Source organism: Gorilla gorilla, chromosome 5 (assembly GCF_029281585.2).
Source record: "Gorilla gorilla gorilla isolate KB3781 chromosome 5, NHGRI_mGorGor1-v2.1_pri, whole genome shotgun sequence".
Lineage (NCBI taxonomy): Eukaryota > Metazoa > Chordata > Mammalia > Primates > Hominidae > Gorilla > Gorilla gorilla.
The window spans coordinates 22,297,842-22,363,765 of record NC_073229.2 but is presented as its reverse complement, the minus strand read 5'-3'; the positions used below and the strand labels follow the sequence as shown (position 1 = coordinate 22,363,765).

Below are 65,924 nucleotides of genomic sequence, written 5' to 3'. Positions count from 1 at the left end.
TATCTAACATTTATCTCGCTAGGATGAAGTCCATACTGGTGAGTGTAGCATGCCAGGCATCTTCAGGCTGATTCCTGTCACACCCCTACCCATGGCTCCCACATTCTGGTTGTTATCAACACTTCCCTGAACACATGCTTTCTCCTGCTCTGGGCTTTTGCACTGTTGCCTCCACTACTGGGATTGCCTTCCAGCCTGCCCACACTTGGCAAGCTTCTATTTATCCTCCCAGGCCTCAGCTTGGGCCTCATCAAAAGGATTTCTACCCTCACTTCCCCATGAGACCAGCTGCCTCTCATTGCAGGCACAACACCTGAGCTTAACTGACAGCACTGGACGCCCTGTTCTGCAAGTGCAGAGCTGGGCTTTGACCCTGGTGACACTTCTACTCCTCAGTGTTTTACCTGACCAGAGTGGACACTCAGTGTTATTTAACTTTTTTTTTTTTTTTTTAATTTTGGTAGAGATGGGGTTTCACTATGTTGGCCAGGCTGGTCTCGAATTCCTGACCTCAAGTGATCTTTTCTGCCCACCTCAGCCTCCCAAAGTGCTGAGATTACAGGCGTGAGCCACCGAGCCTAGCCAACACTAAGTGTTTGATGAAAGAAAGGAGGGAGGGAAAGAGGGGGTTTTCTGAGAGAGGAATAAAAGGTCTTCAAATCATACTTGGTCTATTTTCTCATTTTCCTAAATGCCAACCTCTTTCTTTCCCCCTTTTTGTTCATAGAGTCCATGACATGTGGCTTAATAATACAAATTAGTAAAGTATGGCTGGGGTAGGCCAGGCGAGGTGGCTCAGGCCTGTCATGCCAGCACTTTGGGAGGCTGAGCCTGGAGGATCACTTGAAGCTAGTAATTCAAGACCAGCCTGAGCCACATAGTGAGACCTCGTCTACAATAAATAAAGTTAGTCGGGTATAGTGGCACCTGCCTGTAGTCCTAGCTACTCGGGAGGCTGAGGCAGGAGGATTGCTTGAGCCTAGGAGTTTGAGACTGAGGCTGCAGTGAGCTATAATCATGCCACTGCACTCCAGCCTGGGCAACAGAGCCAGGGGCCTGTCTCTAAAAAGAAAAGAAATGTGTGTCTGAGATATCTTTTCTCATAAACCAGACTGATTACATAGGTGATGAATGATTGGCTGGCTAGTGCTGAATAGCTGACACAGTTGAGAGTCATTTCTTTGAAGAAAAAAAAAAAGCTCAAATCTACTTTACAAACAATTTACCATAGAGGTTAAGAGATTAGCGTTGCTCTCTGAGAGACCTGAGTTCGTCTTGACTCTGCTATTTGCTATGACTTTGGAAAAATTAACCTCTTTAAGCCGTAGTTTCCTTATCTGTAAAATGAAGATCATAGTAGTATCTACCTCATAAGGTTTTTAGAGATTAGTAAAGGTATGTAAAGAATTTAGTACACTGCCTGGCACATAGTGACAAGAAATGTTGGTTCTTATAGTAATCAGTGGCAGTAGGACTCTGGACTTCTCCTTGATTTCAACATGCACTCTCTTTCTCTTTGTCTCATAATTTGGCAATTTTTTTTTGAGACAGGGTCTTGCTCTGTTGCCCAGGCTGAAGTGCAGTGGGTTCAATCATAGCTCACTGCAGCCTTGAACTCCTGGGCTCAAGCAATCCTCCTGCCTCAGCCTCCTGAGTAGCTGGGACTACAGGCATGCAGCACCACACATCTGGCTATTTTTAAAATTTTTTGTAGGGACAGGGTTTTACTAAGCTGACTAGGCTGGCCTTAAATTTCTGGCCTCAAGCAGTCCTCCCACCTCAGCCTCCCAGAGTGCTGGGATTGCAGTGTGAGACTTCGCGCCTGAGCTATTTAGCAATTTTATAGTCAGATTCTGGACTGGTGGGCCCCACTGATGGCTTCCCTTGACACTCTCCTTCCCAACTCCCATCTGACCTTCGTCCTGCTCAGTAGTGATTCAGCTCCCCACCCCTCCTTCACCAGCCTCTGCAGACTTCTGGGTCAGGAATTAGTCGACATTATCATAAAATCTTTGGATCCCTCCTTATGAGAAACTGCATCTTAAATCCTGTTCCAACTTGAGAAAAGTCTCACAAGCTACATAGGAAAAGGAGCTGTTATCACACTCACCTGTAGGTATTTTATCTAAGTCATATACTCTCAGGTACAAGTTATTACTAGGAACTGTTATAATTAATAAGCAAATTGTGTTTCTTATCACACTACACATCTGACAAGCCACATCTGTGGGGTTACCACTTTGTATTATGTTTAAACATATTATTTTGCATTTTCCTGTTTTATGCAACTAAACCTTATCCTAATCAATATAAAATTCAACACCCATGAGTTGGATGATATATATAATAAAATCCAATTGTGTCATTGGCTTAGTGGAGAAGATCAGACATGGAGCAGTGATGAGCAGATATCATCAGTTGGAAAATTAGTGACCCTTGTCATGCTGTAGCAAAACATTTGATCAAAATTGTCATTTCCTGAATAATATAAAGCAAGCAACATGCAAACTGAAGATGTGGCTGGGGGAAGGGGTAAGAAGTGTAAAATTTTGGTTTGTATTGATTGCATCTTGCAGCTTTTAGCTAAGAGCTGTGATAAAGATATAAACTCATCTGGAGCTATCCTGCCTGCCAACAGAGATGGAAGGAAACATAGCTTTGTAAAGATTAGACTCTGCCTGTAATCTAAACTCAGCTATGAGTCCTGTAACTGGGAGTCTTGTAGGATGAAAAATACAGCTTCCAGTGAGTGCAAGCCCATCCAGCCTTGGCAGGAGATAAGGCTGTGGCCCCAGGCACTTTCCGAGCATCTTCCTAGGTTCCTTGCCAGACAATGGAAACAAGCCCAGACACAAAGATTAGATTAAGCGTGTTCCCATCTCACCCAACTTCTTTCTTCTTTCAAATGGTCTCAAGGCAGCGAGGCCAATTGGAGAGGGAAAGGATGGGCAGAGCATAAAGAGCTCTAAATAAAAGATCAGAGCCTTGGGGCGTGAGAAGTGTTTCTGGACGCAGTGTTAGGCTGTAGTAACCCACACTCGGAATTGACTGGAAGCAAAGAGATTGGATGGAAGCTTCCTATGTTTGGAGAGAAACCTCAAGCTTGGCCTGCAAAAACTTTGATTAGACAACTCTGAAAAGAATTCCTGGGAACCTGCACCTGCACAAGCAAGAAGTTGGCTGTGGAAACCATGCAGCTTCAAGATGATCCTATCTCCAATGCCCAGGGCTCAGATATAGCCATAGAGGAAAACTGACAAGGAAGAACCCCTGAGAGGGCAAAGCCAGAGGCCATGGGGGCAATGGACAAGAGAGATCCTCCAAGGCAGCAGCTCAATCAAGGAATGACCTTCTCTGCCCCCAAAGGGAGTCTTTGCCATTCCTATCCAGCAGGATTTGATCATTGCTATGGACCAAACCTGCAATATTTCTCTCTTCCTTTTTCTTTTCTTTTCCAGCAGGATTTGATCATTGCTATGGACCAATACCTGCAATATTTCTCTCTTCCTTTTTCTTTTCTTTTCCAGCAGGATTTGATCATTGCTATGGACCAATACATGCAATATTTCTCCCTTCCTTTTTCTTTCCTTTCTTTTTTTTTTTTTGAGACAGGATCTTTGTCACCCAGGCTGGAGCGCAGTGGTGCAATCTTGGCTCACTGCAACCTCTGCCTCCTGGGCTTAAATGAGCCTCCCACCATCAGTCTCCCAAGTAGCTGGGACTACAGGCACACGCCACCACACCTGGCTAATTAAAAAAAATTTTATTTTTTATTTTTTGTAGAGATGAGGCTTCACTATGTTGCCCAAGCTGGTCTTGAATTCCTGGGCTCAAGTGATCTGAGTAATCCCAAAATGTTGGGGTTACAGGCATGAGCCACCACACCCAGCCTTTCCCTGCTTTTCTAATGTGAGTTTTTCTGTGTGTCTGCTTATTCTGCTCCTATGCCAGCAATTATATTGCATGTAAATGCAGATAACATTTTTTGGTTTGCAAATTACCAGACCGTGAGGAGGCACATGCAGACATGATCGAGCACATCACCTAGAGATTCTGGACTTTGAGTGAGATGCACTAACTGGATGGGAAATGCCTGGGTCTACACAGGGGCAGAAGAGTATTCATGAGTATATCTGCCAGAGGACCAGTCTACAGCATCAACTACTAGCTGCCTTCCAAAACCCACTCTTTGCTTCTCCTTTAGCAAAGAAATCCTGATTTTTACCCAGGCACATTGCTGCCCAGCTAGAAATCTGTATTTCCCTGCTTCCTTGACCATTAAGTATGGTCAGGTAATTAAATTCTGGCCAATGAGATAAAAGTAGTTGGGTTGCAAGGAGCTGCCTGGAAGTGTTCTTAAAAGAGTAGAGGCCATGCCCTTCCCTTCTCCTTCCTGCTGATTTGAACTTAGAAACAGGGATGTTCTGGGGGAGCTTCAGCAAGCATCTGGAACTATGAGGATGAGGGGCACAGAGAATGCAATGGAGCATGATGATGTCATGGAGCTACCAAAGCAGCTCTGGACTGCTTATCTCTAGCTTTCTTTTAACTGAGAGAAAAATGAAATTTAATCTTATATATGCCTTTGTCTTTTGCAGTTTTCTGCTATGAAGCTGAATGTAACCATGATTGGTAGCCTCTTCATGCATGATTTGGCCAATTGAACTTTAAGACTATGGAGAAGGTGATTTAATGGTGTAGATTTGACATCTGGTCCATGGATCAGTTGAACTATTTCCTGGGAGGTTGAAAACAAATACCTGTGTTGTGCTTCTTTGGCTTTAGAAATAGCCAGGGTTAGACTCAATTAGAATGCAAGCCTGATTAATTTTCATGATTGAAAAAAATTCCATAATATTTTGCCCAATTAAAATGATTATAGAGGCCAGGTGCGGTGGCTCACACCTGTAATCCCAGCACTTTGGGAGGCTGAGGCAGGTGGCTCACTTGAGGTCAGGAGTTCGAGACCAGCCTGGCCAACATGGTGAAACCCCATCTCTACTAAAAATACAAAAATTAGCCAGGCACGGTGGCACATGCCTGTAATCCCAGCTACTCCAGAGGCTGAGGCAGGAGAATCGTTTAAACCCGGGAGGCGGAGGTTGCAGTGAGCAGAGATCACACCACTGCACTCCAGCCTAGGTGACAGAGCAAGACTCCATCTCAAAAAAAAAAAAAAAAAGATTTTAGAGTATATGCCCTTTCCAACAGATGCCATTCTGCCTGCTGTGGATACAGAGAAGAGAAACTAGAGGCCATGGTTTTGGCAGAAGCAGCTCTATCACCCACACTCTCCGGTCTAGTCAGTGTCCAGTATTAGAAAGAAAGATTAGAAAGAAGATGTGGCTTCACTTGTCTGGTAATTTATAAAAAGGACTCATCAGAAAAGTAGTCAAATTTAGTATATTAGATTCAATGCAACGGTTATTTATGTTACTTTCTATGAGCTTACATTGGGTTTCTCAACCTTGGCACTATTGACATTTGGACCAGATGATTCTTTGTGGTGGGGGCTGTCCAGAGAATCACAGGATGTTCAGCAGTTCCCTGGCCTCGACACTCTCCATTCTAGTAGCAATGCCCTCTCCCCCAGCTGTGACAACTAAAATGCCTCCAGACATTGCCAAGTGTCCCCTGGCAGTGAAAATTGTCCCCAGGTTGAGGAGCACCGGCTTGACATGAGGCTCAAGGCTCACACCGTGTTGTTCTGTGATACACAGAGCCTGCTGTCAGCACACGTGGGATGAGGAGAAGCCACCAGTTGGTGTAGTTGGGAAACAGGAAGCAAGTACATTTTAGCACCTGTTCTTGATAGATAACTTCAAGAATAGCTATAATTTAGCAAGCATCTAATAAAAGTCAGACACTCTCCTTTGTAATTTCACATGTACTGCTTTTTTTGGGAAAATTTTTTTAAAGTATAGGAAAGTACAATAACTTCTCCTGTTTCCTTCCCCATTTCCTTTCCATCAGAAATTTAGTGTGTATCAATTACTTTTTTTTTTTCTTTTTGTTTTGAGACAGAGTTTCACTCTTGTTGCCCAGGCTGGAGTGCAATGGCGTGATCTCGGCTCACCACAACCTCTGCCTCCTGGGTTCTAGCGATTCTCCTGTCTCAGCCTCCCGAGTAGCTGGGATTACAGGCATGCGCCACCATGCCCAGCTAATTTTGTATTTTTTAGTAGAGATGGGGTTTCTCCACGTTGGTCAGGCTGTTCTCGAACTCCTGACCTCAGGTGATCTGCCTGCCTCACCTCCCAAAGTGCTGGGATTACAGGTGTGAGCCACCACGCCCGGCCTCAATCACCTTTTTATGCTTTTACTAGGTAGAAATACATCTATAAATATTTAATGTTGCTTTGGTATTTCAGAATATTTATATAAGTGGTATTATACTGTATAAAACTATCCGTGGCATTTTTTTTTTACTCAACATTTTTTTTTTTTTTTTGAGTCAGAGTTTCACTCTTGTCACCCAGGCTGGAGTGCAAATGGCGAGATCTCGGCTCACTGCAACCTCTGCCTCCCAGATTGAAGTGATTCTTCTGCCTCAGCCTCCCGAGTAGCTGGGATTACAGGTGCCTGCCACCATGCCCAGCTAACTTTTAGCATTTTTAGTAGAAACAGGGTTTTGCCATGTTAGCCAGGCTGGTCTCGAACACCTGACCTCAGGTCATTTACCCACCTCAGCCTCCCAAAGTGCTAGGATTACAGGAGTGAGCCACTGTGCCTGGCCTCAACATTGTTTTTATTTTATTTTATTTTTATTATTTATTTATTTATTTTTGAGACAGAGTTTTGCTCTTGTTGCCCAGGCTGGAGTGCAATGGCGTGATCTTGGCTCATCGCAACCTCCGCCTCCCAGGTTGAAGCGATTCTCCTGCCTCAGCCTCCCAAGTAGCTGGGATTACAGGCATGTGCCACCACGCCCGGCTAATTTTGTGTTTTTAGTAGAGATGGAGTTTCTCCATGTTGGTCAGGCTGGGCTTGAACTCCCAACCTCAGGTGATCCACCTGCCTCGGCCTCCCAAAGTGCTGGGATTACAGGCGTGAGCCGCTGCGCCCGGCCACAACATTGTTTTTAATAATTCCTTGATGTCGCTACGTATAAATCTGGTTCCTTTGTTTATACTGCACATATTGTTCCATTGTAGTTTATTTATCCATTCTTCTACACACAGACGTTTGAGCTAGTTCCAACTAATCTCTACTATAGAGCAACACTGCAGTAAACATCTTTATTTGTCTCTTTGCACACATGTACAAGTGTTTCTTCAGAAGCAGAATTGGGTCAGAGGTTGTACTCATTTTTTACTTTGCTGGATAATACCAAATTTTTCTCCAAAGTGATTGAATAAATTTGCATTCCCACTAATAGTGCATGAGAATCTTTGGTTTCCCACGATCCTCTCTAACACGTGGTTTTGTCAAAATTTTAAAGTTTTTCTAATCATATGGGAAAGTGAAATGATTTGTGGGAGTGAAATGTGGATTTACTTGCATTTACATGTTTGTGGTAAAGTTGTACAACTTTTCCTGCATTTGTTTTATTTTTATTTTTACTTATTACTACTTTTCTGAGACAGAGTCTCACTTGGTCACCCACGCTGAGGTGCAATGGTGTATAATCTTGGCTCACTGCAACCTCTGCCTCCCAGGTTCAAATGATTTTTGTGCCTCAGCCTCCCTAGTAGTTGGGATTACAGGTGTGCACCACCATGCCTGGCTCATTTATTGTATTTTTAGGAGAGATGGGGTTTCACCATGTTGGCCAGGCTGGTCTCCAACTCCTGGCCTCAAGTGATCCATTTGCCTCGGCCTCCCAAAGTGCTGGGAGCCATAGAGCCCAGCCTGTATTTTTTGACTATAGCAGTTTCTTCTGTGAATTACTGTATGTATCATTTACTCATTTTTTTCTATTGTATTTTCTTTAAAGTTTATTTAAAATAATTTTAGCATGTTTTTTATATTAATGCTTTGTTTTTCGTGTTGCAAACACTTTCTTTTAGGCTTTTGACTTTTTACATTTTTTCTAAGATGTCTGTTATTGTGTTGAAGTTTTTAACTTTCATGTAATTCAATTTACGTTTTTAAACATTTGTCCGTTTTGGGTCTTATTTAAGAAACCATTTCCAGTTGGTGCGATGGCTCACACCTGTAATCCCAGCACTTTGGGAGGCCAAAGTGGGCGGATCACGAGGTCAAGAGATCGAGACCATCCTGGCCAACATGGTGAAACCCTGTCTCTACTAAAAATACAAAAATTAGCCAGGCATGGTGGTGCATGCCTGTAGCCTACTTGGGAGGCTGAGGCTATTTTTTTCTTTGAAATGGAGTTTTGCAACATGATCAGGGCTCACTGCAACCTCCACCTCCCAGTTTCAAGGGATTCTCCTGCCTCAGCCTCCTGAGCAGCTGGGATTACAGGCATGCGCCACCACGCTAATTTTGTATTTTTAGTAGACACGGGGTCTCACCATGTTGGCCAGGCTGGTCTCAAACTCCTGACCTCAGGTGATTCACCCACCTCGGCCTCCCAAAGTGCTGGGATTACAGGCGTGAGCCACTGCGCCTGGCCCCTTTTGTTTAATTTTTGTTGCAAATATTTCTTAAGTTTGTTATTTTTGGTCTGTGACATTGTTGTGTTTTGCATCTTTTTTTGTGTGTGTAGTGAAATCTATCAATTTCCCCCATCATTCCTTCTATTACTTTTATACTTAGAAAGCTTCTACTGTCTCAAATCAGTTAAAGTCACATATGGTTTCCTTTAGAAAAACTTTTAAAGTTGTCTTTACAACTTGTTTTTCATCATATAAAAAGATGTTTATTATTATTTTTAAAGACAGTACAAAGGAGTTTAACATGAAAAGACATTCCCTTCTTTTCCTCTCAATTTCCATCTCTACTCCCCAGAGGTAATCACTGTTAGCAGTTTCTTGGGTATCAATTCCAGAATATTTTGTGAATATCAAGCATAAACAGGAGTCACAGTAACAGACTATTTAGGGAACTCGTTCTGTCATCTCAGAGTTGCTTGTCCCATCAGTGTATTCTGTTTACTACTATATCGATAAACAAAGCACTTGAAACATGATAGATGTAATTTGTTGAATTAAGTGAATTAGCAGATGAAAAATTTCTGAGACTGTCTTTTGCAAACAGAGGATTCATGTTTACTCCTTTTCAATATTTCATGTGCACTTACTCTTAATGTCTACGCTCCTCCTGCTAAGTCTATGGGTTATGAGGGGAAAAAAAAGCTAAGTTGCTAATAAAGTGCGTAGCAGAAAAAAAAAAAAGCTGAGTAGCATTGGCTTTCATGTCTCTCCACTCCTAGGGAAGTTGCTAGGTGATTCTGCAAACCTCACCAAGAGGCCACCAAACCGGCCCTGCAGCCATGTCCCCTGCACCCTCCTGAACTATATAAGCAGAGGCCAGGAAGGCTGTGGGAGGATTCCCTGGAGCAGGCAGTAGTCAGTCTAGTGCAAGGGTTCTTTGTCCGTCCTTGGCAGGTTGCAAACATCAATGGGAAAAATATTCCATCCTTATTTTCACTATCCTCTAGCTGAAATGTTGCATTTCCCCCAATTATGAATGTATGCAACAAACTATAGTAGTACCAGCCACAACTGTAACTTAGTCTCTAGTAGAAAGCACACGTGTTTTCATATTACATACAGCTGTTGCAGATATAGCAAAATACCTTTATACTCATCACTAGTTAGAAATCACTGTTAGACCTTGTCATGTTATGTTTTAATAAAGCATCATCTAAGTGAAAGAAGCCAGACACAGAAGGACAAGCACTACATCATTTCACTTGAGAAATATAAAATAGTCAAACACATAGAAGCAGAGAGCAGAATGATGGTTGCCAGGGGCTGGGGGAGTGGGAAACAGGAGGTGTTGGCCAAAGGGTACGACATTTCCCTTATACAAGTTCTAAAGAGCTACTGGAGAGCATGCTGTCTATAGTTAACAGAACTTGGATACTTGAGCATTTACCAAGAGGGTAGATCTTAACTGTTAGGTGCTCTCATCCCACCCGCCTCCCATCACGTGCACACATGCACATAAATACAGAGGGCAGGGGGAACCTTTTGGAGATGATGGATATGTTTATAACATAAATTGTGGGGTAGTTTCACGGGGGTGCACTTATACATTAAATATGTACAACTTTTTTTTTTTTTGAGATGGAGTTTCACTCTTGTTGCCCGTGCTAGAGTGCAGTGGAGTGATCTCAGCTCGCCGCAACCTCCACCTCCTGGGTTCAAGTGATTCTCCCACCTCAGCCTCCTGAGTAGTTGGGATTACAGGTGTGCACCACCAAGCTTGGCTAATTTTTTTGTATTTTTAGTAGAGATGGGCTTTCACCATGTTGGCCAGGCTGGTCTCGATCTCCTTTCCTCAAGCGATCCGCCCACCTAGGCCTCCCAAAGTGCTAGAATTACAGCCATGAGCCACTGCGCCTGGCCTGAATATGTACAGCTTTTTGTATATCAATTATATCCTAATAAAGTGATTTTTTTAAAAAAGAAGCATTATTACTAGAGTACACATTTTCAAATGATTATGATAACTGCATTTCAATGTAATTGATAACCTTTGTAGTCCTGTATATTTTATTTTATAAACTTAAAAACGTCTTTTTTTTTTTCTTTTTTTTTGAGACAGAGTTTCGCTGTTGTTGCCCAGGCTAGAGTGCAACGATGTAATGAATCTCAGCTCACCGCAACCTCCATCTCCCGGGTTCAAGCGATTCTCCTGCCTCAGCCTCCTGAGTAGCTGGGATTACAGGCATGCGCCACCACGCCCGGCAAATTTTGTATTTTTAGTAGAGATGGGGTTTCTCCATGTTGGTCAGGCTGGTCTTGAACTCCCGACCTCAGCTGATCCGCCTGCCTCGGCCTCCCAAAGTGCTGGGATTACAGGCGTGAGCCACTGTGCCCGGCCAAAAACATCATTGTAAAGAGTCCACAGCTTCACCAGACCACCAAAGGGACCCAAGCACAGGAAAGATGTAAAGGGAGAGTGTGGTGTGGGGCGATTCCCCTATGGGCTCTTCCTTGCCAGATGGACTCCAAGCTTGCCACTGGGAGAAACCAAGACCTACCTGTAAACCGGGAGGCTGCTGTGCCCCGCTTTGCTCACTGCTCGCGGAGATGCTGGGGTCTGAATGCCCATCTGGTGCTGACACTAGCACAGAATAATGAGAAAGTTTCTGAGAGAGGTGGACCCATCCTCTTCCCCATCCCCATCTTCCCTCCATCCCCATCCCCCAACTTCCCATCCCTGTGCCCTCCCCTTCCCCCTCACTGAATTAGGAGTCTGACTGAACATAGAAACTGGTCTCTCCTTTTCATCTAGAGAATTCCGAATGCAAAAGTCTTGCTGGAGCAGCCCGTCCCAGCGGGATGAAGAGAAAGCAGACAGAGAGAGCAGCTACACTCTCCCCATCTGGAATGTGGAGTGGAAGGATGTGCTGTGGGCCAAGTGAATGCAGCAGACAGTGACTCAGGCCATCTGGCTGGTGCCCCACCCAAGGTGGCTGGCTGGTGGGGAGCCCCCTGCATCATGTGCCCCAGGCTGTGATGGGGATAGCTGGCGGGAGCCTAGGAGTGGGACTCGGAGATGACCCAGTATGCATCAGACAACAGTGCCCTGGAGAGACCCTCAAAGGTCTCTTGAGCCCACACAAGGGGACCCTCCCAGAGAGAGAGTTTGACTGTCAGGACAGCTGCATGACTTACATAAAGGCACCTTTCCCCTAGTCCTTTCCCCTCCCTTCCCCACAACGCCAGAGGGGAAACAGCAGAGAGAGGGCTGGGCGTGGTGGCTCATGCCTGTAATCCCAGCACTTTGGGAGGCTGAGACGGATGGATCACCTGAGGCCAGGAATTCGAGACCAGCCTGGCCAACAGGGTGAAACCCCATCTCTACTAAAAAATACAAAAATTAGCCATCACCTGTAATCCTAGCTACTTGGGTGGCTGAGGCAGGAGAATGGCTTGAACTCAGGAAGCAGAGGTTGCAGTGACACGAGATGTGCCATTGCACTCCAACCTGGGCAACAGAGTGAGACTCTGTCTGAAGAAAAAAAAAAAAAAGAAAAGAAAAGAAAAAGAAAAAGAAACTGCAGAGAGAGAGGAGAAGAGGAGTAAAATGCAGAAAGAGCAAACAGCCCACCTTCCAGAACAGGGACTGCAAGCCTGGCCTTAGGTGGACGGGAAAAGCCTTTAAATGAATATAAAATTAATCTTTGCCTTCACTTAGTGAAATTTTCATACCTGAGATGGAGTCTTAATGACTAGAATGAAGTTTTTCTTAAAACTGAGTGACTAAAAGGCTGTCTGTTCAGCACAAGGAGTAAGGAAGGGGACAAAAATTTGGAGATTTGGAGCCAGAGGTTGAAAAAAGTATTTCATGGTGTGCACTAAACAATTTAGACTAGTCTTCCGTAATATTTATCCATTTGATCTCTGTCTTTTTAAAAACACATAACCACTCACTTTTTTCTTTTTTTTTTTTTTTACTTTATCTGAGTCACATACATTTTTACGGTTTCATTTTTTTAAAAACATGTAACTTTTTAATCCAACTGGAATTGATTTTGCCATGCTGTGGCGGAACAGGGACATGGCTTTTACCCTGAGGTTAGGATTGCAATGTGTCCAGGAAAGCCCTGGATTGTCACTGCATGCCTACCTGGGGGGTTTCAGTGAAGAGTCACTGACATTCCTCTTGAAACTTGCAGGGCTCTGCTTGATCATCATCAGGCAGGCTACTGCTCGGGCCCTGGGGAAGGAGAGGAAAGCACAGCAGCTGAGTCACCGGGAGGGAGACACTCATGTGTATAGGGAATCTGTACCCAGAGCTGCGAGGGAACATGCTTCCTGGCTCTGGGCCACACAGGCTGAACGGCAGTGGGAGGCTGACTGCCTTAGGTGGCTGAAGCAGAACGCTGAGGAATAGGATGGATTTGCTGACGTTTCTTGGAGGATCCGAAGTAGCTTTCACTGTTCCGCTGTCTCCCACTCTGCAGCGCTGCAGGGACTCCTCACCACCTCTGTCGTCCCTGTTCAGCCAAATACTCCATCTAATCCTCCTATCTCTGCCTGTCTTCCAGGCCTCTATCTTTTCTTTCATTTTCCTTTTCAAACTTAAATCTGTTTTCCTCCCTTTCATTTGCTTATCTATTGCTTTCTCCTTATTTTTTCTCATTACCTTTTTTTCCCCTCAAAATTGGAGGGATACTGAGAATTCCCCCCCAACCCCCTCCTCCTTTTTTTTTTGAAACAGGATCTCTCTCTGTTGCCCAGGCTGCAGTGCAGTGGTGCAACCAGAGCTCATTTGCTGCCTCAACCTCCCAGGCTCCAGCAATCCTCCCACCTCAGCCTCCTGAGTAGCTATGACTGCAGGCATTCACCACTATGCCCAGTGAATTTTTTATTTTTTAATGTTTTTGTAGAGATGGGGTCTTGCTATGTTGCTCAGGCTGGTCTTGAATTTCTTGCCTCAAGTGATCCTCCAGCCTCTGCCTCCCAATGTGCTGGGATTATAGGCATAAGCCGCATTGCCCAGCCATTTCTTCCCATTAAATTTAATTAATTAATTAATTTAGAGACAGGGTCTGGCTCTGTTGCCCAGGCCGGGGTGTAGTGGCACAATCAGAGCTCACTACATTTGCAATCTCTGGGGCTCAAGCAATCCTCCCGCCTCAGCCTCCTGAGTAGCTGGAACTACAAGCATGCACCATCATGCTTAGCTAATTTTTGTACTTTTTGTAGAGACAGGATCTTGCTATGTTGCCCAGGCCAGTCCCAAACTCCTTGGCTCAAGTGATCCTCCTGTCTCAGCCTCCCAGAGTGCTGGGATTACAGGGATGGACCACCATGCCCAGTCATTTTTTCCTATTTTAAATCAACTCTACATATTACTTTTAAATTATCACATATTTAAAATTTGTATCGTTGACTATTTCACACATACAAGAGAATATATTATAAAATAAAATGACCTCATGTAATTGACACCGAAAAGAAATAAAACATTACCATCTTCCCCCTCCTTCCACAGATTACTAGTCCCTTGAATTTTCTTGCATATTAATTTTTGAAGGAGGCAATAATTTTTTTTTTTTTTTTTGAGACAGAGTCTTTCTCTGTCACTCAGGCTGGAGTGCAGTGGTGCGATGTTGGCTCACTGCAACCTCTGCATCTCGGCTCACTGCAACCTCTGCCTCTGGGGTTCAAGTGATTCTCCTGCCTCAGTCTCCTGAGTAGCTGGGATTACAGGTGCATGCCACTGCACCTGGCTAATTATTGTATTTTTAATAGAGATGGGGTTTCACTATGTTGGCTAGGCGCTGGTCTCGAACTCCTGACCTCAAGTGATCTGCCTACCTCAGTCTCCCAAAATGCTGGGATTACAGGCATGAGCCACCATGCCCGGCCAGGAGGCAACATTTCAAGACATGTTTTGTGGATCCACAGTGGAAGGGGATGAGACACAGAGGGAGCCAGGGGCACCTGACATAGACCCTGGAATTCTTACCATTTGAATTAGATCATGATAGCCCCTTTAAAAGGCATGCTGGCTATTTAGGTAGTTTAATACACTAGCACCCTTTAATACTGTAAGAAGGATTTATGTCTTAACTACTCATAAAGATGAAAATAGGTTGGGAGATCCATGATTTATGTGAACACTTCATGTGAAAACACCTGGAGGCTTCAGTTAGCTACGAGATTTATATAAGCTGAAGGTGTTAAGTGGTCTTGAAAAAGACAAATACAATCGTAGAATGCATTACCAGAAGTGTAACGTTCCGGACACAGGAGATGTCAAGCAATGGAGTATTCGCACTAGTCAGGATAGCACACTCAATGCTGAGCATCGTTACAGAATGAGCAAAGGAATACCTGCACTTGTTCCAGGCCCAGACGTTGAAAACATGCAAAGAAGCAGCAAACAACAGTGTTACTGGTAATCTCATCATTCCAAACAACCACTTTTAACTTTTTTTGGAAATATTTTTCCAGCATATTTGCTAAATAGGTGCTAAAAACTAAGAGGGACAGCAAGGCGGAGTGTGTGCAGAGGAAAGTCACCAGAACGGGGTGGGGAGTGAGGCATGGAATTGCAACTGTGTAAAGAGCTATGTCAGGCGAGGGAGGGAGGCCAACTCTTCTGTGTTGTTTCAGAGAATACTATTGGAATCGCAGAGATAGGGAGGACCCTGCAAGGGGATGCTGAAAGAGGTATGTTCTTTTTTTTTTTTTTTTGAGATGGAGTTTCGCTCTTGTTGCCCAGGCTGGAGTACAATGGCGCAATCTTGGCTCACTGCAACCTCCGCCTCCTGGGTTCAAGCGATTCTTCTGCCTCAGCCTCCTGAGTAGCCGGGATTATAGGCATGCACCAGCACGCCAGGCTAATTTTGTATTTTTAGTAGAGACGGGGTTTCACAATGTTGGTCAGGCTGGTCTTGAACTCCTGACCTTGTGATCCACTCGCCTCAGCCTCCCAAAGTGCTGGGATCACAGGCATGAGCCACCGTGCCTGGCCAATCTTCACATTTCCTTGACTCTTCACTCTGCTTCTGTAGGAGAACTCAGCTTAGCTCATGAACAAGACTTTAAAATGGACTTGCTGAGCAGGAAGACATTTGGTGCCAGTACTGGAACCGTTATGCTTTGCCTCCAAAGAATTTCGTTCCCTCACTTGGAAGCATGTAAATGACATTACCTAATTATAGAATCTCAGAAAAACACAGAATTAAGTCTCCATGGTTGCTTCTGTAGTTTACCCCCAGCAAAGGTTTGTAATCTCAGGCTGGTTTCACTGTGCCACCCAGAACCCACCTTTATCATTTTCCAGACTACCAGTGGTTGGAGACACTTGTTCTGGTAATATCTCCAGCAAAGCCTCATCAGAAAAAATATATTTCTTATAAGAAAATTGTCTGATGCTTTCAGAATAGAAAAGCTTTTGGGTTTTTGGATGTTTCAAGGTACCTGTACTATTGTCTCTACCTTTTTTTTTGAGACACAGTCTCACTTTATGGCCCAGGCTGGAGTACAGTAGCGTGATCGTGGCTCACTGCAACCTCCACTTCCCAGGCTCAAGTGATTCTCCCACCTTAGCCTCCTGAGTAGCTGGGACCACATACATACACCACCATGCACAGCTAATTTTTGTATTTTTTGTAGAGACAGGATTTCACCCTGTTGCCCAGGCAGGTCTCAAACTCCTGACCTCAAGTGATCCACCCGCCTTGGCCTCCCAAAGTGCGGGGATTACAGACATGAGCCACCGTGCCCAGCCTCCACCTTTTAATCCTAATCAAAATGTGATTTGGTCATTGTTTTTTTTAGATGATGGATTTCTAATTACTTAAGGAATGGGCCTTCTGCATGTGAGCATGTGAGGACTTCTCGGATCCATGCCTAGGTGTGACAAATATTCTCTTCTCTAAAGCAATGTATAACCTGGGAGTAATCCCAGTTGGTCTGGGCCAGAGGTCTGAGAAGGTATCAAGGTCTAGAAATGTGGATGTGGGTTTTGCATGCTCAGTCGACTTGTTGATTCTGGTGTGTGTATATGCACGCAAAGTTTCAGAGAAAGTAGATTGGAAAAAGCCTGAGCAAAAACAGGCTGTAGGGCCTCTTTAGGACCTTGCTGGATGCCAGCACAAGGGATAGTCTGTTTGGGGGAATTTCAGGGGTGGAAAAAAGATGCTACAGAGCTGGGTTTGTGTGTTTGGAGAAGAGGGAATTTTATCCCACTCTGTTGTTGACCTGCTGACTCTGTGCTGTAATTGATGAGTTTCCGTGCCTGACTACCACACTGGGCTGAGTAGGCAGAGAGAAGACATTAAATAAGGGTTAAGTTGAATTGGTCTGATCCTAAGAGGGAGACTGGGACCTGGGAGGAAAGATCTTTGGGAAGGCGTGTGCTGGGACTGGGCTTGGGAAGTAGAACCGAGACCAGCCTGAAGCCTGGGTACACCCTGGTATGTACTAAATTAGTGGAATGGCATGGAACTGTGCAAATAGTTAAAGCTGGATTGTAGAGAAGTCATTGTTCCACTTCAGATGGCCAACTGACCTTGAGAACCGGAGTGGGCACAATATGGCAAAGTGCACAGAAAGGGCTCTGAGCCCATGACATCGCTTTGAAGGATGACACTTTCTGATCTCTTTACAACCAAAAGCAGAAAGCTACCCTGATTACTGAAGCCCTCTGTCCAGGGGCTTGCTGGAATTCCTTGACAAGTCTCCAGTAAAATGGACTTCCTTTCCCTTTAATAAGCAAGAGTCCAAGATTCCTCATCAGGTGTGCAGGGGAATCTGTCCTTTCTGGGGACCTCTGAAGAGTTTAATTAACTGATTTCTCAGTGCCTGGCTTTCATCATCTTTTCCATTTTTCAGTTCAGCCACTAGTGTTCAGGACCTGGAAGCAATAATTGGAAATGTTCTAGAAGCAAGCGGGACGGAAGAGGAAGCCCATGCAAGGATGGGGGAGTTCTAGAAGCAAGCGGGATGGAAGAGGAAGCCCGTGCAAGGATGGGGGAGTGAAGAGGAGGAAGCTGAGGCTGAAGAGCCACATGCAGCAGGGAAGCCCACACTGGGGATAGAGGCTTGGGAATGCCATGGCACAGGCAGTGGCCTCAGGGGCGGTGGCTTCAGGGGTGAGCCCGAGGCAAAGTCCTCCTAAGCAGCCAGCCAATTGGCTCAGACGTGGATCAGCCTACAGCTAATCATCCACAAGCAAGCTTAATTTTGCTGGGTGTGACCAGAGATAAAAGAAGTAACAGTCCCAGTCATTTCATGGGAGCGGAGTGATAACACTCTGAAGAGAAACTGTTTAGTTGAAGAAAGAGTCCTTAAAAAGGAAAAAAAATAAGCAAATTCTGAAGCATGGGTTAACTATCAAATGGGCACTTGTAGGTCGTCTCAGTTGCAAACCCTCTAACCAACAAATGGCTTCTGTCGACAGCAAGGAGCTTGCTGCAATAATCCTGGAGGAGAGGCAGTCACAGGCTCTAAATGTGGAAAATGTTGGTAACCCGGGAGAAAGAGCCAGCAAGACTGAAACCAACCAGTCCTAAACCACAGAAAGAAAAAAGTCAACATACCGTTTGTCACCATGTCACCACCAGCCTTGCTAAAGAGCACTCATTGAGTGCATGAGCCCCCAGGTGGCAGCTGAAATCCTTAGCAAACATGACACTGTATTTTATCACGGTGGCATCCCACCCCAAAGGGCAGCTGGAAGCGGTTTGTCAGGGAAAATTCAAGAAAGAGAATCCATATCTACTCAGGGCTTATGCTAAACACAGTATCAAATAGAGGTAGTTGAGAAATTTAATTTCATTTGGTGGAGGGAGGGGGTGGGTGGGAGGCAGGGGATAGTGACTGAACAGAGAGAGGGAGGGAGAAAAGAAAGCTTTGAATAAACAATCAATACTTGGCTGGACTTGTGCGAAGAGAGATGACTTGGTAGTTTTCCTCCTTGTTCTGTCCTAACTCATGCTCCTTACAACAGATGGGCTTGAGCCTGTGGAAGGCTGTGTTGCAAATCCACCCTATGTATGGACAGAACACTTTTTTTAGTGTTTGAGAGGAGTTCTTAAGTTCCTCTGCATACATCCATGAGGTTCCTACCCTTCTTCCTCACCTGAATGTATGACACTTTTGGCCAAACTGTCATTACTTAGTGATTTAGATTACATCAAAGAGGTTGAAAGGAAGAAACCCACACTTCTCTGGAAACTCCTGGTTCAATGGAATGTCCTATTCCTTTCACCTCATTCCTTTTGTGTTGGTAAATAGCTACTTTGTGTCAGGGAAGTGGAGATACATTTGGAGTTTCTAGGAGGGTTTCGGGGAAAATATATTTTTTAAATTACTAAAATGTAACATTGTTAAACAAAGTGACTAAAACTATGTATTTAAATGTATATATGCACTTAGGGTAAGGTAGAGAGTTTGAGGGTGGGGAGACTAATTTTAGAGCCTACTTAGTGTTAGGTATTTTTGGAAATTATATTATTTAATCCTTACAACAATCAATGAGTCACCCATTATTTCCCACATTTTACAAAGAGAAGAATGGAGTCTCAGACTAACTTGTTTTCCAAAAATCGTAAGCACCCTTCACATGGAGACTTGTCTTTTCATGAGACATTAGCTGCCATGATGATATCATTGTGTGAGGACTTTCTGCAGTTTAATGCTAACAGAATGAAATCTAATTTTATGATACATTTATTTGACTTTTTTTTTTTTTTTTTTTGAGACAGGTCTCTCTCTCACCCAGGCTGGACTGGAAGGCAGTGATGCCATCTCAGCTCACTGCAACCACTGTGGGCTCAAGCAATCCTCTCGCCTCAGCCTCCCAAATAGGTGAGACCACAGGTGTGTGCCAGCATATCCAGCTAATTTTTTTTTTTTTTTTTTTTGAGACAGAGTCTCGCCCTGTCCCCTAGGCTGGAGTGCAATGGTGCGATCTTGGCTTACTGCAACGTCTGCCTCCCAGGTTCAAGCAGTTCTCCTGCCTCAGCCTCCTGAGTAGCTGGGATTACAGGTGCGTACCACACCTGGCTAATTTTTGTATTTTTAGTACAGACAGGGTTTCACCATGTTGGTCAGGCTGGTCTGGAACTCCTGACCTTGTGATCCGCCCACCTCGGCCTCCCAAAGTGCTGGGATTATGCGCGAGAGCCGCCACGCCGGCCTAATTTTTTTGTATTTCTTGTAGAGACAAATGTTGCCCAGGCTGGTCTCGAACTCCTGAATTCAAGTTATCTGCCTACCTGTGTACGCCAAAGTGCTGGGATTACAGGCATGAGCCACCGTGCCGGGCCCATTTATTAGAATTTTAACCTCTAAATCTTGGATTAATGGTGATGGAAAGAGTAAGACATGGGGACCATTTTGGAGCTGACATTCGTGATGATTTCCTGTGATGTTCCTCCTGTAAATTTCAGTCGCCCTTAGCAAGTCAGGAGTTGTAGACAACAGATAAATGCAGTGAAACGCTGCTTGGTAATTTGCTCTTTTGTCTTTGGCTTTGACAAAAATGGACACATTTTGGAAAAGCACAGAGATGCTCACCTTTGGTAAGAGTGAGAGGTGACAGCGTGCTAGCAGCCCTCACAGCCCTCGCTCGCTCTCGGCGCCTCCTCGGCCTTGGCGCCCACTCTGGCCACGCTTGAGCCCTTCAGCCCGCTGCTGCACTGTGGGAGCCCCTTTCTGGGCTGGCCGAGGCCGGAGCCGGCTCCCTCAGCTTGCGGGGAGGTGTGGAGGGAGAGGCGCGGGTGGAACCAGGGCTGTGGGCGGTGCTTGCAGGCCAGTGCGAGTTCCGGGTGGGCGTGGGCTCGGAGGGCCCCACACTCGGAGCTGCAGGTCCGCCAGCAAGCCCCGGGCAGTGAGGGGCCTAGCACCTGGGCCAGCAGCTGCTGTGCTCGACTTCTCGTGGGGCCTTAGCTGCCTCCCCAGGCCTCCCAGCGGGGCAGGGCTCGGGACCTGCAGCCCGCCATGCCTGAGCCTCCCTACCTCGCAGTGGGCTCCTACCCGGCCGGAGCCTCCCCCACGAACGCCGCCACCTGCTCCACCATGCCCAGTCCCATCGACCACCCAGGGGCTGAGGAGTGTGGGCGCACAGGTGCAGGACTGGCAGGCAGCTCCACCTGCACCCTCGGTGTGGGATCCACTGGGTGAAGCCAGCTGGGCTCCTGATTCTGGTGGGGACTTGGAGAACCTTTATGTCTAGCTAAGGGATTGTAAATACACCAATCAGCACTCTCTATCTAGCTGAAGGTTTGTAAACACACCAATCAGCTAGACACAAACCCTGTGTCTAGCTCAGGGTTTGTGAATGCAGCAATCGACACTCTGTATCTAGCTAATGTAGTGGGGATGTGGAGAACTTTTGTGTCCAGCTCAGGGATTGTAAAGGCACCAATCAGCACCCTGTCAAAACGGACCAATCAGCTCTCTGTAAAACAGACCAATCGGCTCTCTGTAAAATGGACCAATCAGCAGGATGTGGGTGGGGCCAGGTAAGAGAATAAAAGCAGGCTGCCCGAGCCAGCAGCGGCGATCTGTTCTGGTCTCTTTCCATGGTTTGGAAACTTTGTTTTTTCGCTCTTTGCAGTAAATATTGTTGCTGCTAATTCTTTGGGTCCACACTGCTTTCGTGAGTTGCAGCATTCACCCGAAGGTTTGCAGCTTCACTCTTGAAGCCAGTGAGATCACGAACCCAACGAGAGGAACGAAGAACTCCAGACGCGCTCCGTTAAGAGCTGTAACACTCACTGCGAAGGTCTGCAGCTTCACTTCTGAAGCCAGCAAGACGACGAACCCACCAGAAGGAAGAAACTCCAAACACATCCGAGCAGCAGAAGGAACAAACTCCGGACACGCTGCCTTTAAGAACTGTGACACTTACAGCGAGGGTCTGCGGCATCACTTTTGAAGTCAGTGAGACCAAGAACCCACCGATTCCGGACACGAGCAGGTTGCTTCAGGGTATAGACGTTTGGCACAGTACTGCAGTGTAAACCCAACAAGGTAAGCCCTGACACGTTACACGAAAGACACCCTCACCTTTGGAATTACAAAGAGGGGACAGGCTCGGCATGGTGGCTCACGTCTATAATCCCATCACGTTGGGAGGCCAAGGTGGGTGGATTACGTGAGGTCAGGAGTTTGAGACCAGCCGGGCCAATATATAATGAAACCCTGTCTCTACTTTAAAAAAAAAAAAAAAAATACAAAAATTAGCTGGGTGTGATGGCACATGCCTGTGGTCCCAGCTACTTGGGAAGCTGAGGCAGGAGAATCATTTGAACCCAGGAGGTCAAGGTTGTAGTGAGCCAAGATCATGCCCCTGTACTCCAGAGCCTGGGTGACAGAGCAAGACTCTCTCACACGCGCACAAAAAGTGAGGGGACAGATGCAGGACTCAAACTAGCACAGGTATGTAGGATGACTAAAATAATTTCACGGATACATAAATCTCTCTTTTAATCCCCAGGGCTCATTCATTCTAACCAAAAGCAGATCAGGAGCCATAAGGAATGAATAACTTGATTTTGATTTAATTCTGCAGGGACCGGTTAGACCTAAACACTCAGTTTTTGGCACTAGTGAGTTGTCTCAGTATGTGCCTAAAATAACGCCTTGATGTTTCCCTTAGATTTTTAAGTTGCCAAGAGCAGGGGCCAGGCTTATGTGTTGTTTGTGTGCCTTGGGACTCACTCTGCCCTGCTCTGTGGCTTGGGGTGCTGACAGGCGAGGACTCCATCAACAAGCCCCCTTCCTCTACCTTGTAGTCAGATTCACCCAGTGGGAGGCACAGTGCTAGTCTGTAGGGTGGAGGAGGGGAGGACTTGCCGCCTCCTGCTGGGTGGTGGTGAGTTCAGGTTGGACAGCCTCCTCTGCCTTTTCAGGTGCTGGTAGCCCCCACTCTTGCTAGCCCAGGATGCTTCTCTGTTCATTGTTTTCCCTAACTATGCACACACCTCTGTAAATAGCCTGTTTGTGACACTGTCGTCAGATCGCCCAGTTTGGCTGTACTGTCCGTCTCCTGCCTGGACCCTGACTGATTCCTGCTCAGCACAGTGCAGTCATCCTTGGTATCTGTTGGGGATTGGTTCTAGGACCCTAGGAATACCAAAATCCACAGATGCTCAAGTCCCTGATACAATGGCGTAGTCAATGCGTATAAAACTTCATCCTCCTGTGTACTCTAAATCATCGCTGAATTTCTTAATATCTACTGCAACGTAAATGCTATGTAAATAGTTATACTACATGGGTTTTAAATTTGTATTATTTTTATTGTTGTATTATTTTTACTGCTGTTTTACCCCCAAATATTTTAGATCCATGGTTGGTTGTATCCATGGATATGGAACCTGTGGGTATGAAGGGCTGTCTGTACTTTATACACAGAAGGCATTCAATAAAGGCTGTTTAATTCAGTTAAAGGGAGTGGTCTTGATGATTCTGATATTTTCATTCAAAGATTGCTTATGCTAGGGTAATCAGTTGCCTCAGTTTGGTCTGTGGGGTGTTCCCAGGACTGTGGGCTTTATTTTATTTATTTTTTGAGACAATGTCTCACTCTTATCACCCAGGCTGGAGTACAGTGGCACGATCTCGGCTCATTGCAACCTCTGCCTCCTGGGTTCAAGCAATTGTCATGCCTCAGCCTCCCGAGTAGCTGGGATTACAGGTATGCACCTGCACATCCAGCTAATTTTTGTATTTTTAGTAGAGATGGAGTTTCACCACGTTGGTCAGGCTGGTCTCAAACTCCTGGCCTCAAGCCATCTACCTGCCATGGCCTCCCAAAGTGCTGGGATTACAGGCATGAGCCACTGTGCCTGGCATGAACTGTGGACTTTAAAACAGTTTTAGTTTTAAAACTGTAGCAGTTCTAGATTAACCAGGATGAGTTGGTCACTGTGGCACGTACTCTTTTTAAAAATCTTTACTTGGTATTTGACGAACGTTTTCTTATCTTTGAGAAGATTTCTATAATCATAATTTAATTAGTTTTTGTGTTTTTTTAAATTTTTTCTTTCTTTTCTTGAGACAGGTTCTTGCCAAGTAGCTGAGGCTGGTCTCGAACTCTTTACCTTAAGCCATCCTCCCACCTTGGCCTCCCAAAGTGCTTAATTTTTTTGTTGAGATGGGGTCCTGCTGTGTTGCCCAGGCTGGTTGAACTGGCCTCAAGTGATCCTCCCCCCATTGGCCTCCCAAAGTACTGGGATTAAAGGTATAAGCTACTGTGCCTGGCCTCTGAAGTTGTTTATTAAAAAATATTTTTCTGGCCGGGTGCAGTGGCTCATGCCTGTAATCCCAACACTTTGGGAGGCTGAGGCATGTGGATCAAAAGGTCAGGAGTTTGAGACGAGCCTGACCAACATGCTGAAACCCCATCTCTACTGAAAATACAAAAATTAGCCAGGCACGTGTCTATAATCCCAGCTAGTCAGGAGGCTGAGGCAGGAGAATGGTGTGAACCCGGGAGGTGGAGCTTGCAGTGAGCCGAAATCACGCTACTGCACTTCATCCTGGGCGACAGAGCAAGACTCCATCTAAAAAAAAAAAAACCCCAAAAAACAAAAATTCTTAATTATGATAAAGTCTGTGTCTGAAACTATTCAGGTAAATTGCTGTGAAGTGGACAGAGCATGTATTGCCATTTTGTGTCTGTTTGAATCTTTTCACTCTCCAGGGAATTCACCCAAGGAAGTGTGAGACAGCAAGCAGTGACGTGTGTTTCTTAGGAAGTTCTGGGCCAGGCATGGTGGCTCATGCCTGTAGTCCCAGCACTTTTGGAGGCTGAGGTGGGTGGGTCAGTTGAGGCCAGGAGTGGATAGCAGCCTGGCCAACAGGGCAAAACCGTCTCTGCTAAAAATACAAAAATTATCCAAGTGTGGTGGCACACACCTGTTAATCCCAGCTACTAGGGAGGCTGAGGCATGAGAATTGCTTGACTCCTGGGAGTCGGAGGTTGCAATGAGCTGAGATCGTGCCGCTGCACTCCAGCCTGGGTGACAGTGCAAGACTCTGTCTTAAAAACAAAAATAGAAAAACAACACCCCTCCCCTCCCCCAGAAAAGTGCTCGCTTCGGCAGCACACATGGTAAAATTGGAAAGATACAGAGAAGATTAGCAAAATACATTCAATTTTTTAAAAAAAAAGGAAATAAGAGAAGGACTATGTGCTACATAGTGAAAAATAAGGTTGTTTGAATGTGGTTCCTAGTTGAAAAAACGCTGTTAGGCATTTAAAATAATAGTTTATTGTTTCCCTACCCTTCCTGCATATGGTTATCCTGAGAAATAAAAAGATATTGACATATTATGAAAAGCATACTCTATTAGTCTGTGTTACTATTTATTGGTATTTTTTAGCTCCTCAGAGGCAGAGCAGTTGGGCAGAGGCAAATCAATTGGAAAGAAAAAGCAGCAATCCCAAACCAAGCTAACATTTTGAGAAAAAAATCTTTATTTATGCTGTGGTAATAGTTGGAATAGAGTTCATTTTTACTAGAAATATGTTTATTAAATGATAATATTAACAGCTATCATACTGCTTTAGTAAATAGGCTACCTAGGAGAAGGAAATTTAATTGGGTTAAAAATCTACCATGATCCGAATGCTTTTCAATTCAAGATATTATTTTCCAGCAGGAGAGCTTTTGACTGATCACTCCAGGAAGCCAGAATTTCAATCAAATGTTATCCCTTTACTCCTGCCATTTAATACTAATTTTCTTGATCTACTTCTGCTCCCCAAATCCTTGTTTCCTTCTAGGAGTTGGACAAGTTATTTAAAACAAATTAGTAATATTGGTTGTGGTTAAGTTTAGAATTTAATAACTCATTTCAGGCATCTTAGGATGGCTCCCTTTGGTAGTATCTTTACATTTTCTATGGATGAAGTAAGTGTTATTCATGGAAATGGCTGTTAATATTATTTTCCAAATATAAGACCTTATAAAGAATGTGTGAAAGACATTGACCTGAGCATATTACATTTAATTCATTTCAACAAACATTTATTTCATGCCTACTAGGTGTAACTGGATAATAGAAAATCGGATTTTGCAACGGAAATGCACTAATCCAAACATCAAACTATTGGAAAGAAAGATCAGTCATCATTCATTCTGGTTAAGTTTTAAGAATTTTTCAAGACCACATTCCCCTTTTGCTTTGTAGCCTTGTGAAATTTGTAAGAATTTTTTGCACTCCTCCCTCCAAAATTTGTAAGGTTTTGACTCAATGTTTACAAGTTTTTTTCCTTCAGAGAAATGTGAGGACATGAAATAAGATCCCACATTTTCCCAGGAAACTTTCTAGCTTCCATGGCTTGCCCACATATGCACTTTGCAAGGTTAGTTGGTGAGGTTTGCAATTAATAATGCAGTAAAGATTAATGGACTTAATAATTATTGGGTCACAATGTTGATTTGCTATAAGCATTGAAATGGACTACGGAGAGAAATACAGAGGCCAAAGGAATGTGATTTTGTTGTACACAGTGGGGATAATTTGGTCCAAAGCTGAGTTTTCTTTGGAGGCACAGATAAGTTTTTTTCTGTGTAATGGCCATAGAAGGTATTTTGGGGAAAGTGGCAAGAGATCTTGGAAATGCAAATTCTGGTGACTGTTTCAATGAAGAGATGGTACTCATTAAAGATCAAGAAGATCTCTCATTATAGACGGGCAGAGTATCTGATTTTAATTCAAAATGACTCATCCTGGGTGCTAATGGTTGACTTTGAAGTCTATCAGCCAAGGATCAACCCCCATCATCGTTCTCCTGTCTTTGTTGTCTTCATTATAGCTTCATTCTTTGGCTCTGGAAGTCATTTTAATCTTCATGAAAATGAGTCATAATTTTAAAAGCTCTAAAAAGTGAATATTCTGTTGATTAGCTAATAGGCAGCTTAGGCCTTGCAGGAATGGGGGTCAAGATAGGTGTAGAGCTGGGAAAGAGGTACCACATGATGAGTGGGAAGTACTTAGAGGGGAGGGAAGGTGAGGCCACAGTTTAGATGACTCGATGTTAAATTTAAGGACAATATGTATTAATACTGTTAACCACATCTTTCGACCTAGTAATCCTACTTCTATAAATGGATAGTAAGGAGAGACACCCAGATACATGCAGAAGAGTATACATATGAAGATGTTTATTATCACAGTATTATCTAAAAGTAATTTAAAAGTGGAAATAAACAGCCAGGTGTGGTGGCTTACAGCACTTTGAGAGGCCAAGGCGGGTGGATTACCTGAGGTCAGGAGTTTGAGACCAGCCTGGCCAACATGGCAAAACTCCATCTCTACTAAAAATACAAAAAATTAGCCAGGTGTGGTGGTGCATGCCTGTAGTCCTAGCTACTGGGAAGGCTGAGGCAGGAGAATCGTTTGAACCCAGGAGGTGGAGGTTGCAGTGAGCTGAGATTGTTACATTGCACTCCAGCCTGGGCAACAAGAGCAAAACTCTGTCTGAAAAGAAAGAAAAAAAGAAAAAAAAAACAGTGGAAATAACCTGAATGTCTATCAATATAACCTGAATGCCTATCAATAAACTGGAATATCCTGCAGGAATCTAAAATGATAATGTAGATGCATATGTCAAAAAAGGCCATGATACATAATCGAGTGAAAAAGAAAATAACAAAATTACAACATCCAATTTTTGTTTTTAAAAAAAATGCAAATAAAAGAATCAACACACAAATATTAATTTGCCTTAATTGCATTAATCAAATAGAAAAGTTTGGTACTATAAATGATATTACCTCTGGCTAGTGGGAATCTGGATTAAAAAAAACCTTTTTTATACTTTTCAGATTAAGGAAACCATGGGGGCCGGGCATGGTGGTTCACACCTGTAATCCTAGAACTTTGGAAGGTTGAGGTGAGTGAATCACTTGAGATCAAAAGTTCGAGACCAACTTGGCCAACATGGTGAAACCCTGTGTCTACTTATAATACAAAAATCAGCTGGGCGTCATGGCACATGCTGTAATCCCAGCTACTTGGGAGGCTGAGGTGGGAGAATCGTTTGAACCCAGGAGGCAGAGGTTGCAGTGAGCTGAGATCGTACCACTGCATTCCAGCTTGGGCGACAAAAAACAACCAAACAAACAAATGAAAAACAGAAAAAAACCACCACCACCACCACCAATGACAAAAACTGGGCATTCTTAAAAATGAGAAAAAATGAAATAATAAATTATTTCCTGGTCTATGGCATAATATGTAATCTATTATTGCAAATGTCTTAGGTATATTCAAAAAGAATGTCTGGGACCTGGTTTAGTGGCTCACACCTATAATCCTAGCACTTTGGGAGGCTGAGGCAGGAGGATTGCTTGAGGCCAGGAGACCAGCCTGGGCAGTATAGTGAGACACCATCTCTACAAAATATAAAATCAGCTAGGTGTGGTGGCATGTGCCTACAATCGCAGCTATCTGGGAGGTTGAGGGAGGAGGATCCCTTGAGCCCAGGGGGTTGAGGCTCTTGTGAGCCGTCCTGAGCCACTGCACTTCAGCCTATGTGATAGAGTGAGACCCTGTCTCAAAAAAGGAAAAAAAAAAAAAAAAATCTAACAGGGTGATGTCTGTGAAGACAATGTAAAAATTAAGAAAACAAAAACCAAAAAAACCTAACAAAACAACAAAAATCCCTTTCAATTTTTAAATTTTTTTTTTTTTTTTTGTGAGGGTCTTTGTTCTGTTGCCTAAGCTTCAGTGCAATGACCTGATCATAGCTCACTGTAGCCTCAAACTCCTGGGCTCAAGTGATGCTTCTGCCTCCCACTTCAGCCTCCTGAGTGTCTGGGACTACAGGCACATACCACTGTGTCCAGCTAATTTTTAATTTTTTTTTAGAGATGGAGCCTCACATTGTTGGCCAGGCTGTTGCTGAACTCCTGGCCTCAAGAGATCCCCTCACCTCAGCCTCCCAAAGTCCTTTAGCCACCGTGCCTGACCCTCTTTTGTTTTAAAAACTGAAATGCAATTTTGCCTAAGCGGAAGTCCCTTATGGTGGATCCTGGATGAGCCAGCTGCAGCAGAACATCTGTTGGTAAGTTAAAAGCCCCAGCTGCACCAGGCTCTGGAAGCTGTAGGAGTGGAAGCATCCCAGTAGGCGGAACAGGAATGAGGGAATTGAGGATAACCTCTTTCTCAAACTCCTTGGCTGAAGTGATCCTCCTGCCTCAGCCTCTTTAAAGTACTGGAGTCTCAGGTGTGAGCCCCTCACTGCTCCAGCCACGACAACCTCTTCCAAGTGACTTTGGACCCCTTATATCCTACCCACCCTTTTCTTCCTGATTGCGGTCCCAGGTTCCCACTGCCTGCTCATGCTTCCCTTGAATGCCCCAATGACTTCAGACTCATCATTCCCAGAACTGACCTGAACCTCCACCAAGTCTTTCCCAATGAGATGTAATCTTTCCCTCATTTGATTTTTCCATAGCTGTGTCCCTCTCTGGGGTGCCTATTTCATGCTACCTGTATGGTATCAATTTGAGCTCCTGTCTTTTTCAGCTTGCAGAATGAAAGCTCCTTGTCAGTGTCTTTGTCTTGCTCATTGCTAAACACCCTGAAGCACCTTGCTCCATGCTTTTTGTGCACCCAACACCATATACGGTAAATAAATGAAAGAACGAACAGATGACTTCTTCAGGTTGCTAGCTCTCGTGGTATCTAGACTTGCCTGTTATTTCTTAGCAATGTAGAAAACCACTTTTACATTCTATCTGGCCCTGTCAAGAATTCAGAAATCCCTTAGTGAAGATGAGGCAAAAACAAAACAAAACAAAACAAAAATTATTGCTGCCTTCTCTGATGCTTGTAAACAGAGTGTAGGATGTGCTATCAATTGACTTGGAGGAAGTGGAAAAGGAAAGGAAGCCAACGATGTCTCAGGTCATTAAAAGTTACTAAAGAGCAATAGGAGACACAAAAGTAACCACTGCAATGAAATGGAAGTTCTGGCTACAAAAAATTAATTTAGGGAAGCCAGATAGGAGATTTAAAGAGAGTGAAAAAACAGGAGAGCTTGCGAGAGAGAAAGCGTTGTCCGAACAGCTAGAGTATTATGACTGTGGAATACCAGAAAGCTTATGTTGAACAATTTCTGACTACATATTGGTAAAATCTTTTTTTTTTTTTTTTTGAGACGGAGTCTTGCTGTCGCCCAGGCTGGAGTGCAGTAGCACGATCTCGGGCTCACTGCAAGCTCCGCCTCCCGGGTTCACGCCATTCTCCTGCCTCAGCCTCCCGAGTAGCTGGGACTACAGGCACCCATACCACACCGGGTTAAGTTTTTGTATTTTTAGTAGAGACGGGGTTTTACCGTGTTAACCAGATGGTCTCGATCTCCTGACCTCGTGATCCGCCCGCCTCGGCCTCCCAAGGTGCTGGGATTACAGGCGTGAGCCATCGTGCCCGGCCAGTAAAATCATTATTTTTAAATAAAAGGGGCCTCTCTAAGAATTCTGCCTACTACATCAGGACTAATTTGATTCCTGCAAGTTCTTACCGTTGTTTCTCTTCAGGAATAACTTTTGGGTTGGGCCCTCGTATTGCCAGTTTTTCTTCCTGCTTTTTCCCCAGGCTGGCCTGTGGCTTGCCTGAAATGCCATAAAATTCTTCCGGGGGCTCTGTGTTCTCTGATTACCACCTGCAATTACAATCCCAACAAGAGGAATTTACTACAGTACATGGGAAAAAACCCAAGGCTCATGGCATTTAATGACTTTTCCCCAGTTCTACATTGAATTTGAGAGTGAGCCAGCATTTTGTGCTTGTGCAGAGGAAGCAATAAATGTCAGTAAGCAGTGCATCAAAAGTAGCAACACATTTAAAATGATAAGGAATAAAAAGCAATGTTTAAAGTAGTCAAACTTGCTCTTCTTCACCACAATGTATGTCAATATCTTGGTTACCTGCAATTTATAATGACGTATTACAATACATGGAAGAGTAAGTAAGCCAAGTGGCCTGATACTTATCATGAGATTGGAAGGCTATCATTTGCAGTCATGAAAACGTGTCTGCATTACAGCTTAAAGACCATCCCCTTTCCTTTTTTCAGCTTTTCTAGTAGACTGGTGGCACACAGATGACAAGGAGGCGCGTCTTGTCCTCATGTGGTCTACAGTCTGGTATGAAGACATAACTGACGTCTTATACAAAAGGTCTGAAAGCAGGAAGAAGTAACCAAATGCTTTAATGGAGACAAGGAAGTGATTCATTCTCAGGTAGGGAGGGTGAGAGTGAAGGCACAGAGGCACGAGAAAGCACGATGCATTTTCACAGTGGCGAGTGGTTGGGCGTGCCTATGCAGAGGGTTTATGGAAACATGCCATTGGAGACGGTGCTGGAAAGTCTATACCTTTTGGACTTTGTTTTGGAAAAATAAAAAACAACTGAGGTCATTTCCTTTGGCTTTTAAGACACAAAAGTGAAAAAGTCACATATAAATTTAAAACTATTATGTCATTTACAGCTGAGTGGAACCCTCACTCAGGTGGCGCATCAAGATTACTGTTGTCAATACAGGCAACGGGTAACCGAGGCCTCTAAACCAGCCAGAACACTCATGGATTCTGTAGTAGTCAGTCCTCAAGTTTGTTGGGGAGCATGTGGTGTGACCCTAAAGGGAGAGCTTCATCCTCTAACTTACCTACGCATCCACACTGGGCTCCATATGAATGGCAGCTGGTCGTCTACTTCACAGTTTAACTTGGGATCAAATGTACTCTTTCTGGAAGCTGCCTTTAAGGCAGGGAATGTTCAGGGTAGCTGAAATCTGCAGAAGCTGGCAGCCTGGGAGCATGGTGCTTCAATCCAGGGCTGGCCAGCAGCAGTGCTGTGATGGGGGCCCAGGTGCTCTTTGGTGTCCTGAACCATGATTATGTGTTTCTATTGAGAGCTTATTATATACCAGGCATTGCACTGAGCATTGTACATGGGTTCTCAGACTTAGTCTTCACAACAGTTCTGTGAGCAATAATCTGGAATCATTCTTGTTTGGATGAGACACTGCAGTTCATAAAGGTTAACTTCTCCTAAGTAATAAGTGGTGGAGCTGGGCCTTAACCCGGTGCTCTGATGTTGTCTCTTATCTTCCTTACTCTGTCAGAACTTGACTTCAGTAATGGCGTTAGAGAGACATATTAACGTCAGGTGTGAATACCCACCGAGAGGCAGGGATCGGGGACATGTACTGTGGAGTCAGTCTGTCCAACACATGTGGGTTTGATCCTGGCCCCAAACCTCCCCTGTGTGGATGAATAAATGACCTAACTCTCCAACCCTCTGTGTTCGCATCTGTAAGGTGCTGGTAACAGCCATACGTCCCATAAGCATGAGATGAAATCACAGCTACAAAACTCGTGGCACACGGCATCCTCTCAATGTTAGCTGCGATTATTATCCACAAGGAGTTATGTGAGAATGTTCCTCCAGTGGGATATCTGTGATTTACCTATTAGATATTAAGCCAAAATAAATGAATCTAGGCCAGGTGTGGTGACTCACACCTGTAATCTCAGCACTTTGGGAGGCCGAGGCAGGTGGATCACTGGAGATCTGGAGTTTGAGACCAGCCTGGCCAAAATGGTGAAACTTCATTTCTACTAAAAATACAAAAATTAGCTGGGTGTGGTGGCCCATGCCTGTAATCCCAGCTACTTGGGAGGCTGAGACAGGAGAACTTCTTGAACCCAGGAGGCAGAGGCTGCAGTGAGCTGAGATTGTGCCACTGCACTCCAGACTGGGCAATGCAGCAAGATTCTGTCTCCAAAAAAAAAAAAAAAAAAAAAGAATCTAAATGATAGAAGTTTTAAGACTCTATTCAGTTTTTAATGAAGTCATACCGAAATACCTTGCTTGATTGTATGAAATTCAAATAATACAGATAGAGTCGAGTTGTCTTTAGTCACCCCCATGGAATTTGACTTTTTGTCAGTTTCATGGGGAGCCCTGACAAAGAGCAGAGTGGCCTTCTCTTGGCATCTGGAAATTTCCCACATAGCCTGCGGCCTGCATCTTGGGGACCTTTCTAGCCTATGGCTCCGGGATCCTCCTCCCGCCACTCCTATTGACAGCATAACTGGGAATCACAGGTGTGAGGAAGGAGATGCCGGGTAGAGCAGAGAAGCACGAGATCCAGGGAGGCCGATTCCAGCTCTGCTCTGACCCAGCTGGCTGTGTGATTGGAGCCCTCACTTAATGATTGTGAAATGAGGGTTTGTAGCTAGAGAATTGTCAGGGCCATTTTCAAAGAGTCATTTTGCTTGACCCCCTCAGTGGTCATGGCTCACTGCAGCCTTGACCTTCTGGGCTCAAGCGATCCTCCCACCTCAGCCTCCCCAACTTCCTGGATCTACAGGTGCATACCACCACACCTCGCTAATTTTTGTATGTTTTGTAGAGACGGGGTCTTGCCGTGTTGGCAAGCCTGGTCTCAAACTCCTGGCCTCAAGTGATCTGCCCACCCCAGATGCAGGAATGGTGAGCCACATCCACAGTGCCCAGGCTCACATACTTGGTACATACTTGGTAAATCGCAGAGTGAAGGCTGGAAAGAACCCCTTCCTGCTAGTTCTCCTGGCTTGAACATCTGTAGCACGTGAGTCGTGAATGCTTTGCTTTGCGCTCTCATCCAGTTCCTCATAAATGGGAGCCATTTAAAGCTTTGAAATTATCTTGTTCTAACAGTCCGAATCTCCTCTTGGGGACTAGCAGAGTGGTTCCAGGTGTGAATGGGGGTATACATGATAGTGAATATCCCAGTGTGGAAAGACACAGGGCATGAGGGTACCCACCATCCGCAGCTGTCCTGTCACAAGTGTCCTTCGGCTTGTGCCCGGGTGGGAGGTGGCCCTCCCCAGCCATGGCTGCTGTGGGCTGCTAATCAAAGCCTTAAGTGCTGCCGGTGGGAACGGCGGCCACCTGTGTGGGCCCAGCCCCTGCTGTCTTTCTCACTCTGCTGGCCACTGTCACCCTTTCTACCTTCAGTTGGGGACCTTGGCAACAGCCTTGCCCAGGAAGAAATCCAGGGGGAATTCCTAGTATCTCTGCACCTCATGGGGATGGAAATAACTTTAACATCTGCCAAGGACTTGGGATTATTGCTGGAGTGCAGAATTCTAATTCTCTCATGAACATGTGCTCCTAGCTTGAATTGCAGGGCCCCTGTCAGCCTCTCTACCCAAGAGGTGCTCTTTCCTGCCTGTCCTGGCTTGACATTGGTTTATAGAGGTTGCTTTTCCCTCAGATTGGTGGAAGCTTCTGCTTCTACTTAACTGTTACATATTTTTTCTTTTTCTTTCATTTTTGTTTCTTTGAGACGGTCTTGCTCTGTCGCCCGGGCTGGAGTGCAGTGGCGTGGTTATGGCTCACTGCAGCCTCGACCTTCTGGGCTCAAGCGATCCTCCCATCTCAGCCTCCCAAATTCCTGGATCTACAGGTGCATACCACCACACCGCACTAATTTTTGTATTTTTTGTAGAGACTGGGTCTTGCCATGCTGGCCAGCCTGGTTTCAAACTCCGGGCCTCAAGTGATCTGCCCACCCCAGCCTTCCAAAATGTTGGGATTACAGGCATGAGCCACTGTGCCCAGCCTGCTTTTCTCTTTTATACTCGCTTGGTGGTCTGCCCTCCTGTAGCCTCAGCTGAAGCCTCTTCCTGGCCAATTTAGAGCCATAGTGCCTCTGTTTAACCCAGAAGACAAACTCAGCCTTTGGTGTGTATGTCAGCAATAAGTCCAGAAATGTCCCCCACCCCCTCCCTCACAAGGAATGACTCTTCAGGGAAGGACTTTCAGAAAAAAACCCAGCATCTGAATTGCCCTGAGGGCTGTGGTTCTGTGCTGTTCTCTGGGCTCTGCCACCAAATACAGCAGCTGAGTGACCTATCACTGAGAAAGACACAGTTCATAAGACTAAGAGAGAAAGATGAGGGTAAAGGGCCTTCTGTCGCTCCTGAGGGGGAATCAGAGGAGAGAATGAGGAAAACAGATGGCTGTGAATAAGCAACCAGAGAAGAGCCTTGAGGTTGCTAGATTCGGGTCAAGGTGTACGACTTCCCGTAAGTCACTGAACCTTCTTGTTTCTTCCTGTACTCTGGCAGGAGAGGGTTAGGTTAAAGGGCCTGTTCTGGAAAAAGCATTCCATTAGCAAACCATGTCTCCACAGCGTTAGAGGCCAGGGTTGTGGCCACAGAATCTTAAACATGGTCCCTGTTCTCAGGGTATTTGTGATCTTAGAGAGACAAGTGCACGGACTGGTGGGGATAAGTCCATTGTGTTGGATTTTGTGCCGACTCGAAGGTCTTATTTCTTTTACAGTATATATTTGAAGTGTGCAGCATGGCATTTTGCAGTACATATCCATAGTGAAATGAATGCTACAGTCAAGCAAATTAACATATCCATCTCCTGACAGTTACCTTTGTGTGTGTGTGTGTGGTGAGAACACCTGAAATCTACACTCCGCCAATTTCCAGCATTCAATACAGTGTTATTAGCTATGGTCATCATGCTTATTTCAACCACAGGGATTTAGAAAGGGATGATAGTAGTGGTCTGGGAAGCTTTGAGGAGGAGGGAATAGCTTGGAAGGATGGTTAGAATGTGAGTAGGGGAGGGGAGAAGGGAAACATCCAGGTGCAAGGAGCAGAGAATAAAGACGGGAGCACAGCATGCCTGTGGGACCTGGAGGAGCCTTGGAGCAGAGGCACCTGTTGGAAGAAGTAGCTGAATAGATTGGATGGGCCTGTGAAACGAGGCCCTAAAAGCCACTGGGTTCCTCTCTCCCTCCCTCCCTGTTTTAGAGGTTTAGAGATAAAACTGGTCAAATTAAAAGGGACCAAAAAAGCAGTGGTTCTCAATCCTGGTGGCACATGAGAAAATTAAGGATGCTGGACTCATTCTCCAGAAATTCTCATGTAATTGGTCTGGAAAGGGGATCTAAATGTAGTTTCCTTCCTTCCTTCTTCCTTCCCTCCCTCCCTTCCTCCCTTCCTCCTTTCTTTCATTTTATTCTTCTTTCGATCCTTCCTCTTTCTCTTTCTGCAGAGCAGCAATCAAAATGGAAAAGAAATGAACATGAAGAGATTTGTTTTGTTTTGTTTTTTGAGAGGGAATTTCACTCTTGTTGCCCAAGCTAGAGTGCAATGGCATGATCTCGGCTCACTGCAACCTCCACCTCCCAGGTTCAAGCGATTCCTGCTTCGGCCTCCTGAGTAGCTGGGATTACAGGTGCATGCCACCATGCCCAGCTAATCTTTTGTATTTTTGGCAGAGACAGGGTTTCACTATGTTGGCCAGGCTGGTCTTGAACTCCTGAACACAGACAATCTGCCCGCCTCAGCCTCCCAAAGTGCTGAGATTACAGGCATGAGCCACCGTGCCTGGCCAAAAAGATGTTTTAAGGGGAAAAAATGCTAGCTATCTTGAATAATGAAACATAGCTGAATTAAAGAAGAGATTCTATTCATTTCTTTAAAATATTGGTTGAGCACTTACCATATGCCTCACACTGAATCAAGCTAAGGAAAATCAGAGGTTAAGACCTTTGTCCTGTCTTCAAGGAGTTTATATGTAATAGGTGACAAAGAAAATAACCACAATATGAGAAGAATATGAAAGCTGGCTTAAGGGTAATTTTTTAAAAAGGTGTAAAGATATACAGGATGGAGAGACAGAGGTTCCCTCTTGAGGAGAGAGTGAAGGACACTCTACAGAGGTACCACTTAGCTGCAGTTTGAAGCCTGGGGAGGTTTTTGGCAGGGGAGGTGGGAGAAGGGACCCTCACATGACAGTCATCACTAGGTGTAAGAGAAGCCATAAAAATGACTGGGGGCGGCTGGGTGCAGTGGCTCACGCCTGTAATCCCAGCATTTTGGGAAGCCGAGGCAGGCGGATCACAAGGTCAGAAGTTCAAGACCAGCTTGACCAACATGATGAAACCCCATCTCTACTAAAAATACAAAAATTAGCCGGGCATGGGGTGGTGAGTGCCTTTAATCCCAGCTACTTGGCAGGCTGAGGCAGGAGAATTGCTTGAACTCAGGAGGCGGAGGTTGCAGTGAGCCGAGATCAGGCCACTGCACTCCAGCCTGGGCAATAGAGTAAGACCCTGTCTCAAACAAACAAGCAAAATGACTGGGTGCAATGAATAGCAGAATTAGTGCATAGTGATAAACAGCCTTATCCCTAAGAAGCATGAGGTGTATGGAAGGGTTGGTGGAGGTGGATTAGTGCCAGAAAAGGTTAGAAAGGTGAGTTTATTTTTAAAACTGTTAACTAAAAAAAAGTTAACAATATTTTATTCTTTTTTTTTTTTTTTTTTTAAGACAGGGTCCTACTCTGTCACCCAGGCTGGAGTGCAGTGACATGATCTTGGCTCACTGCAACCTCTGCCTCCTGGGTTCAAGTGATTCTTCCTGTCTCAGCCTCCCAAGCAGCTGAGACTACAGGCACATGCCAATTTTTGTATTTTTAATAGAGATGGGGTTTTGCCATGTTGGCCGGGCTGGTCTTGAACTCCTGACCTCAGGTGATCCACCCATCTTGGCCTCCCAAAGTTCTGGGATTACAGGTGTGAGCCACCGTGCCCAGCCTATTTCTTGACCTTAGTGGTGGTTATATGGATGTCTGTAAGTATTGCTTTAAATGTGCATATAAGATTTATAAACTTTATTCATGTAAATTATATTTCACAGTTTAAAAATGTTTAAGGAACAGTATAAAATGAAAATAATCATCATAAACATATAACACCTACCAATACAATCTTGAACTATATCAGATACATAGAAAAAATTCAAAAATTAACAGTTGCAGTTGGAAATGTTTATTCATGGATATGAATGGGCAAAAATACAATTAAAAATATATGGCCGGGTGTGGTGGCTCATAGCTCTAATCCTAGTACTTTGGGAGGACAAGGTGGGCAGATCACTTGAGACCAGGAGTTTGAGATCAGCCTGGACAACATGGTGAAAACCCATCTTTACTAACAATACAAAAATTAGTCAGGCATGGTGGCATGGACCTGTAGTCCCAGGTACTTGGGAGGCTGAGGCATGAGAATTGCTTGAACCCTGGAGGTGGAGGTTGCAGTAAGTCAAGATCATGCCTGGGTGACAGAGCAAGATTCTGTCTCATATATATATATGTGTGTGTGTGTGTGTGTGTGTGTGTGTGTGTACACAACACAAACAGAAAACATTCTTTTGATTATACCTAAAACATTTGCAATAATAGATCACATATTAGGCCATAAAGGAAGTTTCAGTAAGTTCCAAAGAATCAATCCCATTCTGACAATGTTTTCCAACTACAGTGCCATCACAGAATTGATATTTTTAAAAAGATGGCTAAAATAAAGTCCTGCTTATTCAGAAACTAAATAGCACACTATTAAATAACATTTGGACTAAAAAAAATAGAACTGAATAAAATACTACATGATTGAATTTGTACACATCTAAAGCAATACTTAAAGGCAAATTTATAGTCTTAAATACATTAATGAACAAAAAAGTTAAAAACAAATGAGGTTTCCTAATAAGATATTATCTCACACCCACTAGGATGGCAACTATAAGAAAATCAGAAAATAACAAGTGTTTTGAGGATCAGCTTAACTTTTAAATTAGGTACTATCTGCATATGATAAAATGCACACATTTTAGAAGTCTGATTTTTTAAGGTCTTCAATGCCCAGGTAAAGGATTTGGATGGCTGGAGGTCATACAATACAGTAAACAGTTTAACAGACAGCTGGGGGCTGTGGCTCACGCCTGTAATCCCAGCACTTTGGGAGGCCGAGGAGGGCGGATCACGATGTCAAGAGATCAAGACCATCCTGGCCAACATGGTGAAACCCAGTCTCTATTAAAAATACAAAAAATTAGTGTGGTGGCGCATGCCTGTAGTCCCAGCTACTTGGGAGGCTGAGGCAGGAGAATCGCTTGAACCCAGGAGACAGAGGTTGCAGTGGGCCAAGACTGTACGCCAGTGCACTCCAGCCTGGCGGCAGAGTGAGACTCTGTCTCAAACAAAAAACAAAAAACAGACTTGGCATTGAATTACAGTTTAGTCATTTGCTCACTATGTAATCTTGGACAAATGACTTGAGCCTCAGGGCCTTATTTCCTCATCTCCAATGGTGACAGGAATACACCCCTGGGGAATGTAGAAAAGGATCAAACAAAGTATTGTGTGCAATGTATACCTCTTGGATATTTGACTCCATGGAATGCATCTTTCCCTTAAAAAAAGCTGATTGAGGCCCTTATTGTAGAAAACACCTGGCAGTTGGTGCCTCTGTTTTATCTTCCAACTCTGGTCTCCATCCTGAACACTGTAACCAAGTTAGTCTCTGTTCAGCATTGCTTTCACCATTCTGTTCCCTCCACAAAAGCTTTTGGCAAGTCCCCACTGGCCTGAGGTGAAAATCTGAATGCCTTACATTAGAGTTCAAGGCCTTCTGAAGTCTGTCCTCAATCTGCTTTGCCACTGTCTGCTCCTCTATATTTGTAGTTTTATTTTATTTATTTTATGACAGTGTCTCACTGTCACCCAGGCTGGAGTGCAGTGGTGCCATCTCGACTCACTGCAGCCTCTGCCTCCAGGATTCAAGTGATTCTTATGCCTCAGCCTCCAGAGTAACTGGAATTACAGGCGCACACCACCACACCTGGCTAATTTTTGTAATTTTTTTAGTAGAGACGGGGTTTTACCATGTTGGCCATGCTGGTCTCGAACTCCTGACCTCAGCCCGCCTTGGCCTCCCAAAGTGCTGGGATTACAGGCCTGAGCCACCATACCCGGCCTAATTGTAGTTTTAAAACTCTTAAATTCTCTATAAATTCTGATGTGGCAAAAAACAAACAAATGAAACGAAAAAAAAAACACCCAAACTCTTAAAGTTACAGAACCCAGAGCTCTTTGTTCAAATGGAATCTCTTGTTCAAAAACATTGTAGCTCCATCCATCAGGCAGATGAGAGTGAAGCTTTTGGTTGAAGCCGGGATGAGGGTCCCAGATTGACTTCCTCTCCCCTCCCATTTCCTCCTTTCCATTCCTACCTGCTTAGTTCCCTGAGATGAGTCTCTTCAGGATATTGTTTGAAACCCATTGCCTTCCGGGAATGTCCTTAGAAATAGGTCCTCTCTCCTCAAGGAACAAAGGGCTCACTGAACTCCATGTGTGTTACCCTCCACTGGGCCTCTCGCCTGACCCTCCTCTGGTGGTTTGCTCATCAGTCAGGGACCCCGCCTCATAAAAGGCCCCCTCTGTGATGTAATGTTAACATGCTTAGCTACGCCTCTGGCATGAGTACAACAGCAATTTTAATCATATGCCTTTTTGTAGCAGCCTTTAAGCAGCCAAGGGTATCGCAACAAATCACAGCCCCGTGAAAACAGTTTTAACGGGGGACTGTCTGATGTGGTACAAGCATTCCCTTGGTCTGATTTCACCTAGAAAATGTTGTGTCAAGAGCAGTGGTTTTCAAACCTGCAGATGGGGCCTTGGAACTTGTGTTTGCAGATAATCCCCTGAGTTCAGAATCAGTAGTGTGGGCACTAGAAAACAGCTAAGGAGAATGGAAATTTCTAGTTGAGTGCAGGGGTGCAGGGAGGATGGTACACTCAGAGATGAGAATATGTGCTGTACTTCGTGTGGATATTTTCTGACATGAAGGAACAGAAGAGTGGAAAGTGCAAAAGAAGTAGGTTTTCAGGGGGTTGTCTTGCTTTCGGTTTTGAGCAGATGGAGTTTAAAACAGCCATGGGCCAATGAAGTGCAGATTTCCAGCAGGTAGTTGGAAATTTGAGTCTGGGACTCAAGAGTGAAGTGAGGGGTGAGCTGATAAAACAGAATCATCTGTATGAAGGAGAGAGTTGAAGGTGTAAAATGAGTGAGTTTTTTAAGGAAGAGAGGAGAGCCTTGTGAAATGCCTATGTTTAGTTTCCAGAGGAAGAGAGTAGAGTGAGTAAAGGAGGTGGGAGATGTGGCCAGAAAGGAACAACAGAAGTTCACCTGCCAACTCGCAGGGAGGGAAGAGCTTCTAGGAGGAGGAGGTGGGTGGGTGGCCAATGGGGTGTGATATGGTTAGGCTTTGTGTCCCTATCCAAATCTCATTTTTTCTTTTTTCTTTTTTTTGAGATGGAGTCTCGTGCTGTTGCCTAAGCTGGAGTGCACTGGTGCGATCTCTGCTCACTGCAACCTCCGCCTGCCAGGTTCAAGAGATTCTCTTGCCTCAGCCTCCAAAGTAGCTAGGATTACAGGCACCTGCCACCACACCCAGCTAATTTTTGTATTTTCTGTACAGATGGGGTTTTGCCATGTTGGCCAGGCTGGTCTTGAACTCCTGACCTCAGGTGATCCACCCACCTCGGCGTCCCAAAGTGCTGGGATTGCAGGCGTGAGCCACTGTGCCCGGCCAAATCTCATTTTGAATTGTAATCCTCAGATGTCAAGGGAGAAAAGTAATTGAATGATGGGAGTAGTTTCCCCCATGCTGTTCTCATGATAATGAGTGAATTCTCACGAGATCTGATGGTTTTATAATGGTAGTTTTTCTCGTGCTCTCACACAGTCTCTCTCGCCTGCCACCATGTAAGATGAGGCTGCTCCCCCTTCTGCCATGACTGTAAGTTTCCTTCCCAAGGAAGTTGGCTTCCCAAGACATGTGGAATTTAAGCCTCTTTTCTTTATAAATTATCCAGTCTTGGGCAATTCTTTATAGCAGTGTGAAAACGGACTAATACAGGGTGAATGTTATTAACTACAGTTCCTGGGAAGGATAAAAGGTGAGAAGTAGTCAGGACTTTAGAATTCAAGTCACCTTGCAGTATGTATGATGTGGATAGGTGGTTTTCATGGGCCTGAGAGCTGAGTGGGAAGTGAGAAGTCTCCTTTCCCTTTCTGGGACTTCATGGAGATCATTTCAATCTGATAAGTCTCCTGACCACCTTCTTAACTCTTGCTTTGTACAGAAAATATTATTTTTAAGAAGTCTGGCTGGTGTGGTGGCTTACACCTGTAATCCCAGCACTTTGGGAGGCTGAAGCAGGTGGATCACTTGAGGTTAGGAGTCTGAGACCAGCCTGGCCAACATGGCAAAACCCCATCTCTGCTAAAAATACAAAAATTAGCTGGGTGTGGTGGCGCACGTCTGTAATACCAGCTACTCTGGAGGCTGAGGCAGAGAATCGCTTGAACCTGGGAGGCAGAGATTGCAGTGAGCCAAGATTGTGCCACTGTACTCCAGCCTGGGCAACAGAGCGAGATTCTGTGTGTGTGTGTGTGTGTGTGTGTGTGTGTGTGTGTGAAAGAGCACACTTTATTGGGAAGCAGACTGCTGCAGTGACCAACAGATGAAGGCCACCCAATGGGCACTTACACATTGTACTGCAAAAGACACAGGATGTTTTTCTAATAAAAATCACTGGGAACAGGGATTCCTCTGGGCAAATCCCTGAACCTCATCCCTTTCAGGGATTGAGAAATCTCCCAACCATTTTCCTGATGGCAGCTGTGGTTCACTAGAGAGACAGCCCCTCAGGGGTGCCTTCCTGTTTCTTATAAAGAACATTTTCTTTAGATTTTTTGAAGTCTTCATTTGTTACTTTCATTCTACGTTCTCTTAAGGCCATCAGACCAGCTTCTGTACAGATTTGCCTTGATGTCAGCATCAGAGAGGTCATCTTTAGCCACGATCAAGTCATCCAGGGTTACATCATCTGCCAGCATCATCCTGCTTGTGTGAATCTGAAAGATGCACTTCTTAGTCTTTTCATCAGGCAGGGGGAACTTGATCTTCCTGCCAGTGCAGCCTGGTCTGATAAGTGCTGGATCCAAAGTTTCTATTCGGTTTGTGGCCATGATATCTTTCACATCTCCCCTAGAATCAAATCCATCCAACTGGTTCAACAGTTCCAACATTGTTCGCTGAATTTCTCTCTCACTACCAGAATGTGAGTCATATCTTTTTGTCCCAGTGGCGTCAGTTTCATCAATAAACACGATGGATGGTGCATGTTCTTCAGCAACTTGAAACAGTTCCTGTACGAGTTTGGGCCCATCACCTAGGTACTTCTGAATAAGTTCAGAGCCAACCACTTTCAAGAAAGTGGCTGAGGTTTGGTTTGCTACCGCTTTGGCTAGCAAGGTTTTAACTATGCCAGGTGGACCATAGAGAATGACCCCCTTAGGAGGCTTTATACCCATCTCTTCATAATATTCAGCATGGGTGAGAGGAAGCTCCACAGATTCCTTAATTTCCTGAATTTGATTATCCAACCTCCCAGTATTGGCATAGGTCTCCTGGGGGACCTTTTCCACCTTCATCACTGTGACCAGGGTATCCACGTCATCCATCAGCACCCCTCTCATGGCATGCACCTTGTGGTTGAGCAGGACCGAGCAGCCAGTTTCCAGCAGATCCTTGTCTACAAATGAAAGAATGTTGACGTAGTGTTCTGAGCCCACAGATGTAGACACGATGGCATGACTGTCATCGATCTCTTCCAAGGTTCCTGCTGACATCGGGGTCCCCTCAGATCATCCACCTTTGATCTTTCCTCCTCTTGCTTTTCTTCTAATGGTTCCATTTGTTCCCGATTCCTTTTGAATTCTTCCTCCATGAGAAGATAGTCTTTAATTCTCTCTAACTTCAGTAATTTTAACGGGCACTGAGTGTGAGGTGTCACCAGTGGCAGTTTGCTGGCAACATCTGATCCTTTTGTTTTCTTCTTTTTCCCCACTCCAGTTGGTGCAGGAGGTTCATATTTCTTTTTATTGTCCTTGTCATCCTTCTTGCCACCTCCAGGACCGTGACCACCACTCTGACTTTGACCCATCTTGCCTTGGCCACTTGAGCTTGAGACTTTAAAAAAAAAAAAATCCAATTAACAAAGACTGATTAAGCCCAGAATCACTGATTATTATGATTCTTAAAGTTGAGGCCCTTCAAAGGTGAGGTTTAACTTCTTTGGTGTGGAAGAAATTTTGCATTGAAGAAGAGATTCTTCAACCTTTTAAACCCCTGCAAGTAATTGAGTTTCAGAACCTGTCATTGCTAAATCCCTGTGAGGGCTTTGATTCTGAACCGTTTAAAAGCTATCTTCAGAGGGCCATCTTTTTTGGTGTATTCTTGCTAGCGAGAGAGGGACAGTCTCCAGGAAGCTCAGAATCTCTCAGTTGTCCAAACAACCTAGCAAAGCTTCCGACAATGGATTCAGAGTGAGGTGGTTCTGTCACAGGAATGTGAGATAGGTCTGTTTTCAGTGTCATTTTCTAACTATTGATAACTTGATCTTTTTTCTTGCTTGCTTTTTTTTTTTTTTGAGACGGAGTCTCTCTGAGAGATAAAATTATCTCTGAAAGAGAGGGAAATAGAGACTGCTTCAAAATAACATACTAATATTTTTACTAGCAATAGAACTGCTAAATGAAATTTAAGATTGCTCTGCAGAAGTATGCCACCAAGCATGCATAAAGTACTAACTTCAAAGTCTCTAGAAGGAGCTCTTTCCTTTGGATGGTTATTTACAATATTACTAGTTTTATTTACTTTAGTTTGTTTTCAATTCCAGGATTTGCTTCATTTTGTTTTCAATAGGGTTTAAGTTTATTATTTGAGTATGTAAAAATCTTTGCATGGTTTAAAAATTAAAACTATATGAAAACATATACTTAGAGAAGCTTGTCTCTAATCTTTTCGATTCTGCCCCTCTCCCGTAAGTAATCATTTTTTTGCTTGTTTGTTTTTATCTTTTATTACAAAAAACTGCTCCTTGCAGAGCAGGGCTAACTCGTAGGTCATGTGTCCAGAGTTGACTAGGTAGTCATTTTTATTGGTTTCTAAGTTATTCTTTTAATATTTTTTTAACAAATAAAGGCCACTTATATGTGTATATTACTGTTATACTATTATTTAATAGCACTATATTATATATTTTTTCTTTTTTAAAATAAAAGACTGTTAATCTCATTATTATTCACCATGAATTTTTCACTGAACACACACTGAGGATCACACCATATCAATGGATAGAATTTTTTCATATACTTTACGACTGTACCCTACTTCACTATGTTGAATGTACCATTGTTCCAAATTTATAAATATTTATGTTATTTCCAATCTCTTGTTATTTCAAATAATGTTGCAATAATAATCTCATACTTTATAGTCATTTCATTTATGTGTGGGTATGTCTTTAGGACAGAATTGAAATTGTGTGGTCAGTTGTATTAACATTTTCATTTTTTTCTTGCCTTCTCATTCTTTATTTTTCTTTAACATTTAAAATTATCAAATAACTTATATATACAGAAGAGTATATGATATACATGCAAACTTGACTGAATACCAGCCCACATTCACAGCTTTGGAATAACACACTACCAGTATCCTTGAAGCCTCCTGTATAACCCTTTCTGATAACACCCCTGCCTCTTCCTACCAGAAGTAGTGATTTTCCTGAACTCTGTGTCAACTGCTTCCTGTATTTTCTTTACATTTATTTATATATACTAATGTATCTCCAAATATATATATACCTATGTACCTCCAAATGTGTATATATATACACATTTATATATATATATACACACATATATATATATATGGTACATATATACGTGTATGTCTCCAAATAATATTGTTTAGTTTTAAACTTATATAAATAAAATCATACTGTGTATAGCCTGTCGTGAGTTATTTTCATTCAACATTATTTTTGCAGTGTATCCACACTGATATGTAAAACTATAAGTTATTCATTTTCATATCTGTGTAGTATTCTGATTATATCATCACTTACTTATCCATGCTACTCTTGATAGATATTGGGTTGTCTCCAGTTTTTCATTACAAACAGTGCTGCAATAAGTATCCTTGTATGTATTTGTGGTTTACATATCCAACAGTTTCTTTTTTTAATTATACTAAGTTTTAGGGTACATGTGCACAACGTGCAGGTTAGTTACATATGTATATATGTGCCATGTTGGTGTGCTGCACCCATTAACTCGTCATTTAACATTAGGTATATCTCCTAATGCTATCCCTCCCACCTGCCCCCACCCCACAACAGGCCCCGGTGTGTGATGTTCCCCTTCCTGTGTCCCTGTGTTCTCATTGTTCAATTCCCACCTATGAGTGAGAACATACGGTGTTTGGTTTTTTGTCCTTGCGATAGTTTGCTGAGAATGATGGTTTCCAGCTTCATCCATGTCCCTACAAAGGACATGAACTCATCATTTTTTATGGCTGCATAGTATTCCATGGTGTATATGTGCCACATTTTCTTAATCCAGTCTATCATTGTTGGACATTTGGGTTGGTTCCAAGTCTTTGCTATTGTGAGTAGTGCCACAATAAACATACGTGTGCATGTGTCTTTATAGCAGCATGATTTATAATCTTTTGGGTATATACCCAGTAATGGGATGGCTGGGTCAAATGGTATTTCTAGTTCTAGATCCTTGAGGAATCATAAGAGTTTCTTTAGGGTCTATACCTAGGAAAACAATTGTTGGGCTGCTTAGTATGTACAAATACAACTTTGCTGATGTATTGATTCAGGTAGAGAACACACAGCAGAATGCACCCTCATTCATTAAAGCAGAAAGGGATTTATGATAGATGATTGATTATTTACAGAATTGTTGGGAGGGTTAAAGAAATAGACTCAACACTGAACTTCTAGTGATAATTCCCAAGGCCACACCAAAGCCACACTGAGCCATCAAGAAAGCTGCCACTTTTCCCGTCAATGGGAAGCTATGTTTTGAATTGGAAAGCTGCCAATACAATCTGACTCCAAAGCCACAGTGCCTTGGGCACAATTAGGGGACACTTCAGCTAAATCAAGAAGCCACTGTCAGACCTGCTGGCTCCAGAACCAAACACAGCTCTGAAATCACCTTCTAAAATTGGGAAGCCACCATTTTAATCCCTGCCAGTAAAACAAATACTGTCAGCCTTGCCTCTCTCTCTTCACTTAACTCAGTTCAGGTCTCACTGAGAGCATTGGATGGGTCAAACTTTAATCGTATATGGAACCCTAGCTATAAGGGTGTCTTGCAAATGGGGTTTTTAGTTTTCTGCCCTTTGAAATATAGGAAGGCACCCTAGGAGAAGGTGGAATAAAAGTTGAGCAAACCAGTTCATAGTATCTGGTGCATGAAGCAATGACAATTTCTAATGTGGTTGAGCCAACTCCTGCCAGGAATGTATGAGAATGTCTGTGGTTCTAAACTTTTGGCAATGCTTGATTTTGTTGGGCTTCTGTTTTTGAAAATCTATTTTATTGTCATTCTGATTTGAAGTTCCCTGATTAATACTGAGGTTGAGTATGTCTTTGTAGATATCTTGGCCGTTCGTATTTCTTTTTCACAGATCTGCCTGTTTAAGCCTTCTGTACGTTTCATTTTTTTTCTTATTCTTTAGCATACTCTACATATTCTGTACAGTGATTTATTGTTGGTTATAATTACGAGTATCTTCTCACATTGAGGCTTATCTATTTACCCTCCTAATGGTGAGTTTACTCAATAGCATTCTTTTTATTAGTCAGTTTTATTAATTTTTTTCTTTATGGTTTGTATTTTTCTTGCTTGATTAAAAATCTTTCCCTACTCACAGATCATTAGAATATTCTTTTGTATTTTCTCTAAGCGTTTTAAAGTTTTGTTTTCCCTGTTTTGGTTCCTGATACACCTGAAATTGATTTTTATGTATGGTATGGGACAGAAATCCATTTTCACTTTTTTTTTTCTATATGGATAGCCCCTCTGATCTGCAATGCTGGATCTATCATATATCATTAAGTGTGGATCAGTTCCTGGGTTCTCTTTTTGTTCTGTTGGTCTGTTTTTCATCCTCATGCTAATAACACACAATCTAATTACTTATAATATGTCATTTCTGGCAGAACACTTTCCCTGTTTCAGCTTTTTGGTCATTGGCCCTTCTTTATACATTTTAGAATGTTTGCCAAGTTCTATGAAATGTCTTGTTGGTATTTTTATTAGAATTACATTGAATCGGCCAGGCACAGTGGCTCACGCCTGTAATCCCAACACTTTGGGAGGCCGAGGCAGGTGAATCCCCTGAGGTCAGGAGTTCGAGACCAGCCTGGCCAGCATGGGGAAACCCTGTCTCTACTAAAAATATGAAAAAAAATTAGCCAGACATGGTGGTGGGCACCTGTAATCCCAGCTACTTGGGAGGCTGAGGCAAGAGAATCGCTTGAACCTGGGAAATGGAGGTTTCAGTAAGCCAAGATCGTGCCATTGCACTCCAGCCTGGGCAACAAGAGTGAAACTCCGTCTCAAAAAAAAAAAAAAAAAAAAAAAAAAAAAGAATTACATGGAATCCATGTGAAAGTTTAGGGGAGAATTGATTGATCTTTAAGACATTTAATCTTCCTATCCATGGAAAAAGTGATGTTGTTCTCTTTATTTAGGCCCTATTGAAGACCTTTCACTAAAGTTTTATAACTTTCTGCCAAAAGGTCTGGTATATCTTTTGCTAGACTTATTTTTTGGTACCTTATTTTGTTGTTGCTACTGTAAATAATATTTTAAAACTCTATTTTCCACCTTTTTTTTGGCTGGTGTTCTGGTGTTTAGAAACACAGTTGATGCACATGTTGATTTTATGCCTAGGAAACTCACTAAACTCTTTTATTACTTCTAATAATGTATATGATATGGGTTGTCTCTGTCCCTATCCAAATCTCATCTTGAATTATAGTTCCTATAGTCCCCGTGTGTCATGGGAGGGAACAGGTAGAGATAACTGAATCACGGGGGTGGTTCCCCCTATCCTGCTCTTGTGATAGTGCATAAGTTCTCATGAGATCAGATGGTTTTATAAGGGGCTTTTCCCTTTGCTCGGCTTTCATTCTTCTTCTCCCTGCTGCCATGTGAAGAAGGACGTGTTGGCTTCCCTTTTCACCATGATTGTAAGTTTCCTGAGGGCTCCCTAGCCATGCTGAACTGTGAGTCAATTAAACCTCTTTATAAATTACCCAGTCTTGGGTATGTCTTTGTTAGCAGCATGAGAATGGACTAATACAGTATAGATAACTGGAAGTTTTCTGTGTAGAATATAATACCTGCATATAATGACAGATATTTTTTGAATCTGTATTATTTTCCTTATCTTTGCTTGTATTCTTATTTTTGCACAGGTTAGAATTCCAATGCAGCACTGAGTAGAACTGAGGATTATGTAACATCTTATTATGCCTGATTTTTAAAAGTACGTGTTAATATTTCACAATTGAAAAAACCTTTTTTTGCTCATTAGTTTGAAGATATACTTATCATGTTAAGAACATTCCTTTTTGTTTCTAGTGTGTAAGTGATTTTATTTTTTTACTTTTTGTCTCATGAATGTTGTTTTGAATTTTATCACACACTTTCTCATCTCAAGTAAGATCACAACATAGGCCAGGCGCGGTGGCTCACACCTATAATCCCAGCACTTTGGGAGGCCAAGGTGGGCAGACCACGAGGTCAGGAGATTGAGACCATCCTGGCTAACACAGTGAAACCCCGTCTCTACTAAAAATACTAAAAATTAGCCGGTCGTGGTGGTGGGCGCCTGTAGTCCCAGCTACTTGGGAGGCTGAGGCAGGAGAATGGTGTGAACCCAGGAGACGGAGGTTGCAGTGAGCCAAGATTGCACCACTGTACTCCAGCCTGGGCAACAGAACGAGACTCCATCTCAAAAAAAAAAAAAAAATCACAACATAATTTTTCTCCAACGAATAAGCTAAATTACATTAATTTATGTTCTAATGATCTAACTTTTCATTGCTGGAATAAACCCAACTTGCTCATTTTTTTAAAATTTTAATTGCTGGATTCAGTTTGGTAATATTTTGTTCAGGATTCTTGCATCGATGTTCATGAAGGAGATTGACCTTCAATTTTTCTTTCCAATATTGACCTTGTTTACTTTTTTTTATACTAAGTTTGCAATTGCTCACAAAACGAGTCAGCATAGTGTTCTTTCTTTTTCTATTCTGTAAAGAGTTAGTGTGTGTGGTGAGAACACTTAAGGTCTACCCATTTAGCAAATTTTAAGTATACAAAGCAGTATTGTTAACAGTAGTCACCAGGCTGTATATTAGATCTCCAGAACTTATTCATCTTGCATAACTGAAAATTTGTACTCCTTGACCAGCATCTCCCCATCTCCCCTCCCCTCAGCCACTGGTAACCACCATTCCATTCTGTTTCTTTTCTTTTCTTTCTTTTTTTTTTTTTTGTTTGAAACGGAGTCTCACTCGGTCGCCCAGGCTGGAGTGCAGTGGTGCGATCTCAGCTCACTGCAACCTCCGCCTCCTGGGTTTGAGCGATTCTCCTGCCTCAGCCTCCTGAGTATCTCAGATTACAGGCAAGTGCCACCATGCCCGGCTAATTTTTGTATTTTTAGTGGAGATGGGGTTTCACCATGTTGGTTAGGCTGGTCTTGAACTCCTGACCTCAAGATCTGCCTGCCTTGGCCTCCCAAAGTGCTGGGATTACAGGCATGAGCCACCATACCTGGCCCCCTTTTTAATTTTTTTTTTTTTTTTTTTTTGAGATGGAGTTTTGTTATTGTTGCCCAGGCTGGAGTGCAATGGTGCAATCTCGGCTCACTGCAACCTCCACCTCCTGGGTTCAAGTGATTCTCCTGCCTTAGGCTCCCAAGTAGCTGGGATTACAGGCATGCGTCACTACGTCCAGCTAGTTTTGTATTTTTTTTTTCTTTTTTTTTTTAGTAGAGACAGGGTTTCTCTATGTTGGTCAGGCTGGTCTTGAACTCCCCACCTCAGGTGATTAGCCCACCTCAGCGTCCCAAAGTGCTGGGATTACAGGTGTGAGCCACTGAGCCCGGCCTCCCTTTTTAATTTTTTAAAGCAACCTCCATACTGTTTTCCATAATGGCTTTATCAATTTACCTTCCCACCTAAATGTACCAGGGTTCCCTTTCTCTGCATCTTCACCAACACTTCTTATTGCTTGTCTTTTTAATAATGTCCTAACAGAATTGAAGTGATATCTTATTGCAGTTTTGATTTGCATTTCCCTGATGATTAGTGATGTCAAGCACCTTTTCATATACCTGTTGCTTATTTGTATGTCTTTGGATTATTGGGCTTTTGAAGATGCTAGAGGCAACCAGGTTAATGGAGAGATCAGTACTTGGGATCAGAGACATGTTTGAGCTCTGATCTTTATTATTTAGTGCTAAGAATTTTTGGGCTGGTAACTTACATATTTGGGACTCAGTTTCCTCCTAAGTTAAATGGATGTAGTAGTACACACTGTCTCCGCCTTTCAGAGTTGTGTACTGTGAGCACCAAATGGAATACTTTACAGTATGTGAAAGTGCAGTATAAATCCTCTAAGAAAGAGAACCACCTCTCCTAAAGCTGACCTTAGGGAAAATATTGTCTTGTGGATTGTTTTCAAAACAGATTCTCTCCGTGGTATTTTAAATCAGAGCAGGGAGCAGAAATGTTCCTGGAGACAACCTCTGCTTATAAGGTTGGGGTCAGGAGCTCTGACAATGTACTTCCAGAAGAGATGATGTTGGCAGTTTGTGAAGTTAAATTCGTAGACTTTCCAGGTAATTTTCCAGGTAGTTTAGAATGTTAGATCTGGATATCTTACAGATCATCTGGTCAATGATGAACTTCAGTCCTTGAAGGTATTTAACTTATATCTAGAGAATTATTATCTTAATTTTAAATTGCACATTAATTTTGCATATATGTTTTAACTTATTAAAAAATACCTTCTCATGGTAATGGTACAGAGATATTTAAAATGGTATGAAAGACATAACTGAAAAGTCTGGGGCCAAGTATAGTGGCTCACACCTGTAATCTCAGCACTTGAGAAGCTGAGGCAAGCAGATCACTTGAGGTCAGGAGTTTGAAACCAGCCTGGCCAACATGGTGAAACCTCGTCTTTACTAAAAATACAAAAATTGGTCAGGTGTGGTGGCTCACGCCTGTAATCCCAGCACTTTGGGAGGCTGAGTGGGGCGGATCATGAGGTCAGGAGATCGAGACCATCCTGGCTAACACGGTGAAACCTCGTCTCTACTAAAAATACCAAAAATTAGCCGGGCGTGGTGGCGGGCGCCTGTAGTCCCAGCTACTCTGGATGCTGAGGCAGGAGAATGGCATGAACCTGGGAGGTGGAGTTTGCAGTGAGCTGAGATCACGCCACTGCACTCCAGCCTGGGAGACAAAGTGAGACTCCATCTCAAAAAAAAAAAAAAAAAGAAAAAAGAAAAATACAAAAATTAGCTGGGCGTGGGCAGATGCCTGTAATCCCAGCTACTTGGGAGACTGAGGCAGCAGAATTGCTTGAACCTGGGAGGCAGAGTTTGCAGTGAGCTGAGATTGTGCCACTGTACTCCAGACTGGGTGACAGAGAGACGCCAAAAAAAAAAAAAAAAAAAGTCCAAGCCTTCCTTTTTCTTCAGCCACCTCAGCCTGTTTTTCTCCTTAGAGATACAAGTTTTTAAACTTCCTCTTTTTGGTTCTTCTGGTAGTTACTGCCGTGCTTGCAATGATGTGATTTTACCTCTGTTCCTTGATTTATAATTTTTTGACAGTATCTATTGTCTCCCCATTACAACAATGATTAATTTATGTTTCTTTCTTTTCCTCCACTTTAGTTTCTGCTTGACACATTTTATTTTTAGTTCCTCTCTTGGCTACCACTGTAGCTTTAAGTAGTATTTTTGCACTTTTACATCCTGACCTATTGGTTAGAATTTCCCTTGAATTTTCACTCTGTAAAATGAGAAAATTGGTTCCCCTGCATTTCCCTTCACTGTTCCAGCTCCATCGTCTCTTGGCTGCTGTCATCATTTCACTGTCTAGGTTTACAACACATATTGTGTTCTATAACCATATGTGTCCTTTATGCTTTGCTTACAGGTTGATTCTAAAAACTGAAAGCCAATATCCATAGTTTATAATAAGATTATATAAATATTTGTTCAATGAAGAACCACGTAATGTGATTATGTAACTAGAGAAGGAAATGAGATCCTATGCTTATAAACCCAGGTACTTAAGAGGTGATTTTTAGGAGACAGGAAGAGGGACAGCATATTTTAACTATTTACCTTTATTATTATTATTTTTTACAGGCTAAATTGAACTCCTGGGCTCAAGCAATCTTCCCATCTCTGCCTCCTGAGTAGCTGGGACTACAGATACATGCCTGGCTTACTTTTATTATTTTATGCATCCATCTTATAACTAAAATTATCCATTTTTAAGTGTTAAAGTTTCTTGCAGGGAATCAATTTTCTTTATGAATACACTTAGTTTAGAGCTTGCTGAATTTTCTAATTTTTCTAGGTTCTAATTTGGATCTAGCTGTTGCACAGCGATCACCCTAGAGTATCTTTTCATGCTCTCCTGGGTTAACACTACTGTGTCTGTCACTTTCTTGCACTCCTTTGTTGTTTTGCTGGGGTGCATACTTGAGTAGTTCTCTCAGAGAAGATCGCTATTTGATAAATATCAGAGTCTTTGCTTATACATTAATATCTAGGTTTTATTTTTATTCTTGATTGATAGCTCAGGAAGCTATAACCTTTTATGTTATTTCTTCAAAACTTAAAGGTAATACTTTATTGTCCTATGGCATTGAAGATTGCTGATTAAAAATCTAATGCCAATATGATTCTGGTTCCTTTGTAGGCAACTTATTCTGTCTGGAAACTTCACATTTGGCATTCTAAAATTTTATGATGATAGCTCTAGGGTTGTGTATGTGTGTGCTTTTTTTTTTTTTTTTTTCCCCGAAGACGGAGTCTCACTCTGTCACCCAGGCTGGAGTGCAGTAGCATGATCTCGGCTCACTGCAACCTTTGCCCCCAGGGATCAAGCGAGTCTCCTGCCTCAGCCTCCTGAGTAGCTGGGATTACAGGTGCCTGCCACTGCACCTGGCTAATTTTTGTATTTTTAGTAGAGACGGGGTTTCACCATCTTGGCCAGGCTAGTCTTGAACTCCTGACCTCGTGATGCACCCACCTTGGCCTCCCAAAGTGCTGGGTTTACAGGCATGAGCCACCATGCCTGGCCATGTGTGTGCATTTTAACTTATCCTTTTCATGACTTAGTGATGCCTGGAGACTCACATCTTTCTTTTGTTCTGGAAAAATTTAATAATTTTCTTCTTGCCTGTTGTCCTCTTTTACTTGAACATATATTAGGTGGATATTAGGATTTTTGAATTGATCTGTTTAAGTCTCAACTTTTTAAGTGATTTTTTTCTAAATCTTTGCATTTTAAATTTATAATCTGAAAGATCAGTGTTTTGCTTCTAGCTCTTTTATTGAATTTTTGATTTTGTCAATTATATTTTAAAAATTCAAGAATTATTTTGTTATCTACTTTTTTTGGTGAGCAGCTTGTATTTCTTTTCTTTTTTAATGAATAAACTATAAAGTCTCTGAGACAGTTTAGAAAGTTTTGAAGCTCTCTTCTATTGTCTGCATTATCTGTTTCCTCTAGGGTCTTTTGTTTTTGTTTATTTTATTCGGTCTCTCTTGGTCTATTTTTTTCTACTAATTAATTACTAATTGATTGGTTATAAATAATATTCATTTAGTTCTAATTCTGAGCCAGACCCTGTGCAAGACAGAGCTTCTACCCTCATGGAGCTTGCATCATAGGGCAGAAGTCACAATTACCATGTATGTAAATGGACACACAGGAATTCCAATTTGTAGTAAGTGCCATGAAGGAAATAAGTAGGGTGGTGTGAGAGTGAGTGATGGGGAGGCCTCTTTCAGAATGGGGTGTGTGAGCTGACAGCTGGAAGACAAGGGGCAGCCAGCAAGGTGACCACAGCCAGGGGGTGTCTGGAGGGGAGAAAGGGTCAGATAAGGTGCACCTCTAGGTAGGCTCTGGGGTAAGGAGCTTGCCTTTGATTTAAGTGCAGTAGGAAGCCATAGGAGCATATTAAGAGGGATGTGATGCAATGGAATAGTATTCAGCCATAAAAAAGAATGAAATCATGTATTTCGCTGCAACGCCGATGAAACTGGAGGCCATTTTCTTAAGTGAAACAAGTCAGACACAGACAAATACCACATGTATTCACTTACAAGTGAGAGCTAAATAATGGGTAGATGTGGACATAGAGTGTGGAATGATGACCATGGACACTTGGAAGGGCAAGGGGGTGGGAGGGAGGTGAATGATGAGAGATTATTTAATGTATTCAAGGTACATTATTCGGGTGATGGATACCCTAAAAACCCTGACTTCACCACTACACAATCTATGCATGTGGCAAAATTACACCTGTACCCTATACATTTATACAAATAAAAAAGAGTGAAAAAAGGGGGAGGGATGGTCTGATCTGACCTACGTTTCTAATGATCCACTCTAGCTGCTGAGTGGAGAATGACCTGAGACAGGCAAAAATAGCGGAGGGAGGATCATGAGGACTCTGCTGCAGCTAGCTAAGCTCAGAGAAGGGTAGGGTGGCTGGGTATCCTGGGGAAATGGTAAGGGAGCATCACCAGCAGAGCATGGTGTCAGAAAGGCAGGACGGAAAGTGTTCACGGAGAGAGTCGTTCAGTACGTCAGTCCTGCTGAAAGGTCACAGAAGGCTAGGACAGAGCAGTGGGCACCCTGCTTGGCAGGTGAAGGTTGCTGGTGACTCGATAGCCTCGGGGGAGGGCTGAAGAGAACCTCAGATGGTGGGAGGCGTTCACCCAGGTTTTCGACATTGTAACTGCACAGTAAGTTACTGCAGTGGTGTATTTGTCACTTTCCATTGGATATGGTTTGGGTCTGTGTCTGTGCCCAAATCTCATGTGGAATTGTAATCCCCATTGTTGGTGGAGGGGCTTGATGGGAGGTGATTGGATCACGGGCGCCGACTTTCCCCTTGCTGTTCTCGTGATAGTGAGTGAGTTCTCACGAGATCTGGTTGTTTAAAAGTATGTGGCACCTCCCCTTTCTCTTGGTGGTCCTCCTGCTCGTGCCAAGTAAGACGTGCCAGCTTCCCCTTCACCTTCCACCATGATTGTTGCCTGAGGCCTCCCCAGCCAGGCTTCCTGTAGAGCCTGTGGAATGGTGAGCCAATTAAATCTCTTTTCTTTATAAATTACTCAGTCTTGGCCAGGCATGGTGGCTCATGCCTGTAATCCCAACACTTTGGGAGGCTGAGGCAGGTGGATTGCTTGAGCTCAGGAGTTCTAGACCAGCCTGGCCAACATGGTGAAACCTCCTCTGTACTAAAAATACAAAAATTAGCCCGGTGTGGTGGCAGGTGCTTGTAGTCTCAACTGCTTGAGAGACTGAGGTGGGAGGATAATGCCTTGAGCCTAGGAGGCAGAGGTTGCAGTGAGTTGAGATTGTGCCACTGCACTCCAGCCTGGGCAACAGAGCAAGACGCTGTCTCAAAAAATAAAAATAAATTAAAAAAATACCCAGTCTCAGGTAGTTCTTTTTTTTTTTTTTTGAGACGGAGTATCACTCTGTCGCCCAGGTTGGAGTGCAGTGGCACGATCTCTGCTCAATGCAACCTCCGCCTCTGGGTTCAAGCAATTCTCCTGCCTCAGCCTCCTGAATAGGTGGGACTACAGGCATGCACCACCATGCCCGGCTAATTTTTGTATTTTTAGTAGAGACAGGGTTTCACCATGTTGGCCAGGCTGGTCTCGAACTCCTGACCTTAGGTGAAACACCCACCTTGGCCTCCCAAAGTGCTGGGAATATGGGCGTGAGCCACTGCGCCTGGTCTCAGGTAGTTCTTTATAGTAATGTGAGAATGGACCAATACACCGTTGGTAGCTTGGAAATGGAAATTCCTTGAATAGTTGCTCCCAACCCCAAACACTTTGTAGTACCCCCCTAATTTCTTCCAAAGCCTTCCTGTTTTCTGTACATTTCCTCCTTTTCTTATGACTCCATCAGAAAATATCTTACATGAGGAAGAAATGGTTTAAAACATTTCTATTTACTTTCATGTTATTTCTGATTATCTACCAGAGAGCATAACTTTTTTTTTCTTTTTTTTTTTTGAGGTGGAGTCTCACTTACTGTTGCCCAGGCGGTGCCATCTCGGCTCACTGCAACCTCTGCCTCCTAGGTTCAAGAGATTCTCCTGCCTCAGCCTCTCGAGTAGCTGGGACTACAGGTGTGTTCTACCATGTCCGGCTAATTTTTTTTTTTTTTTCAATAGAAATGGGGGTTTCCCCATGTTGACCAGACTGGTCTCAAACTCATGACCTCAAGTGATCCACCCGCCTCAGCCTCTCAAAGTGGGATGTTCAGTACAGACACAATGTTTTTCCAGCTATTTTCAATCGGAAATAATCTGATTGAAATCAGATTATCGAAATCGGTTGGTTGAATCCACGGACGTGGAATCCATGGATACAGAGGGCCAGCTATACTTGGTGGTCAAACCTACACATGATTCCAAAGCCCATGCTCATTCATTCTTCCTTCCTTTTTTTCTACTTTAACTTTTACTTTTGTTAAAGCCACATATGTATAGAGTACAAATATTAAGATCACTCAACGTGGCTGATTGTCAAACATTGCAGCAGTTCCCTGTCCCACTTTCCGGAAGCACCTCCTTGTAACTTTCACCTGAGTGTTTTGATGTTCATTTCTGTATTTGTAAAATATGTAAATTGGTAAATATGTAAAATGCTAGCATATTTCTTGAAGAAAAAATGTGGGTAGTAAGTATTTGCTGGAATACAAAGATTTTGCTGTCTTTTACCCGCCTGTCTCTCAGAACACAATTTAAGTCTTCTCCATTCTCTTTATCCAGTTGAGTTCTAATTTTGGCTGGCTCATTTTTCAGTGTTTATTGTGACTATGCTTGCTGAGTCACGCGGTACACAATCATTACGTTTCCTTCCTCTTGCACTTTTTTATTTTCGGTAGAGTTAATAATTGTCTTCCAGTTCTATTTGCTTATTTTTCTGTATACTTGTAACTAATTCAATGCCAGCTCTTTCAATTGGGCATACCTCTCAATATGTTTAATTTCATTTTCTTGAAGAAATCTCTTCTGGATCTTCTGATCTGCTCCAAACTGCACGGGTTGCTCACACAGCAGTGACTCATCTGCCATCTTGAGTTCTGCCTCCACCCATTATCTGGGTAATTTCTTCACCTCTTTCCCTGCAGGTCTGAAAAGGCCTTTATCGTATCATCTCATTTCATTGATAGTTTGGCTGAGTATTCAATTCTAGGTTTTAAAATTTGGAGTTTGGAATTTGGAAGTTCTGCTCTGTTATATTCTGCCTTGTTACATAAGACCTGCGTTGTTCTGTCTCTCTCTCTCTCTCGAAGTTTGTAGACTCTTTCTCTGTCCCTAGTGTTCCTATATATCACAATGATGCACTTTGTTGTGGGTTTATTTTGTCTTCTGGGACTTGGTGGGCTCCTTTTAATCTAGAAACTTATGTCTTTCAATTCTGAGAGATTTTTCTTGAATAATTTTGCTGATGATTTCTTTATTTTCTCTTTTTGAAACTCCTGGACAATTCTCTAATTTTCTTATTTTTTTCTTGTCTATTTTCTATCTCTTTTTCTGTTTACCCTTCTCTCTGGAAAATTTCCCCAACCTAGTCTTCTATTGCAAGCTACCTTATTTTAAATTTCAAGGATTATTTAAATGTTCTTTCATATTTTTAAAAAATGAGTACATTGTATTCCATTATCTCTCTCAGGATATTAATAAGGGTTTGGGGGCTATTTTCTCTGTTTTTACCTCCTTTTTCCAGTTTGCTTTGGTCTCTGGCTTTCAGATTACCGTATTTTATCGACTTTGAGAACCTTCGATGCTGGTACTCTTAATCTTACGAGAAAGTGTCCATGAAATTATTTTGCATGGCCGTATCACGGCTGTCTCCTGACTGACCACGATTTTGCAATACTATTGATTTGTAAGGTAGATTTCAGAGATGTTCATTCGGACACATGCATCTTAGGATCAATGAAACAGGGTAAATGCTTCTCAAGTTATCTTGGGATTCTTGCCTATTCTGTTTATAGTTTAAGAGTGGTGCACCAAAAATCTGTTTATAGTCTGCTCTGCGTGGTGCTGGTGGTAGTAGGTGAGTGGAGGGCTTTACTGACAGTGGAATTAATTGTAAGATGATTCAGCTCGGCTGTTCTTTTTTTTTTTTTTTCGTTTTTTGAGACATAGTCTCACACTGTCATTCAGTCTGGAGTGCAATGGCATGATCTCGGCCCACTGCAACCTCCACCTCCCGGGTTCAAATGATTCTCCTGCCTCAGTCTGTCTCCCAAGTAGCTGGGATTACAGGTGCCCGCCACCATGCCCAGCTAATTTTTGTATTTTTAGTAGAGATGGGGTTTCACCATCTTGGCCAGGCTGGTCTCGAACTCCTGACCTCATGATCCACGCCCACCTCCCTCCCCCTCCGCTCCCCGGCCCCTTGGCCTCCCAAAGTGCTGGGATTACAGGCGTGAGCCATGGCGCCCAGCCTGTTTGTTTGTTTTTTTAAGAAACATGGTCTTGATATGTTGCCCAGGCTGAAGTGCAGTGGCACAATCATGGCTCATGGCTACCTTGAACTCCTGGACTCAAATGATCCTCCCACTTTAGCATCCCAAGTAGCTAGGACTACAGGTGTGCACTACTACACCTGGCTGATTTAAACATTTTTTGTAGGGATGGGGTCTCACTATGTTGCCCTGGCTGGTTGTGAACTTCTGGCCTCAAGTGATCCTCTTGCCTTGACCTCTCAGTACATGGAGATTACAGGTGTGAGCCACTGTGTCTGGCCCAGCTTGACAGTTTTGTTAAGAAACCCTCTGATGATGACTTTCTCATGAACTTGTTGGATTCCCAAGAGAAGAGTTTTTGAATCTTCTGCCTGGAGGATTTAAGCTTGGCTGTCTGCCTTCTGAGCGTCACGACGGGAAGGAAGGCTGGGACTCAGATGCTCAGCATGCAGCTTTGACTTCATCCTTTTCTTCCATACAGTACTCCTGCCCTTATCTCTGCCTGGTGTTCCCCAACCAGAGAGGCTTGGTTTTACCTCTCCAGAGGGAAAAAACCCTCCATGCTCCTGCCCTTTGTGGAGCTGGGAAAGAAAGCTGGTGGAGTTAACTGCTTCTCAAACAGACTTTTCAATCAGACCTTCTGTTTTCTGCCCCATCTTTTTCTCTGCTTCCAAAGGAGCTGGGTGTTGCTGCCTCCTGAGCCTTTGAAGTTCAGGATGTGATTCAGGTTGTGTCTTAGCTTTACCTATGGTTGGTTCAGGTTTGCTTAAGTTAGTTACTATTCCTTCATTTTCCAGCTTTCAAAATGTTTTTTTGGCTGGGCATAGTAGCTCACACCTGTAATCTCAGCACTTTGGGAGGCCAAGGCTGGTGGATCACTTGAGATAAGCAGTTCAAGACCAGCCTGGCCAACATGGTGAAACCCCATCTCTATTAAAAATACAAAAATTAGCCGGGCGTGGTGGTGCACACCTGTAATCCCAGCTGCCTGGGAGGCTCTCAGGAGAATCGCCTGAACCTGGGAGGCAGAGGTTGCAGTGAGCTGAGACTGTGCCACTGCACTCTAGCCTGGCAACAGAGTGAGATTCTGTCTCAAAAAAAAAAAAAAAAAGAAAAAAAAAAGAAAAGTGTTTTTCTGTCCGCCCATTCTCTTTGTTAAAAATCACATTACAGGGAGGGGAACATCACACACCGGGGCCTGTTGGGGGGTCGGGGGCTAGGGGAGGGATAGCATTAGGAGAAATACCTAATGTAGGTGACGAGTTGATGGATGCAGCAAACCACCATGGCACATGTATACCTGTGTAACAAAACTGCATGTTCTGCACATGTATCCCCGGACTTAAAGTATGATAAATTTAGAAAAAAAAGAAAAAAAATCACATTACTGTTATTTCAGTTTGGTTTTGGGAGAAAATAAAGGTAAATATCAGTGTTCAATCTGGCATCTTTACCTGAAAATCCTCATTTATTTTTTTAATAAGTTCAAGACTGGGTGTGGTGGCTCATGCCTATAATCCCAGCACGTTGGGAGGCTAAAGCAGGCGGATTGCTTGAGTCCAGGAGTTCAAGACCAGCCTGGTCAACATGGCAAAACCCTGCCTCTACAAAAAATACACAAAATTAGCTGAGCATGGTGGCACGTGCTTGTGGTCCCAGCTACTAGGGAGGCTGAGGGGGAGAAGTGCCTGAGCTAGGGAGGCAGAGGTTGCAGTGAGCTGTGATTGTGCCACTGCACTCCAGCCTGGGTGACAGAGCAAGACCTTGTCCTAAATAAATAAATAAATAAATGTTCAATTTAGAACACTTGGAAAACAATAACAAGTATAAAAGAAAAAAATAACCAATTATCAGAGATTACCACAGTGAACATCTTTGCATATAACTCGAAATGCTTCTTTGTGATAAATTCTTGGTTTTGGAAATGGTGAGTAAATTAGCAGGCACATCTTAAAGGCTTTTTCAAAAAATAATTATTTTAATTTTATAGGGATGGGGTCTTGCTACGTTCCCAGGCTGCTCTCAAATTCCTGGGCTAAAATGATCCTCCCACCTTGGCCTCCAAAAGTGCTAGAATTACAGGCATTTATTAAAAATATATTTTCCACATTGATTTGAAATGCAACTTTATTTGGATCTGTTTTGGAGCAAAGACCATAAGCCTTCCAGGGCTTCACCCTCTCCCTTAATGCTAGGTGAGTGCATCTTTCTTTCTGGGTCTCTGCTTCTTGCTCTGTAAGTGATGTTAGGGAACTGCATTATTCTTGCTGTTGCTAAGCTCTACAGCCACATATGCTCTTATTTATTAATTTGACCAACATGTTTGGGTCCTCTGCAGTGTCTGGGTTTGTGCTAAACACTGAGGATACAAAAAACAAGGCAAGCCCCCTGCAGTAGTCACCGTAGGAAGCCAACGACACTTTAGTCTAGGAGTGATTCTTCTGTCCTAGGATGGGTCTCTTTCATGCAGGATTACAGAGTGTTCTGGAGGACATTGTGCAAAATGTTAATGATGGTTGTTTCTGAGGGTGTGGTCTCAGTTGAATTTTGATCTCTGCTTTATTCCTTTCTGTATTGCTTATATTTTTGGCAAGCATACACTTTTTTTTTTTTAGCATGATTGTTTTGTTTTTAACAGACCTCAGTTTCACAGAATTGGTTTAGTTGTAATCCTTGGTTCATAACACTCTCTGGGGTTCTGCAGTACCTTTAGAAAAAGAAAACAACGAGAAGCAATCTACAGAGGTTAGGGAGGATTCCAAGAGTGACCAGAGGGTGTTCCTTAGGTAAGACACATCAGAGAGCCAGAGCAGTCAGGCACCCCTGCTGCTGTGAGGTGCCTGTGTGAGGGTGCAAGTTACAGCTGCCTGAAACCATGTGGCCTTTGGGGAATTGTGAGGAATTCAGCTTGCCAGAAGCTGAGGTTATAAGCAGGAGTGACCGTGTGTTACCTGGTGTACACAGAGAACACTAGAAATGAATAATTTTAAGACTGTGAGAATGTGCACAGCTGAGGATCTCATATACCCATTTAAGCCCATCCTTTGGGGCACTTTCTCACAAATGGAGGATTAGATATTCTTTCTATTAAAAAGTGTAACTGTATATTAGTACAACAGAAATAAAGACTCTCTAAGCTGAAGAATCCCTAAGTGAAAGAAAAATTATAAATACATGCACCTATACACAAATTATTAACGCAATGATAGCTTTTACAAAAATTGCCTTTTGTCCAGCATCATCAGTTTCTTCCTCTCTGCTCCATTCCTCCGGAGGGCATGCTGACATGCCATTGGCTCTTCTTTGATCTCTGTGCCTATCTAGATACCACTTGATTTCTCTGCTCTCCCTCCCAGAGAGAGGGTGTCTTGCTGTCTGTTTGCTTTTCCACATTTCCTTCTCTCCTGAGTCTTCTTCAGTCAGGCTTTCAGCTGAAACTGTCTTCACAATGAAGACCTCCACCCTGCCAAGTCCCATGGTCCATCTGCTAGCCTCTTTATTGAGTCTTGCAGTGACATTTGGCATGACTGACCACTCCTTCCTTTTGGAAGCGTTTTTTTGGAGCTTTCATTTCATTCCACTCCATTCCATTCTATTTCATCCCATCCCTTCCCATTCCATGCCATCCCTTCCCATTCCATGCCATCCCATCCCATTCCATGCCATTTCATGGCTTCCCATGCTTCTGGTTGTCCTGCTACCTCACCAGCTGCTCCTGGTCAGTATCTCCCCGGAATGTCTGTCCTCTGAATGTTGGAATATTCCAAAACCCAACTCTAGATCCCCTTCTCTTTTCCCCATTTTCTCCCTATGTGATCCTACCTGTACTCTCAGCTTTCATGACCATCTTTCTATTGAAGACTTCTGATAGCCTAATTTCCCCCTGGATCTCCAGAGTCCTAAATCCATCTGCCTGCTTGACATCACTTAGAGGTGTCTCAAGCATCTCAGGCTTGTGTGGCCAACACAGAACTCTTGTTTCCCTGTCTCCTCATGGCTGCTTCTCCTGTCTTTTCTGTCTCAGTAAATGGCACCATCATCTACCCACTCTCTGGGCCTCAAACAATCATTCTTCATGCTTTTATTCCTTTTGCTCCTTACAAAATGTAAGGAGCAAGTCCTGGGAGATTTGTTTTGAAAATGTATTCCAAACCTGACCCTTCTCCCCATTTGTACCACTCGAGTCCTACTCTATACCGTTGTCCTCTCTTAGTGGGGCTACTCTGAAAGTCTCCTAACTGGTCCTACTGCTTTTCCTTTTATCCCCTCCAATCATTTCTCTGAAAAGTAGAGTGGCCAGTGATTCCGAAATGTTAATCTAAAGGCCTCAGATTACCACTAGAGTGAATCCGAGCCCCTTCTGAAGCCTCATGAAACTCATGCTTAGACACTGCCTACCTCACTGTATTAGTCCTTTGTCATACTTCCATAAAGAAATACCTGAGACTGAGTAATTTATAAAGAAAAGAGGTTGAATTGACTCAGGGTTCCGCAGGCTGTACAGGAAGCACGGTGGCATCAGCTTCTGGGGAGCCCTCAGGGAACTTACATTCATGGCAGAAAGTGAAGGAGGAGCAAGGCATCTCACATGGCAGGAACAGGAGCATGCATGGGGGAGAGAGGGAGGGACCCCACGCTTGTAAACAGCCACATCTCACTATCATGAGAACAGCAGCACCAAGGGAGAGAGATCCATCCCCATGATCTAATCACCTCCCATCAGGCCCCTCCTCCAACACTGGGGATTACAATTTAACATGAGATTTGGGCGGGAACACAGATCCAAACCATATCACTCACAGACGGCATTTTGTACGTTTCTTCATTTTCTGCCACTCAAACACAACAAACTTCCATCCATCCTTGACGCTTGGTGTTTGCTGTTCCCTCTGCCTAAAGTGCTTTTCCCCAGACCTTTGTGTGGCTGGCTCCTTATCATTCCGGCTGGTTACCATATCCTTGAAAAGGCCTCCCTAGAGTCACTTACATCCTCTGCATTGCACAGTGTTTTTAAAAATTCTCAGAATAGAATTTATTCCTACTGGATATTTCTGTTCCTCTTCATGTGTGTTTTCCTGATCAGAACAAAAGCTCTGAGAGAGCAAAAGCCTTGTCTGACTTGCTCACGGCCTCTATCTTTGACACCTAGGACAGTGCCTGCACTCAATAAATGTGTGTTGAATGAGAATATGTTATCTTGTTACACCTTTGTAACAACTCTGCAATGGAGATAGTCTCATCCTCAGTTCGTAGGTGGGAAAACAACAGCAAAGAAGCTAATTAGTTTGCCCAAGGTCAAACAGCTCTGAAGAGGGTAAGTTTTGAGCTTTTGATTTTAATCTCCCACAATACTGCCTTCAGAATCCATTCCCCTGGACTCAAGAACTTATTTTATAAGATGGGGAGGAACCCCTAAAATATCTATAAGTAGATGAGTTAACTTTTTATACCTGCTGGAAACTAGGGTTACTAAAGGTGTTAAAAACATTTTTATCAGCAGAGAAGATCAGGTTTAAACAAAGTTATTTCTTCTCTCCTTTTTTAAACTTATAATTAACACATAGTGCTATTTCTATTAGAACCTGTAGCTTGAGCACTGATCCTAGTCTGTAGCATGCAGAGCTCTAGGAGGGAAGTCTGACAGGCTTGTTCCATGTTGCCCTGGCTTGTCACCTAAAGTCCCAGAATCTTGGGTGGCTGCCCCTAACTTCTCCATGACAGATGCATGAATTAATTTGCTCATACAGGGCCTGCTAAGCTTTTCAGAACAGGGGAGTATTCATTTGAACATATAAATTACTAGGTGTGCCTTTCCCCTCACCCTTGAGAGCCCAAGCTCTTCAGGGACTGCATTCTAAGTATGTCACAAAATCCTTGAAGCTCGTGGCCCCCATAGGGTTGCCAAGAGTCTGCAGTGAGCCTTGCTGGCTCTTCCGGCCAGGTATGTTTCCTGATCTCTTGGGCCTACCTGGAAAGTGGCCTGAGAAAGGGTGGCTTTTCTGATGAGGAGCTGATCTGGAGGAGAAGTTGATATCAGGACCACGCTTAAGACACCTGCTCCGTCAATGCTCTGACTATGTCCCCCCAACCCCTGGTTCTGCCTAGAGAATGGCAGGTAGGGTGGAGGTAGGCAGGAAGGGCCATTGCAGCTGAGAAGGCCAAAGACAACAAACCTTTGTTTCTGTACTGTGATTCTCTGTGAGGTCAGCACTCCTTTGAGTATCAGCCGCCAACTGGAAAAAGACATTTTTTGAGAGAGCTGAGGACAATGTAAGATGGACGGATGGACTGTATATTAGATGTTAGTTTTGTTGGGTGGGTCAGTGGTGTTATGGCTATTTTTTTGTTTGTTTTTGAGACAGGGCCTTGCTCTGTTGCCCAGGCTGGAGGGCAGTGGCACGATCTCACCTCACTGCAACCTCTGCCTCCGGGGTTCAAGCAGTTCTCATGCCTCAGCCTCCCAAGTAGCTGGGATTACAGGCGCGCACCACCACGCCCGGCTAATTTTTGTATATTTAGTAGAGATGGGGTTTCACCATGTCGGCCAGGCTGGTCTCGAACTCCTGACCTCAAGTGATCTGCCCACCTTGGCCTCCCAAAATGCTGAGATTTCAGGTGCAGGCCACTGCACCCGGCTGTTATGGCTATTTTTAAAAAGCCCCATCTGTTAGAGATACATATTAAAGTACTTACAGCTGAAATGATGTGATGGCTGAGATCTCCTTTAAGCTCCAGAAGAAATTGTGTGTGTATCTCTGTGGAGGGGGGTCAATAAAATAAGTAAGGCAGAAAG

At 43.5% G+C, this 65,924-nt stretch overlaps 1 long non-coding RNA gene and 1 pseudogene across 4 annotated transcripts; both read right to left on the bottom strand.

Annotated features, from left to right (window-relative positions):
• Nucleotides 1–10,984: 10,984 nt before the first annotated feature.
• On the bottom strand, nucleotides 10,985–39,804 carry LOC129534306 (uncharacterized). 4 transcript variants are annotated; one of them, XR_008680853.2, is made up of 4 exons: nucleotides 39,659–39,804; nucleotides 30,091–30,231; nucleotides 12,709–12,798; nucleotides 10,985–11,199 (listed from the first exon to the last, which is right to left on the bottom strand). It is a non-coding gene; the product is annotated as an uncharacterized lncRNA (long non-coding RNA). The 4 variants fall into 4 exon arrangements; XR_008680852.1 differs by lacking the exons at nucleotides 10,985–11,199; nucleotides 12,709–12,798 and adding an exon at nucleotides 26,241–26,440; XR_008680854.1 differs by lacking the exons at nucleotides 10,985–11,199; nucleotides 12,709–12,798 and adding an exon at nucleotides 26,241–26,391.
• Nucleotides 39,805–42,020: 2,216 nt separating this feature from the next.
• Nucleotides 42,021–43,453, bottom strand: LOC101139557 (26S proteasome regulatory subunit 4-like; annotated as a pseudogene).
• Between the last annotated feature and the right edge of the window lie 22,471 nt (nucleotides 43,454–65,924).